Source organism: Apteryx rowi, unplaced genomic scaffold, assembly GCF_003343035.1.
Source record: "Apteryx rowi isolate R43461 unplaced genomic scaffold, aptRow1 scaffold_186, whole genome shotgun sequence".
Taxonomy (NCBI): domain Eukaryota; kingdom Metazoa; phylum Chordata; class Aves; order Apterygiformes; family Apterygidae; genus Apteryx; species Apteryx rowi.
This window is the reverse complement of record NW_020448152.1, coordinates 1,158,982-1,229,413: the sequence shown is the minus strand read 5'-3', so window position 1 is coordinate 1,229,413 and position 70,432 is coordinate 1,158,982. Positions and strand designations below refer to the sequence as shown.

General features: G+C 41.4%; 3 protein-coding genes and 1 long non-coding RNA gene across 9 annotated transcripts; 2 read left to right on the top strand and 2 right to left on the bottom strand.

Annotated features, from left to right (window-relative positions):
* Positions 1–7,688: 7,688 nt before the first annotated feature.
* SOCS1 (suppressor of cytokine signaling 1) lies at positions 7,689–11,751 on the bottom strand. Of its 3 annotated transcripts, none has more exons than XM_026061869.1 (2): positions 11,732–11,751; positions 7,689–8,669 (listed from the first exon to the last, which is right to left on the bottom strand). In XM_026061869.1, exon 2 carries the CDS (start codon positions 8,592–8,594, stop codon positions 7,971–7,973), a length of 624 nt encoding a protein of 207 aa, XP_025917654.1. In that variant the 5' UTR covers positions 8,595–8,669; positions 11,732–11,751; the 3' UTR covers positions 7,689–7,970. The 3 variants fall into 3 exon arrangements, with proteins under 3 accessions (XP_025917654.1, XP_025917652.1, XP_025917653.1); XM_026061867.1 differs by lacking the exon at positions 11,732–11,751 and adding an exon at positions 10,526–10,608; XM_026061868.1 differs by lacking the exon at positions 11,732–11,751 and adding an exon at positions 9,886–10,113.
* Positions 11,752–38,418: 26,667 nt separating this feature from the next.
* Positions 38,419–58,134, top strand: RMI2 (RecQ mediated genome instability 2). 3 transcript variants are annotated; one of them, XR_003252884.1, is made up of 5 exons: positions 38,419–38,697; positions 40,169–40,350; positions 47,186–47,300; positions 51,073–51,240; positions 58,066–58,134. XR_003252884.1 is itself a non-coding variant. In XM_026061885.1 (2 exons), the coding sequence occupies exons 1-2, from the start codon at positions 38,427–38,429 to the stop codon at positions 40,315–40,317; spliced, it is 420 nt and encodes a 139-aa protein (XP_025917670.1). In that variant the 5' UTR covers positions 38,419–38,426; the 3' UTR covers positions 40,318–41,218. The 3 variants fall into 3 exon arrangements, 1 of the variants encoding a protein (XP_025917670.1); XR_003252883.1 differs by lacking the exons at positions 51,073–51,240; positions 58,066–58,134 and adding an exon at positions 48,402–48,537; XM_026061885.1 differs by lacking the exons at positions 47,186–47,300; positions 51,073–51,240; positions 58,066–58,134 and having other exon boundaries at positions 40,169–41,218.
* On the bottom strand, positions 47,186–69,962 carry LOC112964151. Of its 2 annotated transcripts, XM_026061883.1 has the most exons (21): positions 69,913–69,962; positions 68,999–69,161; positions 67,103–67,224; positions 65,509–65,649; positions 64,265–64,378; positions 63,747–63,875; positions 63,136–63,297; positions 61,929–62,093; positions 60,628–60,793; positions 59,413–59,597; positions 58,733–58,825; positions 58,017–58,221; positions 56,863–57,050; positions 55,813–55,910; positions 55,215–55,399; positions 53,953–54,155; positions 53,220–53,409; positions 52,448–52,557; positions 49,641–49,760; positions 48,999–49,138; positions 47,186–47,273 (listed from the first exon to the last, which is right to left on the bottom strand). In XM_026061883.1, the coding sequence occupies exons 1-21, from the start codon at positions 69,931–69,933 to the stop codon at positions 47,258–47,260; spliced, it is 2,916 nt and encodes a 971-aa protein (XP_025917668.1). In that variant the 5' UTR covers positions 69,934–69,962; the 3' UTR covers positions 47,186–47,257. The 2 variants fall into 2 exon arrangements, with proteins under 2 accessions (XP_025917668.1, XP_025917669.1); XM_026061884.1 differs by lacking the exons at positions 68,999–69,161; positions 69,913–69,962 and adding an exon at positions 68,135–68,148.
* LOC112964153 lies at positions 58,237–65,510 on the top strand. The gene is made up of 3 exons (XR_003252885.1): positions 58,237–58,285; positions 61,981–62,155; positions 64,331–65,510. It is a non-coding gene; the product is annotated as an uncharacterized LOC112964153 (long non-coding RNA).
* Positions 69,963–70,432: the final 470 nt, after the last annotated feature.

Genomic DNA, 70,432 nt, shown 5'->3' with positions numbered 1-70,432 from the left:
GAGCTGCTCCATGCTCCCATGACTTTATGCAGCCCTGCTGGCTGTCCTATGCCAATGTTACTTCTATCAGACCAACATAGTAAAGCAACCTATTTTTCAGTTTAAACCCAGTGAAAGATGGAAGGGGTTTAATGGAATTATCTAAAACCTTCAGGCTAAGAAAAAGGTAACTGAATTCAGAGACTCCCTTTACAGCAGCAATACATTCATCCACCAGTCCACTGTTAACTTGCACTCTCTTCTCACTTAACCTGGAAACATTGCAACCAAATTAAAGGGTTGCTTTATAGCTACACAGAAGGTACAGACTTCTGAGATTTGATCCCATTTGTGCCTTCCCTCTCAAGCCATCTTCTTATCCCCTGTTGTCTGCTTCTGCTGACAACACTGCTAAATGTCCCATCACTGTAAAGTCACCCTTTAGTACGCTGTCTCCTCTGAAAACTTGCAAATTATTCTTCGTATTTTTTCTCGGTCATTACTAAAGTTCATTCTTTCCCTTTTTTACCATGCTCGCCTGTGTACATATTAGGTGTCTTGACTATTGAAGCCACTGATCCCTTTTCTGCTACCCCAAGTCCACAGTAGAGTAGGAGGCTAAAGGAGGAGGTCAAAAAAGGAAGGGCCAAATGGTTGTTGTTTGCCTCTTTACCAGAGCCAGGATGTCCAATTATGAACCACCAAGCAACTAAAATAGAGCACAGAAATTCCAAGAGATCTGACAGCATCTAAGTAAAGGCCAAAGTTACTTGTCCAGATGGGTGCAGCTCTCCAGGCCTTTATCTGTGACCTGCACATCTTATTTTAGTACAGTGTGTCACGCTATGAAGGTTCAATAGCAACGACTGAGACAGTAACATAATAAAAAAATATGTTTATTTCCTCACACAATCTCTTGGATTAGTAACATCCATTAAAATAATGTGATTACTAATTTAGAAAGGATGATCCAAAACCATCAGTTACTGTGCTATTAATTGGAAGCACTGCTTATCCCTACTTGAAAGCTTTCTTGTTCACTCTCCTAGTGAGGGGACTCTCAACCTCGAGGAGTTACCTTAACCCAGTGTCCCAGGAAAAGGGGAGGGGGGATACTCACCTCCAGCCAGAGAGGATGATCAGGTCATGTTCCCATCCCTGCTCAAACTTTCTTAGCTCCCAAGTCTCTTTTTATACGGCTGGAGCTCTGGGCAAACACTGCTTTTGCTGACCTCTGCGAGTTTCACAGTCCCAGGACTGTTTGTTTGTCTGCTTGGGAAGACCCTGTTAGAGAGGCAAGACCACGATACCTTCCTATCGCTTCTCCCCTCCCTGGGGGTCCATGCAGATTCCAGGTGGCAGACTGCTTTTGTCTTGTTAATTCTTCTATTCCACAGCCTTGCGCATATCAATCCTTGCGCATATCCGTTGGTAGACTTCTTTAGTCCTGTTAACTCTTCTGTTCAACAGCTTTGCCTATCAGTTCTTGCACATATCAATTGGCAAACTTCTTCAGTCCTGTTAACTCTTCACTGCCTCCTCACAGTAGTTGCTGCTTCTTTACTATCTGCATTTGGACTGCCTGAAAGAGTGAGGAATTTGATTTATAAAGACTTCAAAATCCTCTCCTTTCCCAACATGCTTTAGTAAGAGTGATGGTCAAGGCTTTCCTCCTTCTCTTGTTACCAACCTCAGTAAGTCCTAGGTGGCTACTAGCTCACCTTATGTAAAACGAGACGGTCTTGTGCCCAGCTCCAGTCTGTCAGGTAAGAAGAAAAAGCTTCCCACAATCTGCTTTTGGGCTTTTTCTCTCCCCACTACTCACTGTGCTAGCACAGCGAGCTCTACTCTGAATGGCTTTTACTTCTGACCAGAGGGAAGCAAACAGAACTTTGTTCTTAGTTATGAACACCGTCCTTGTTTTTAGTCACAACTTAAATTGTCATCTGGCATACTCCTACTGCAGGTATTTGAAATGCTTATATTATTTTCCTTAGATAATAGACAGCCTCTTTTTGAATCTCAGTGTTGTGATTTGGTCTTTAATTTCACTTTAAATTGAGGCTTCTCTGCTTCACAGTGCTGTCATGACCAGCTCACAGCATCCTGCTCCAAAGGAGTCTTCAGTCTTCTGTCACGTTTTTACCTCTGTGTTCTTCAGAAACACAGCTTAGTCAATGAGACAGTGCACTTGCAGTCATATCACACTAGTACTGTAATCCCAAATGGAAAGAGGCCTGTAATTGGCCTGACATGTTAATGATTGGAAAAAACAAGTTGCATTGTAATGGCAAGGTATAGTAGTAACTGGTGGAACAGCACAGGAAGAAACACAGTAAATTCATCATTGCTTGAAGTCTTTCAGTTGAGCTTGGATGTCTGTATAAAAACTCTGCTAAAGTTTAATTGCTCATAACTGGCTTTGATAAAGTTCACTTACATAGCAGGAATGACTGTGTGCTGTGCAGGAATAACTTCTGCACTGCAAAAAACTCCTGGTGAGGTAAAAATTCTGAGGCCTTTTTTTATAGAGAAAGTCACACTAGATGAATGTGTGGGTATCTCCTAGGCTTCAACTGTTATGGCAAAGGTGCTATAAAATATAAATAAAGAGGCTTTGTAGAACTAATGGCTCACTGATGATCACTAGATCTGATCCACAAATTGCCTTAAGCTAACGACACAGTGTATACTTGCTGACCCAATGTAATACTGTGAGCGTAGGTGTGTCTGGGTCAGAGGGTCTGCTCAGGTCAGGTACACTGGTACAGGTCTGGATCTTCCACTGGTGGCCATGCAATATCTCACTGTAAATCTGAGCATATTTTGGCCCACTGTATTCAATGCAGACAGCTATAGATTACAGAATTCAGAATCACATATAACCAAGGATATTATTAGGATTAACCAAATGTCCATTTTTTGTAACAAAAATAGGCTTAAAAAAAGAATGAATTATGTTGGGAAGAAAGAGGCATGTCTTTCTCTGCCATGCATCACTCAAGCTATTTACAAATAGATATTTTGGATGTACCTATAATGCAAGATGTATAAGTATTTCTGTGAAAGAAGTGGTAAGTGGCAATAGATGCGTGTGTAAGAAGCCTCTGCTTACAAATATAATAGTGATGTAAAGAACATTCCCTTTTTTTTACCACTCAGTCAGAACTTCACCTCCACAGACCTGTTTGGAGGGAATATGCACACCTGCAAGCATAGCACAGTAGCCAGTGGACTTTATTCAGAATAGGATAGGCAAATCTTCATAATGGCTTTATTTCAGTTAGCAGCAGGGAACCAAAAAGCAAAAGCCTCTTTGTTAAAGAAGGTGAACCTTTCTGATCAAGAGCAGAAGCAGGCCAGGCAGTAGTGATTCATGGAAGGACACAGAGCTCTTACTGCGTGATGGCTGGAGACATCAGGCTTCTGCATGGCTGGGAGCTACAAAAAAAAAATCTATAACTGAGATTAAAATGACAAAAGAAAGGTGATGCTACTTTTCCTTGCTAATGTTACCAAGACAAGTAGAAAGAAGTAAGCTGAGCAAACTAAGCAGCATGGCCTGTTGTGTAGTTAGTTATTTGTTTTACTCTGGCTGCTATTCCATCCTCATGATATCTGCCTCTCTCATCATTGAAGACTATAGGCTATTTATTTTGCAATGCACAAACATCATCTCTATCATTCTTCCCTCAACAGCTGAGTCCAAAACATGTTACTGAGGTCCAAGCAGAGGGCAAATACTTTCGGCATGTGGCTAGCTCACTCATTCTGTTAGTCAGGATTTTATATTCTGACTCCTTGACATTTGCTGCTTTGCCATACTTGAACAGAGCGTACTTGCTGGAAGGGGCAGGAGGGGTTGCTCCTTTCCTTTATGCTCTCTGCGGGCCTGTTTTTCTATTTTTCCATGGTGACAGCAAGAGGAAATTGAAGCCAGGTGTAGCAAATATGGCTAATATGCTGGGAAACAGCTGTTGAGGAAAAAGTCATATACAGTGACAACATCTGAGTAGGGTACAAGGGTATGAAAACAAAGCAGCAATGAAAAGGCTTGAAAGGGGCTTCTGTGCAGTCAAGAGAAACACCCTGGAAGTCTGCTGCGCGTGCTGTTGGTTTGTACTTTGACTGCACTGAAGGCAACGCAGTCAGAATGGAGCTGCTTCGTCTCAAAGCTCAAGTACATGAATTTGCACAGCTTGCAAAGCTGACAGCTTCATGAATGGGAGGATGGCCGGAGGGTGAGGGACTGAATGAGTGTCCAATGCAACGTAAAAGGATGACACTGGATCTGAAAAGAACAATCAGGAGGTGAATAAATTGTTCATCAGAGGATAAAGTACAAGCTGGGTGAGGAGTATTGATGTCTAGACACAGTCAGCATGTTGCCCTAAGGGACACTTTCTTCTTGACTGTTGAAAATAGCATCAGTGCTGACTGCAGCTGGAGCCTCACTTCTTGTAAATGACCTCAATCGTAACAGAATTAGTGTGACCACAGCCTCACGGTGCGTGAGGTTATGTTTGTCATTTAAGAGGCTCCTATTGAGCATCCAATAACCCTTCATGGCTAAGTTAACCAGGTTTGCTGGACACCTGCAGTTATATTAATTAGCTCCATTTGTGAGCGAGTGTTTTACAGCTGCAGCGTGTTATGTAAACTAAGTTGCTCTGAAAGCACAAGTCTGGTTCATTCTTAAAAACATGAGGAAGTCTTGGCCTCGGTGCCCTTGCATTGCCCAGGAATGTCGTGGTGGTGGTGGCGGCTCTGTGTGTGACCACCGCTGCCTGGCCCCTCCTGCAGAGCCCCTGGATGCCCCAGCTGGTCATACACACCTTCTGCTCAGGGTATTATTTTTAAACTGCCTGTTCCCTACTGACTGTAAATCTTACAGTCTCTTTGGAAAATGTAACTTTGTTCTGCTCCTGAGCACTGTTCAAATCCTTCCTTAGTCCTTTAGCAGATTGACTGTTTACTTCACTTTCCAGCCACGGCCAGGAGTGAAAAGGGTAGAGGAAAGAGGCTGGGGAAGAGGGGGAGGCACTGACACACCGCTGCTTATGTAGCATTTAGTGTAGAGCTGAAACCACTGTGCTATTATGTGTTTCCATTGCTGTAGGTGGAGAATACAGGGAATTCCCTATCTGACCTTGCTGGTACTTTATATACAAGAGAAGGAGAGATTTCCTAGCTGATATCACCACAGAAGCCTTCAGGAGACCTGCGCCATGCCCCTTAGATGCGGCAGCGTCCAGCAGTGGGTGCAGGCAGGTAAGCTGCTGTTTCGGAGGCAGTTGCTAGCTCTTACACAGGACAGGCTGGGGTGAGATCAGGGAAGCACAAACTGTTATAAGGATTTCTCAGTTGTTTTGGAGCAGCCTACAGACATCTGCTAGAAAGAGGATCTGCCTGGCACTGTATTGTGTGTTGGAAAACACCCTGAGAGGGTGGAGGGAGGGAGGAAGAGCAGGTGGGCAAGCATGAAAGAGCAGAATAAGGCAGATGAAAAGATAGATAGTTTAAAGACAAGCCAGTTTTGCCTCCTTTTTTCTTTTATAGATGGTCTTTTGTATGTCTGGCCTGTTTGTCCTGTAAATATAGCTTTGCTTATATTTATCCAGGCTACCCCATATCTTCATTTCATATTAAGAACAAAATGTCCATATCTTCCAAGAAATTTAGGCACTTCACTTGGGAGGATATGGGTCATTTCTGCTAAACCTACTGTACAACAATAAAAGGAGAGAGGAAGAAAGGAGGTTTGTTTCTGCCAGGAAGAAAACTACAAGGGCTGAATCTATATGCTTTTCATTCTGTGCCTTTCCCGGGGCAGCCCATCACCATCTATCTAGGTCTATTTTTGTTTGGTTTTGCTTGTTCTACCACTAATGCTGTCATATGGGCACTCCTTGTATATTGAGGCAAGTGCCTTTCATTTGGGGCCTGAAGAGTTAAAAGATACTACAGTACAGGTCTGGGAAAAGAGGAGGGGGAAAGGGACAATAATTCCTGCTGACTGCAAACCAGTTTGGCAGCCTTCACCCTACAAAGGCTGCTTTTCTTCAATTTGACTTCTGAAAGCCATTTGCATTCAGGCAATTGCTTTCCTCTGTTGTCATATCTGCTGCATAGCAAGACATACAGTACTTCCCCAATTTATATTGGTTCTTTACAGCAGCTGTGGGAAAACACAGCCTTGGCAAGTAATTCCAGTTCTAGATTTAAACAGAAATGCTGTCTGATAATCTTAGCCAGGGATTGCTGACAAGAGATGGAAGGCTACTAGGTGGGACAGATCCAAAGAAAAATTTTAGAGCAGCAGTGAAGGGTCATATGATTCTGCCCACCTGTTCTTTATTTTTCCCTTTTTCACAATGTCCAATGCACTGTGAGTGATCCTTAGTCATGTTTGAGCAGGAACCCTGTTTATGCCAAAGAAGTGCCAATGATATAAAAGTTGAATTTTTTTAGAGTATGTTATATTATGCAAATTATTCAGTAGGGAACACTACATAAGAAGTACTCAGTTTCCTAAAAGTGGCATTAGCTTTAAAAGGAATGTGAATTATGGTACAGAGAGAGACCTCTTAACTTCCAAACTCTGCAGATGACTTCATTTACTGCCCACAGGCACTGTAAGAAGCACAAATCTGTGCTGAGAGATTACCTTTCTGCAAAAGATTCTGTGCCTTCTTTGAAGTAATTTGGTTCAGTTCATTTTCTAAGCCTATTTTTCATGGATTTCAGTAAATGCTGGACAGGGGTGGAAATCACATTTTATCATAATTCAGGTGATATTTTGCCAAATTTGGTGACTCAGTCATTCACATTTACAGCTCTACAGGCCACTGATCTTGCATTTTATAAGCAGATAGAAATCTAGTGGAGCCTTTGCTAATTTCCTACAAGAAATGCTACAAAACAGTCTAATGTTTTTCTACCATCTCTGAACGCAGTTTAGCCATCAGAAATTAAAGCTGCAAATCTACAGGATTATGCTCTCTGGATCCTATTATTGGGCACTAAGTGACAAATTCTTTTAAAAGATCCTAGCAAAGGTAGAAAAAGCCTGTGTGCTGTAAATCACCAGCTATTTAAAACTAGAACCACCTTTATTAAAAAAAAAATTAAAGATCTCTGCACCTTTGCTTTTTTGTGCATGTTGATTTAAAAAGAACACACACATCCCTTCCCCTAGGGCATCATAATGATACAGTGTTCATGTCCTGTTAAAGTGTGTGAATGGCATTTCTGGAGAGTTTTATTTTTCCTCGCTGACGTTCATGTGGTTTGGTTATGTCAGACAGCAACCTTTTCTTGCTTAGGGCCTTGTAGCTTTTAATAGAAGTCAGGCAAACCAGAGTTAGTGCAATTGGTTCAGCTGAGGGTTTGATTCATCTCTCACAAACTATACACCCCTGTAGTCTTAACACACTGTTCCTGCTCTCATGTAGCCAGAAGGGAGCTACAGACTGGCAGATTCATCCTGAGTCCATTTTCTACTCATTTACATCTTTGTTTTAAGCTATTTGGGGCCTCTATCTGCTAGACTAGCACCAAAACAATAGGCTAGCTTGGTAGGGCAAGGCACTGGACCCCATTAAGATCTGATCTGCTGTCTGCACTTATATACTCACTTAGCAGTTAAAATTTGTTAGCATGATCAGGTACCAGAGCCCATAAAACTAACAACAGTCGGATGCTTTTTTTTATAAAAACTTTCACAATAAAGTTTATTATGTTAATATCATTAAAAATATTATAAAATAAAATATTCTGCTTAGCAGAAAAATGATGCCAGGGCTTTAAAACCCCAGGTTTGTGCAAACAGTTTTTGTAAACATTAGAAGTCAAGTGTTCAAGTTCCATCCCAAAATACAGTAAGTTGCTACAAAAATAAGTTTGCTCACTGTCAAACATGGTTAAAAACCCAGGAAGCTGGATTTCTTTACACATCTCACTCGCACACCCCTGTACAGTTAATGCTGTATTTATATCTGAAATGGGAAGGATTTCAGATAGTCCTTTAAAACTGGATTGAGAGGGATCTGGCTTAAATTTTCCCTTCCAAAAGTTTTCACAATGCTCTTCCGGCAGAGTTCCTGCAAGGGCTGCACACGGACTTTGCGCAGGGGGGTAACCAGTACCTTCCTGGGGGAGCTTATGTAATGTTCCAGCAGCTTAAAAAGACAGTCAAAACTCTCCTTGCTGCCATCCAGGCTGAAACGCCCAGTCTGAAAGTTTATTCGGATGCTGGTGGGTCCAGTCACAGTCTTAACACTGATGGCAAAGAAGCAGTTCTTCTGCGTGCTGTCCCTGATGAGGAAGGTGCCCTCAGGCTCCGACTTCAGCTTCTCATGGGCAGCGTTGACAGACAGCGGTCCCCAGTAGAAGCCGCAGGCGTCCAGCAGGGTGCTCGCCCGCGTGATGCTACTGAAATCCGCCTGAGAGCGGAAGGTTCGGAAGTGCGTGTTGCTCTGCGCCTGCACAGTGCTGGGCCGGCCAGGGCCGTGGTAGACTCGAGCCTGCGAACGATCCCGTGCTGGAGGGTCAAGTAGACATCTCGGGTCTGCTGCAACTGCATTATCTGCTGACACCTTGCTGTGCGCTACCATCCTACAGACTAGGCCAGCGGATGCGGTCTTCCATAGCGTCAGCGGCTACGGCAGGGCAGCTTTCCAGTGGCTATTCTGAAATGCCAAAGAGAGACACAGTGTTAGATCACCTCGGAAAAGCCGCTGCAATCTCTGAATGACCAAGTCTTCCATTCATATCCATCCTGCCCATTATAAAATAATAAAATATTCATTTGCCAACTTACACTGGGCAAACAACTGCTCACCTTCTGACAAGATTAACAGTCTATTACTATTGCAAAGTCCAAACCTCCAAAAATATTCAGCAGGGATGATTAACCACATTAGCTGCAAAGGCTAATGTGGTTTCCCTGCTGCAAGCCATAGAAATGTATCAGCATTGAGACTGAGTCAAATGGCAGGAACCTCTTATTGAGATGTTATCCTGTACTCGCTCCAACAGATTCTCAAGTTCTTAGAAAACAAAGCAACAAGGTTTTAAGACCCAGTTACCAATATCCTTCCAGCTCCCTCTTTCCCTTCCCCCACTCCACACAGACGTCTGAACGCAGAAAACACATTTGTTGTTGGTGCATTGTGCAAAAAGGAGAAAGTGGGTAAAGGAAACGTAAACCTGCAGCTGGGCGCGAGCCTCCAGATAACCGGGGAAGAGAGGGTAACATGAATAGGTGCCATTGTGCAATTAAGTGCAACTTGGAAGGGCAGCCTGTAACACTGCCAATTTACACAGCAATCCTAAAACTACTTTCCTCTCTCCTCTAAATCCGAGGCTCTGCCATAAAAGGCAATTTCCTATTCCCCCAACTTTCCCTGGGGATAGTAAGGCTACAGCCTCACTAGCTTACACAAATCAACCTCTGTGAACCCTTAAAGCATTACTCCTCTGTCTCTCTCTTTTTGTATTACATGCACTTTAAGTGGCCCAATCTAAATTGCTTCCTATTGATATATCTTTCAGCATGAGGGACTAAATTCATCCCTTGTGTTACTTCAAAGGAATTAGCAGTGCTGCTCCAGGAATGAGTTTGGCCTGAAATGTCTCCCTCTGACAATGTGGTTCGATACATCTCCGCTGGCTGCCTTGACCTTACTGGCAAGCATAGATTTTAGGATTTATCCCTATAGTCAGATATAGATCTGCAGCAGCAGCTTGTTGAGAAACCTTGAAGTATTCTCAGAAATGAATCCCTCGGCCATCTTACGCTTCAGGGTAACATGCTAATGCAGATTTCAAAGAAAGTACATAACTGGATTCCTGTCTGTGCTAATTTAACAAGTTGACATTTGGTTTCATTTAAGGTCATATTACCTCCTGAAGCGGCAAACAGGTTTGTACAATCCTCATGCTGGCAAATAACTTAATAGGCTGAACGTAGCACTGGGCTTTCTTTACCCAGCAGATGGAAACTGATGTCAATTTTTCCAATTACTGGGCCAGGATTATCGCTCAGCCTTGAAAGTTTAAAAACTGAATCTCGGGGCATGCGGTGAGAAAAAGCCACTAAGCTCAGGATCTAAAAATCGCAAGCTCCTTAGCGCAAGCCGTCCGTCCCCGAGGGGGCAGTTCGCCGTGCCGCTGCCGAGGGCGCCGGCGGACGCGGGCACGCCAGGCCTCGGGCCGGCGCCGCGCACCGGGCGCCTCGTCCCGCCGGTCCGCGGAGGCGCGCGGTGCCGTGCACAGCCGCTGCTGCGTGTTCGCTTTATTGTTTTTCCAGCTATTTTATACCAGGCGCGAAGGGCTCCGTCTTGAACGGGAACACAGAGCCGAAAAGGGAGGAGGGGAAAAGAAAACAACAGAAGCACCACTCGGAGGAGCCCCCCCGCTCCCGCACAACAGGCAGGGCGGGCTCGCCGTGCCTCCGGAACCTGACCTCTTCTGGCTGCGGCGCCGGAGGGGTCGGTGCACGTTGCGGCTTGCGAGGACCCCGTTAGAAAGAGAGCACCCTTACCTTCGCCCTCGGCGCCGCGGGTAGCGCCGTCCCCGGGGCGCGCTGCACACACGCGGGCCGGCGCGGCGCGGCTAGTGCTGCCCGCGGCGAGTGCTGCCCGCGGCGGGCGCCTGAGCATCCTCCGCGCGGGGGCCCTGCCTGGCGCCGGGGCTGCGCGGGGCTGCGCCGCGCCCGGGCGGCACCTCCAGCGCTCTGGGGCCGCGCATCGCCTCTGCTTTCTATTTAACGCGTCGGTGCCGTTTCCCTGCCCGCCGGCTCCTCCCCTGCCTTCTGCGAAAACACGTGGCCGCCGCTTCACTTTCGCTTTCCGAATGAGTCACGGCTGCTCCGCGCCGCGCTCGGCCGCGCCGGGGCTGCCCGGGGGCGCGCTCGGAGCCGGGGCCGCCGGGTCCCCCCGAGGGGCCGGGCGCGGGGCCCGGCTGCCCCGGCTGCCCCGGCTGCCCCGGTCCCGCTAGGGCCGCTTTTGCCGCGTTTGGGCAGCCCGAGCGGCGCCCCCGCCCCGCGCAGGGTTGGGCTGCGCGGCGGGAGGTGCTGGCCGGGCACGGCGGGGCCGGGCCGGGGGCCGAGGGGCCCCGGGGGGGGGACGGGACGGGACGGGACGGGGCACGGCGCGGACCTCGGGCGGCTCCACGCGCGCGGAAAGCCTGGCAGCGAGCGGAACAAGCGGCCAGCGCCGCGGGCGCCTCGGCGCGCAGGGAGCTGCTCTCCTCAGAGCCAGCGTGCACAGGACAGGGGAGAGGGCTGGGCGTGCGGCTGTGAAATGCCCAAGGCGGGAAGCGAGCTTAGAGCCACAGTGATGTAAAAGAGAGGAAAAAAATACAGAGAAATCTGTGATCCTGCCATGGGGAGGACTGTGGAGACTCAGGGTTGGTTTTCGAGTTCTCAAAGCAGAATTTCCCTGGGGTTTTCTACAAGGCAATCAGATCAAAAAGTAACTGTTCAAACCCCCAGCTGCCCTGCTACAGTCTTGAAAGAACTTGCTAGCAGCCAGGGCCAGAGGCTGGAGATCCGGCGCTGCTTGCCCAGAGGCAGACTGGCACATCTCTAGCACCAAGCCGGTGTCGCGTGTGCTTCCTTAAGCAGCCTCCAGTGAAGTGTGTTTTCATCCCAAGAGGCTGTTTAAAAGGCCAAGAAATCTTTGTTCTGATTGTACCTTGTCACGTGGAAAGCCAAGTGCCCTAATATGCACCTCTTGCAGTAACTCACCTACTTAGGTGTGTGCAAACATTATGGAGACTTTGGGAAGTATGCAGCTTATTCCTCAGTCTGGAATCAATACAAGGAATTTCTTGCTTCCACAGTGCGTGTGGCTTGGGATATGCAGTATGAAAGAATGGTTTTGCAGTCAGGCTGCTTCTTTAAACTGGGAGCGGAAAGAGGATGTTTTTTCCCCTTAACAGTCAAAATGATGTTTTGTGACAGTGAAAAGGAAGTGTTTCTGTCAGACGGTTAAGGGACAGGGGCCAGAAAGGGCTTGTGAGTTGTCCTTTGGGATGAATTGAGGGAATGTATTTCCTGCTTAGAGAGTGAATACTCGTTTCAAAATCCAGTGTGGTCACGGACTAAATTAACCTCATGGTGACACAGTGCCATGCAGTGCTGTGCAGCCCGTGTTTGCTGTGTGGCCCTGGAAATTCTTGTTGATGCGTCAGTCACTGAAATTGGCCACTGCTGTTATGTGCGATAGTTATCGGGAATTTGGAAAAACTGAGCTAGGCATGAATTTTAAGAACTGGCATAGCGATTCCCTTTATCTGTACTCAAAATTCTCTTTTAAAGAATTTCTGAGCAGTTGGGCTTAATGTAGGATTTTCATGAGCAGGTGGGTGAGGGAAGCTCAACTGCTTTTCTGTGTAAAACAAAAGCATTAGGGAATGGTGGAACTGAAACTTGCTTTAGAGTTAGAGCATGCAATAGCGAGAAACGCTTTTCCATTATTTGCTTTAGTGTAATGAGCATCATGAAACTAGTAGATTTAAGGACTGCTTTGTACAAGGTGCTGTTCAGACATGAAGTAGAAATTGTCCTTCAGACCTTAAAGCCTATTTCTGCAAGACAAACAAAGGATTCCCCTTCCCTTCCCGAAAAAAAAAAAGAGAGATTTGAAGTGCTTTAACTGTGTCACAATAAGATAAACCAGAGCCAAAAATGCAGCTCAGATTTTCTAAATCCTAGCCTAGTCTACTAGGCGCTCAGCCAAACTACCTTCCTGCTACTACAGAATTTGATTCTCCTGTCGCCATGGGCTTAAGTATTATTATTTTCTGTCTGTGCAGAGTGGAGCACGTGTCAAAGCCATAAGGCAACACAACGTGACAAGTGTTTGTTAAATGATGTGAAGGTTGGCTGCAGGTTGTCCTCTTGTCACGTAACTCTTTCTATTGTAAGATCACAGGGGAAAGCTCCTCCAGGTGCACGTGCAGGTTGGCTACCAGACACTGGTTAGACCAGGTGACAAAGAGCCTGTCCAAAAAGTCTTCCTCATTCAGCAGGAATGTAATAATAATATCTAGCTGCAAAGCTTCGGTGCTTGGCAGAGATCAAGTGAGTAAGTGAGGTTGTCATCACAGGAGAGAGAGGTGGGAGTGAGCCTGGCAAGTGGACGGGGAAAGCCGAGGGAATCAGGCTGCTGCTTATGAAGTTTGGCATCATCCCTGTGTGAATTGCGAGGAGAATCGCCTGCGAATCTCCATAAGGTGCCTCAGAAAGGCTTGCCTGGGAGAAATGGGGATTAATCATAATCCCTGAAGGAGACCAGTACAGCAGGTAGATTTTCCAGTAGGAAGAGTTGGAGCCTCAGACTTGAGGATCCTAAAAGCTGAGCTTTCTTGATGTGTCCTCAGTTCTCCTAATTACATTTCTTTTTGCAAAAGCCCTTCATCCTTCTGATTTCTTTCTTACCTCACTCCCTCTTCTTAAAACTCCCATAATCTGGGCCTCAGAACGAGGTTTGTGAGTGTTTGGATAAAATGCAATTGCTGCTATCCAGTAGAGGGCAGTGCATAAATTCAGAGCCAGCGCTGGAGCCCTCGGGCAGAGTGTCAATGGAAGAGGAAGGTCTCCAAAGTGAAGTTTGAAGCCCTTCTGCAAATTCATGAGAGTCTGATTTATGCTCTTCACTCATCTCAGTGAGTACTTTTTACGTGGAGGTGAGTTATTACATGTTACATTACACATTACCTTATTATTTATTACAATAAGGTGGATAAGACACTAATGAGAGCCTATCTGTTTCATAAACAGAGCCTTCCTTGTGAAACTCTTCTGACCTCCTTTTTTTCCTCTTTGCAAATTACCATTTCACATAGAGAAACAAACCCTCTTTCCCTCCTTCACTGCTTATGGTCTCATAAAAGAAGGGCAAAGTTTGAGGAGAAAGAGGGGAATTGGGAGGCGCTATCCCATGCCCCCTCCCCCTCTTTTCCTGGGGCTGGAAAGTGAGCACTTCTGAGCAGACGGATCATACCAGGAAAGCTCCTAAGCTTCCTGTAAAGAACAAACTCAGCTTGTCTTTAAAACCAAAGCCCTTTCCCCTACTTTGTAAACATTGGCTTGGAAAATGAAAGAGAATTAATAGGAATCTCCAGAAATTTCTGCAGCAGGAGCAAGACTTGCTCACTGGTTAGAAATGGAGAATGGTTAGAGGGAAGGGTCACACCAGGAGGCAGCTTGGGAAAAAAACATGGATCTGAAGATGGTTTTGAAGGTGGGGGAATATTTTATCTGTTGGCGATACATATGACATTTCCCTCGTTTGTTTGCTTTTAAAAAAGATTTTTTACCATATTAGCACCAAGGTAATGCAGGCAGAGCTTCCCTTATTTATGCTCCAAGCCTTACTTCACCCGGTGAAACCACCAAGGGTGAGGAGGTAATGATACCACGTATGGTATTTCCCAGTATAAATTCCCATATGGGGCACTCCACACCCTAATGAATTCCCCCCACCACCACCACCAGCCTCCCAAGGTGACGATCTTCTGGGGGAAAAAAAACTGAAAAAATGAAACAATCAGAAAATCAGCAGGCACACCACATTTCAGCTTGGCTCCTTGTTTTTGAGAATTGAAGTAGGCACTGAAGGCACTGATTCTGTTATGAAGCTGAATTAATCAGCAGGCCAGCATGTCCGTGGAATAACATTTTGTTCAGAGTTTGATATAGCAAATGCAGGAATTAATATGTGAATGTTAAATCAGCTGAATTGTGTTATTTTTATAAAGACACTTGTCAGTGAGTAATTAGCATCTTTTTCCAGGCCTTGTAAATTGCTATTTTCTTTATTCAAGAATACTTTATGCTATTTTCCTTTATTCAAGTGAATAAGGTCACCTATGTTATTATTAGTGTTTTGAGGTTAGAGCCTGACTTGTGCTAGTGTTGTAAATGATAGCTCTTACATGAAAGGGCTCATTATCTAAACTGACCAGATAAGTAGTACCATTTTTAGATGCGGGGAACTGAAGCACAACGAGATTCAGTGATTTGCTTAGAGTCACAGCGAGAGAGTCTGCAAAAGGGCTAGGAACGGAACAGAGCCGAATTCAGGTCTTCAGAGCCCCATACTAGAAACTTAACCACAATACCATCCTTCCTGTTTTAGTGGGTTTTGTTTTCTTCTCCAGAATCTAAATTTTCATTTAAATGAAACCCCTGAAATCGGAATTCTTTGATTTTGCGAGTAAGTTAGACACCGCATTGTTTTTGAGTCTGCTTTCAGATGCACTGAAACTAGCAGCACCAAGACAAGTGTGAATGTCTGTCACCCGCCTTAACTAGGTATTAAGGTCAGAGCTTGGAGTATTTAAATGGCACATGCCTGAGGGATGTAACTCTTGCGGCTGGACATTTCCTTACACGTCCCTATGCTGTCCACTTCTAAGTTAAGTGATGATAAAGCAAGCCTGATAAATACAGCTTATCCTCTTATGCTTTTACTCTTTTACTTCTAGGCAGAATGGCTATAAAAATGACTTGCTTTACACTGATATTAAAGACCATGCCAGATATCCCTGACAAATGATGTGTTTATTAGTTTCTCTGTGGCACAGATGTTGCTGCATAGATAAGTTACTATGCCAAAAGCAAGATATAGTTTGAGATGTCACTAATCCTGTACCAAGTGTTGAGTATCGCACCTATAGGCAGATGAGGGCTAGCCAGTCAGTACAGAATTAATAATTTATGTCTGGACTGGAATTTGTGCTGTTTTGCAGATATTGCATAATTCAGATTCCATCCAGCCAGGGTGGATGATAGAAATTGGTATTTTTGCCTTCTAAAAAGGATTACTATGAATGTTAGTCATGAGAATGTGCACATATCTACTAACTAGGATGACAAGCTATGGTTTTTCAAGTTAAGCTAATGAAGCTTAGCTAACTACTGGAGTTCATTAAGAGCTGAGCTTCTCCCCCCTTAAGTTCCTTTGAATATTCCCGAGGAATTGTGTAGGAGATATAAACTGTTATGCTTTAAGGTATAAGTTATAAATGAACTGTCTGAGGCTATGAAGAAAGTTTCTTTCTAATCTGGCTGCTCTGGAATTGTTTATTTAAAAAGATGCCAGCTCCTTCATCTGGAGCAGCTGATGTTGGTGTCTGAGCCCAGACGAAACGGAGCTGCCTGGTCTTCAGTGGAAGCTCCTTTGTGGATATTAGCTAAGCCAAATCAAGATTCACATTAGTCTCCTGAATTCAAATGCTAAACAGTTAACCATACAAAAATGCAGTTTGAGTTTTCTACATTTCAGTAGTTTAGACATCCTTCTTGGTAATTAGTTGAGTGAAGGGAAAAAAAAAAGGTAAAGAAAGAAAGGAAAGCCTCAAACTGTTGGTAGAAGCACTGTGAGAAGGCAGCCTGCTCTCTGGTGTTTCTTCGTATGGATACGAGGCTGATGTTGCCTGGTTTCATGCGCGTGGCTCCATACTCCACAACCGGGAGGACCTTTAGATCCCTAATAATATCGCTGGTGCTAATGGTAGAGGTAGCAGCCTGCCTGTCGTACTGGGGAACTGCCGTTACAGCTCTTGGACTGGATATTTTAAAGCCGAACTGGGTGAAGGCAGTTTGGCTTCCGGACACGTTGACAGGACCGCAGAGGTCTCGCCGCTCCCCGTCGGGGGGGAACACGTGCCTTGCGTTTCAGAGCCGGTCGCCGGTCTGACTGCGGCCTCGCTACCAGGGCCCCTAGCGGGTCCCCTTCGACTGAGACAGCGCGGGTGCCTTCCCGGTGCCCTGACGGCTGCCGCCTCCCCGCGGCGCGCTCCCTCGCTGCTGAAGCCGTATTCCCCCTTTCTTCAGTTCCCCATCCTCGCGCCTCCCAGAAATTCGGGTGCCAAGCCCCCACCTGTGGAGTGGCGAAAAAAATTTGAGTGGGGAACTTGAGGATACCAAACAAAACATCAGTTAATAATCCAAAAGACCTCCCATGTCTTTATATTACTACTTTAATGGTATCTTTACCATCTTCTTACTCTTTTCCATTCTTACAGTCATTTTCTACCATTCCCCTCTGTTGTCAGTGCCTCTGCAGATTGTGCCCTGCGTTATCTGTGTGATTACAGATTTGCATTCGCTGCTGCAGGTGGATGGTACTGATGCCTTTTCTTGTGCTCCCATGATCCCATCTATTCAAACCACATGCAAATGATGAGCTTCTGCTAAAGTAATTCAAAGGCTGTGGAATCGGTGTCTGATGCATTTCAGTCATAGGCATAATCGACCCATGAGGAGGTTTTCTTACGGCTGGGGTGAGGTGGAGCAAATGACTCAAATATTCCCTCACCTTTGGTTTTCAGGCCACAGAAACAGATTAAAATTCATTCTGAATATGACCAAATGGACCCAATCTCAGCTTTATTTCCCTGAATATAGAGAGCCTCAACAGCCCAAATTAAAAGGAAAAATGGGGCTTGTTCCAAAAGTGAACAAAGACATATATAGTGCTGCAACAGGAGGCAGGAGTAGCACAAAGAAAGCTGAAAAATCGGCATCTGATGGCCTAGGGGGAGCAGCATCTTGCAGCTTCTCATCTAAATTTAGGTGGAAGATCATATTTTTTTCACAATGCGCTGATACAGTTTCATATGACTTGGGTGGATTTTTAATACTTGAAGTTATCAAGAATGAATCTAAATAAATCACTACTTAAACTCAGCCTTGAGAAAACATCTTTTGTGTTCTTTTCTATTGTATTATATATTGACCTCCATATTCCTACTGTGATTGCTATCTATCTTAAGTAATTGCCTGTTCTTTTTACAGTCAAATTCTAATCTCAATATCATAAACCACCCAAGCTCTAATGATGATGAAATATTAAGGAACTAGGATTCTGCAATATCTAATGACTCGTATACTCAGCAAATAGGAACTAGTGAACATTCATCTCTTATTCTACTCTACAAATTGTTCCTATATAGATTTTATTATTGTCTTATGACCTTGGCTAGTTATATAACTTATCTCTGCAAAGATCTAGGAAAGAACTAGGTAATATGAATTTTAATTTCTTATTTTTCAAAGTATTTATTGCAAAGTTAGCTAGATTTCTGCTCTTCCCTTCCACCCCGAAGATGGTAGGTCCTCTCAGCAGTCTCTTTCAGGATAGAAATATTAACTGCACGTTTGCCAAGAAAAAGGAAACAAAAAACCATAATTGTTCCAGTAGAAGGATTGGATTTTTCTTAAGACATTTTTCCTCTCCAGATTTATTGCAAACCCTGGCCAATTTTACATGTGACCTCAAGAAGCTGCATTTGGTGTGGGCTAGCTACCCCTTATTCCAACTCCAGCAGAATTTCTAGGAATCAGGAGAATACACTGGCAGTTTCTGACATAAGATAGAAGTCCTTTAAATGGAGACTTTTTGACATCTGTAATTAAAGTGATAAATTAGAAACATCATCCAAAGATATTAATAAAGTATTCTCTAACTTTAGAAAGATCTATATTAGTTAGATACAGACCTCGCCACACATGCTTTTGGATTAATTAAGAAGAAATATTACATTATGTAAAATTACTGCAGTTTAGCATGCAGGCCTTGATGTCCCCTATCAGTAAATTAGCTAATTGAGAATATGAAAGTGGGAAGAGTGCCCAGCTTGGAGGACCTTCTCTTGGAGTTCAGTAGACCTCTCGCTGGATTCCTGCTGCCCAGAGATTTGATGTGTGTGATGACTCACTTTCGAAGGGCAGCTTTCTCCTCTGATGCTGTTAGAAACCCTATGATCAGTTATCTTAAACTGTAAAGAAATGCTATGTTGCATTTCAATTGCAGATCTATTTCAGTTAATAACAATGTCAAAATACTGGCAACATTTCTGATGATGAGCCTAGTGGAAGTTCGAGGCTCAGTCACATACCCAAATTGGCTTGAGCTTGTCAAGGTGACCTTCAAAAACTTACTAAACATGTTAGTAGTGAAATGTGATGATCTCAAACCACAGATCATTCCAATACAAGCTTTACTCGCAGAAAAAACTTTTGATAAGGTGGCTGGAGCTACTTTTATAGCCAGAAAGTTTGGATTTGTACCCGTGTCTAGTTGTTTGCTCCAGCTGTCCTGTTCTGACTCAGTCTCTCATAACACGATTTTCAGTAGGGCCTGCTTACTGTCACTTTCCTCAGTGGTACCCAAGAAGGGTGACCATTATTTCCGTGACTTCCTGGATTTACCTCTAAATAGAATAATCCATATTTCCTAATAGTACAGTCCATTCAACATAAATTAAAGCAGTATTCAGGTGACTGCTGTTTTCGTCTATATCCAAGTTGAAGATACACAACTAGATTTCTCTAATCACCAATTTAAAAATTCAGATGAACAGATGGGCAATAAATTCTCAAAAAAAAAGCAGATATAATTTTTCAAATATCAAGTAATGGGACTTTTTCCCTCAAGAATTTTTATGGGCAAACAGATGCAATTAAGCACCTAATACAATAATACCAAGAAATACCAATAAGCTGATGAATGTTAATTTAAATCCTGTGCTCTCTCTAATGATTGCTGATACAAATAGGGTAATATCCTCTCTCCCTGAGTCTATAGGGAAAGATTAAAATCCTAACCGGGAGTATGGATTTTCCAGTTAGTCAGTGAGGGCTCTGTCCTTTTTTAGTGCTTATACAATGCCATTACTTATACATAGAAAAGGTGGAGCACTTCAAAATCAGATCCTCCACAGGATCTTTGCCTAGCTTTGGGGGCCTGCTGGAGACCCAGAATTTCTGGGTGTACTAAAAATGTTCCAGTATCATCCATACTCGCTGCATATGCTTTGGTCAGGAGGAAGTCTTCCATGGGTTTATAATTCTTTGCTAAAGGTTGAAAGGAGCTTCATCAGTTCCCTTCGAAAGGTTATAGTAACAGTAGTAAAATGCCCATGATCTTAGGATGTTTCTCAGGAATTTTTTCTCTTTGTTGAACAAGGTAAAGATTTTGCTCTGTAGAGTGTGTTGTTTCCTCAACAGGAATTTGCTGTGTGTGCTGTGGGACTGGCCAGCGGCCAAACAGCTATGGAAGGAAGCAGGGTTGTGAGTCCAGCATCCAAATGCTGGGGGTGATGGTTTGGGAAGGCTCCCCAAACAGATACACTTATCCAAATGGAAAAGTAGGCTTGTGCCCAGAATACAGCAGTGGGGTTCAGACCTTGGCAGTAAAAAATCCTGTGTTCCCCTGCCAGCCGGCGGCTGTTGTGCCGCAGCCCACGGGGTTGGGGACGCGGGCATGCTGGGGGAGCAGCCGGTGCCTGGGGAGCCTGTGCTGCGGCTCCCGGGGCCGGAGAAGAGGCTTGCCCGGTTCAGGCACTGGAAAAAACGGTGTCCCACTCAATGCTTGCTCACAGATCTATACTAAAAGTAGCTCACCACTGATAAGTTTGCAGTATACAGCAGTGTGGTGTGCCAGCAGGAAGGCACTTTGCATGCTGCACTTTTTCTCATCTGTTTCTTTATGCAACTCAATAAAAAAAATTAATCAGATACACACACACACACACACACACACACGCACGCAAGAATGCATTTACTTTCAGTGGCAGCATTTACCATCAAAGTTGGTTCTGTTTCCTGAAATTGGTTTCTGATCCCCCTGAAAGACTGTGGGCTTTTTTTCTTTTTTTTTTTTAAAGGTTAATTTCAGGGAAACTGAACAATATACATGAAACTCTAAAATATCAACTGTGCAGATAAACTGCGGTATGAAGAATGTTACTCATGTGACCTGCCTCCAGTTCCCTGAATTCCAGTGAATTCCCTGTTTCCACTACGGCGGCAGACAGATCAGCCTGGTTATTTTCTGTTAATCTTGTGCCAACCTGTGGTTGTGGTGGTGGCAGAGGGGTAGGAGGAGTGAGCTGGTGGGCAGGGAAACACTAGCTGCCTCCTAGAGACCCGGGAGGTAAAGTCATCGGTTTTACAACTTTACGCTCATTGAGTTGGGTCAGATCACACATGAAACCTCTTCATGTGACAGACGTTGTGCACAAAATACCGAGAACGGTAGAGCCTGCAAAGTTTTGGCATCTAGATAGTGTCTTGTGATTCATTGAGCATTTGTTCCCTGGCCTGCGTATGAGCTCGCAAGCCTGTGCCAGAGAGGAAGCGCCAGGGCTGAATCTGTCTGAAAAAAATGAGCCACAATCACAGTTTTGTGCAGCATAAAAACAAAAAAAGTAATCACCTCCAGCGTCCAAACCTGCTTAGATTTCTAAGGCAGTTACTACTTTGTAGCAAAAGATTCACACGCACTGCTGGGTTGAGCCAGCTGCTCTTACTGGATATTTGAAAACAGATTTAAGAGACTTCCCTCTCTTAACTTCACTTGGTCTTAACTTTGTGACCCTGCGCGTGTAGCTGGCAACTTCCCAGAAGTCATGGGGCTGACTCGAATTTGCATAAACTTTTTTTGCATACTGGTATATACAGAGAGAAATGGGTCCTGCTGTAGCATATCCCTGTATTTATATGTCCGCTCTTAAGGTGAAATCCCAGCCCCTTTTCCCGGGTTTGGGAGCTCCGACGACACGCTAGGGAGGAGGAGGGGGAGTCGGGGAGGCGCCGCGCTGAGGGTCGGTGCTGTCAAGGTGCTCTCCCTTGGCTCTGCTGCTCCTAAGAGCGCTCCATGAATGGAGACGAGTCCGCAACGCTGTGGATTTGACAGCCCTTTTCCTCAGAAAATGGGGGATTTTAGTGCAGGCATGAAGCTGTGCGGAGAACCCCATCTTTGTTGCAGACAGTAATTACCCCATTTCCTCTCCTCTTCTCTTAATTAGCAGTCCACACTTCAATGTACTTCAGTGTAACACATACCGCAGCTTTCCTCCTGACCTGCACATAGAGCACACAGGCTGCAATGATGTTATGTGGCTGACAAAGCCGAGAACTGAAAAAATTGGGCAATATCAGATTTACATTTGCATATGCAACCTGAAATTTGCCCACTCACACATCTGTGCACTGAATGACGCAAGGATGCTGGTGAAATGCGTGATCTTTACTCTTTCGAAAACTAAGACAAATTTTGCAGGAAGCAGCAAGGAAGGCCCTTTCTAACTTTTAAGGGCTGGAATTTGCAAACAATAACATTTTAAACCTAGCTTTATGTAGATAATTCTGTATTTTACAAAGAAGAAGGGTATAAAATAAATTTTACTAGACTTTCAGCATGTTTTTTGATATTAACATATTGTTGTTTTAATTATATTAATTACAGGAGAAAGCCAATATGCTGCATATGAGAGAGCAGGTCTCCAGGTGCTGAATTTAGAGAGTCATGGGTTCAGGCGGGATGGACAGGCAGAAGTATGGTCCTCCCACCTCCTCTGGATCCTTACTTACTTGACTAATGGTGAGACGCTGGAATCATGCACATTTTGAAGATAAGCACTTTTATAATACTGCAGCTATCCACGCTGGTAAGGTATACAATGACAACATAGTGTTGTCATTTCTAAATGGTTTCTAAACAGATACAGTTCAGAGATGCAAAAACTGCGTGCAGGCCAGTTATGACTCAGCCAAATCTGAGTAGATGGAGAAAAGGTAGTTTTGTACTGGGGTAGAAGGATAGAAGAAGCAGTATTTCTTCCATCTGCCAAAATTGAAGTGAATATACAGAAACTCACGAAAATTCAACTGTGAAGGTATGAGGCCTTTTGGAAAGTGTCTCTGTGCAAGTGCATCCACAGCATCTATGCTGATAAAAATCATCTACTGAGCTGAGTCTAATAGCATAGTTGAAGTGGAGCTCTAAATAAAGTGGTAGGCGGTTTCCTGCCAAAACTCCCTTGCATGTCCAAGAACCCACTGTGACTCAACTGTCACAGTCACTGGGAACTCAGTGCAGACACCCTCTACTAGTCGGGTATTTTTACTTCTCTTTTTGCACCATCTCAGGAGGGGCTCCATTCATCCCTGGAGGAACTGAATTGACAATATGACCCATTATTTTTGGTTGTCTTAAGGTAACGATCGTAAGGTAGACCAACAGGACTGTTTGGACCTGGCAAACAGTTTGATTGCTGATGACCTGTGCCTGCAGAATGGTCTGTCTGCTTGGATCTTTGTTAGACTTTCCCTTGGATGTTTTTGGGGCTTATGTTCTCACATACTTTATTGGGCTCTTACCTGTGCATCATGATGGCCTAAAAATCGAATTTTCATTGCTTTCATTTCATGGAATGGAGGAGACTCAAGCATGATTTTTTTGTTATTTTAAAGTATATGTGTGTGAATATGCTGAGTGGGTAGGAGACAATTAAGTCTTTGGTTACAATCCATTTTCTAATGCAGCTACTGTTCCATCAAAGAACTAGTGTCTTTGGAAAGATGAGTTGACATGGGAGAAGCTGTGCCCTCAAAAAAGAAACAGCAGTAGCAATGCCTATTAGTTTTTAGGTCAGCAGCATCTAAAGTCTCACTTGCCCTAGACTGTTTGTTTTGAGACTGTCAAATGCCATCTCCTTACTCCTCTGAGCTCATAATTTTGGTAAATTCTTCATCATGAAGGTAACGCTTTCCTTAGCCAACTTTGAACCATCACTGATAGTTGTCTCTCTGTGCCTAAAGTTCTGTACCCACAAAGCTTTAATTTTGGCACTGGCAATTAATAACCATATAGAGCTACTGGGAGACTTGCAGGTTCCCATGACCTGAGCTGGACTGGGGTATTTTGTTCTTTTTCCCTTTTTGTCCTGTGCTATATGTATTCTGTTGCTTCTTTCTTTCATCTTTCATTTCTAACCTGTCTCCTCTCCTGCAGTTCACATTCCTTTTCCCTGTTCTTTTTTATTGTACTTCTCTTGTGATAATCTCGGCTCATTCTTTATTTGCTTCTTCCATAACGCTCCTGGAACTTCATTCCCATCTTTCTCTATGTGAATAAATCCGTATCCCAGGTTTAAAATGTACTCTACACTTTGCTTTTCTCTGCTTTTCCAGCCCGCCGTTTTCTAATCACTTCCTGTAAATTCTATTTAATATTTCTTTTAGTTTCAAGACGGTCTCTGTCTTTTGCTTTCTCTCTCTCTATCTCTTTGATATTAAACATACTACAGTCACTTTTATTCTGAGAATTAAGTCTACCTTCTCCTCCAGAGTTTTCAGTTTAGCTTCTGACAGCTTATCTGTGGTTCCCTGCTAGTGAACTTCCTTTATGGGATGTTCAGCCTCCTTGTATTTTGACTCAGGTCACTAACATCAAACTAGCTTCTTTTTTTCTTGCAAATTCCCATAACTACCCACCTTTCTCCTCTTTGCCCTTCCCCAGTCCTGTCCAGTACCCACGGCGCAGTGCTGTGCAGGCGGTCCGTTTTATGAAAGTTGCCGCGCGGCTCTTTTCCCCCGGACAATCCCCCCTTCCTGCTCCCATAGCTTTGGGCAAGGGAGGTTTTGGCGAGCTTTGAAGCCTCCCCATTTCGGGAGCAGGAGCCGGGGTTTTCCAGACGCGCCCCCGTGGCGGGGACGCCCGGGCAGCTGGCGCCGGGAAGGAGCTCAGGGTGCTGCGGAGGCCGAGGGGAGCAGCGGCAGCATGGCTGGGGGCCCGGAGCGGGCAAAGCAAGCCAGGAGCTGGCCCGGGCGGCTGGCTGGGGCCGGCAGCAGGGCCCGGTCGCTCGGGGCAGCCGGGCCAGGGCCGGACACTTTGTGAGGAGCTTTGAGGGGACAGAGGGGAGAGGCTTTGGGGGGGTTGGAGCAGTGGGGTAACAGATACAGGGGCCGGCAGGGCAGAAGAGCTGGGGAACTGAAAACTCTGGTGGGAAGCGTTGGCAATGTGGTGCGGATGCGGGGCTTCATGTGGAGGGCTGGGGGTTGCCATCAGCGAGGGTGGCACCTTCACTGGGACCCTGCTGGGGGACCGAGGACGCACATGGGGCTGCTGCGTCCCCTTCCTCCCCGTGGGTTGCCCCAACCCTCACGTCCCATCCTCCTTCTTGCATCAGCGAGCAGCTCAGCGGCACCGGGAGGAGGGAGAGCGGCTGGGCCGGCGCGCTGCGCTGCCCGCCGCCCGCGCATGCCACCACGCCTGCGCGCCGCCCGCATGGGCCACCATGAGTCATTTGCGCCCTCTGCTACATCTGACATGAATTTCGTTTTAACTTGCTCTGGTAGCTCGTTTTCAGTATTTCCTTCACCATAAACTGGAGCCATAGGGGTGAAAATAATTACGTCTGTCAGAGTCGGTCGTCAGCGTTGGTCGCTAGTTCTCAGTGCAGATGAAAGGACTGGCTCTTGAGCAGCCCTGCGCAGCGGCGTTCGAGCGCCCGCACAGGGAGGATCACGCCGTTCGTCAGAAGTAATAACGAAAGCGAGCATCGTTCCCAGCTAGTCAGACACGCACCTGCTTGCATTTTTGTTTTGAGTGAATGGAAACGTAGCAAGAAAACAGTTCTTGGGGCACAAGTCCAAATAACCACGAAACAGAGGGATTACACCAGAGGACTAGCCAGCCCATTTTAATTTCGGCAGAAAGCCACGGCGTTCTTTTATCTTAACGCCGTGCGCCACATACCATTCACTTTAAATGTGCTTCTTTACACCGCCGCCTCGCATGACACCCACTTCTTGGGTCTCACCTGTATTGGGAGGTTGCCCATGGCTCTTGTGGCCATCCAGCTTTACGGCTGCTGTTTAAAACTGCAAAGTAGCCTAAAATAAATGGCTAAGTGTGCTGTAAGCTCGTCCTGGACCACCTGCATGAGCTCTCCTGCTTTCAGGTACATAGACCTATGGTGGCTTGGAAGACTTTCCCCTGGGAGTTTACTTTCTTCTCTGTTTTTTCCCTTACATGTATTTAAATAGTTTATAGGGACAAGTTTAATAGGAAATTGGACTCAGATTTTCAAAGGAATTAGGAGCAAAACCTTTTTCACTTGTGCCCTGTGCCTGTCAGGTGTAGCTGAAAGGGCTTTCAGCTGAAACAGAAAAGCCACACTGAGAAGTAAAGGAAACAGAGATAGCCAGAAAGCTGCTCAGTTTGAATTGTGTGTGTTTATATTTGTAGCTCTAGTTTGTAGGAAGTTCTATTTTTATCTATGATACTTTGCAAGGTCCTATAAAAGTCAGTTTAATTACAGTATTACTCAATTTCCAAAGAAATCATTTGGTTTTGTGTTTGGAAAACTTACTGCCAAGCACCCTCTGCTGGATATAAAAATTGTTTTTATCCCTCTTGCTGAAGGCATCTAGTAAAAGCGTTCCAGTTTATTATTATCTATTATTATCTGCCATGAGCTGGGCTTTATAGAAGAGTTAGGATGATAGCTGAAAATATGTTCAAATCCTTAAATTTGAATGAGTGTTCGATCAGTCTGTTGAAAATATATCCCATCACCCGATTATTTTGTCACCTCAATTTTTCTCAGGAATGCCCACCCTCTTTACCCCAACTATATCTCATATGTTTCATCTGCATCTTTTGTCAGTGACCTCATTGCATGCAACTAGAGTGTATTTGCATAATGTCTATACAGAAGATAATCAAAATCTGAATCCAAGAAACACAAAAGCCTTTACATGGAAATTCAAACTTTGAAGATCTACTTTGCATGTCTTTAAAGTATGGCAAGGGAGGTTCACTAGGTAAAAGACAATGCTAAGTGCTGTTTAAACTGTGCTTGTCATTTGTGTATGACAAAGCCCTTTGCAGGGACCAGCTTTATTTTTACAGTTTGGGAAATGGGCCTGGCAAAGAAAGACAGTCCAGTAGCTAGGGCACTAAACTAGGATTATGCAGACATGGATTTAAGTGCTGCTCTGAAACAGCCTGCCTGGTGACCTTGCACAAATTAATAAGGCTAAAAGCCCCAAAAGAAGAAAGGTGCTGCAACACTGAGCATTGCCCCACGAAATTTTGAAGCTCTTGAGACAAAGTGCAGGACCCATATTTATGGGCCTCTCTGAGGCACACTGAGAGCTGAGTTTCTCTGAAAGGAAATCCAGAGTAGCTGGCACACCACGCAAACAGCCAATGAGGAATTACTGCCTACAGAGGTATATCTAAAACTTTTTCCCCCTCTTGAGCTTAAGCATGTTAATCAAAGTGTTAGAAGGGTTATGTTATTCAGAAATTGGTCTTTGAACAATGGCAGTCTTCAGTCTTTAAAAAATGGAGTGAGCTGAGAGTTGCTGGAGAACTGATTACCACTTAGAAGACCTCTTCAGTATATGAAAAATGGAGATGTGTGTCCCTTTTAGCATGGGGGGAGGTGTCAAACTTAGCTTCCTCCCTTTTCTGGAGAGTGTCCTAACTACTAAGCAGAGCTTTCCTCCCATGTACAGGGAAGGAGGAATATTTGTTAGCCCAGAGAGACTTGGTAGCTGAACAGCTAGACCTGTTTCCCACCTGTGAGCGGGAAACACTGGATTCTGGTGCCTCCTCTGAGTGCTCTTACATATTTTACATTAAGCAGTTATTAGATAAACTACGTAAGTGGTATTTTAAGCTGAGCCAGAATTCAGTGGCTCATCTCTCTCAAATCATTGTCCCAACCTGCGGGCTTAGGGGAAAGCACCATTCTTTCTCCCTGCTCAGTGGCCCTGGAATTATTTTCCCTGCACTAAAGCGAGTTCAGCCGGAAGATCAGAGACGTTTTCTCCTGCAGCTCTAGGGCTAGGTCACCCTTTGGGGAGAGCTTGACAAGCACCTCCTTGAGTCCCCTCCTATGCCAGGAAGGGATTTAAGCTTGGATTTCTCACATTCTCAAATGATCTCACTGGTAAACTGTTGCCTAAACTGGGATGGGACTGAAAAAGATGATGATACACCTTAAAAGTAAATGTCTCTAATACAGTCTGACAGGACGTGAATTTTTTTCAAAGCTCCATTTTTCATTCAGTTTGAAAAAGTGATGACAATTGTCCCATAAAAAGCAAACTCTAGCAAAACTGAAGGAAGGAAAAACATACCAAATTGGTGTTATATGTTAAAAAATACATTTTTAGGTAATTATATTTCAGATGAAAATGTGAACTAATTAAAATTTCCTAGAATACACTGTAAGCACAGCTTGTATCTTGGTGATATTTAATGAGTATTTAATCTTAGCTGTAATAGCCAATAAATGCTAAAATTAACAACAGGTTTGGACCAGAAAGAAGTCTAGTCCTAAGTTCTAGAGAAGTTAGAAAAGCAACCCTCAGTGCAGAATTTATGCCTAATCTCTTCACTGAGCCAAGGCAGATGGGTAAATACAAGTAGTCCCAGTTTTCACGTATGCAGCATTTTGTGACTATGCCACATTTCCTGTCTAGTGAAATAGGCAGCTGCATTGCCTCACAAGTTTAAATCACCTGTTGCTTTGTAATTGCAGTGGAGTAAAAACTGTTCCCTTTCTTTCTTAATGAGAAGGTTTTATTGCAGGCTATGTGCACATTGAAGGAAGAAGAAAAAAAAAAAAGCAGGAAGTAAGTTTGGTCAGAGCAGTGAGTAATCAGAGACAGCTCTTAACAGTAGGTTGCCTCTCTGCTGAGATGCATTTGGCCTGAGGCATTTGGCCGAGCTTAGATAAACCTCAGAGCTCTCAAGATCTCCAATCCAGACGTCTCATCTCACCTTCACAGGAACCTCCTGCTTCTATGGTCAGAGCTAACCTGCCTCTGTAGAGGCTAACCTGTGCTGAAATGCACATTTATACAGAGCTGCAACATTAAGATACGACTTTTGAGATGTTAAGATCAGATGCTCTATATTCATTTATAGCTTAAGTAACAGTGTGAATGAAAATCAGCTGAATTAAAACCATGATGGAAACTTATCCTTCACTATGTGCCTGAATGACAGGTGACTACAGGGAAGGATTAAAGCATCTGTCCATAACTTTACTAATGAAACAATAAGCCAAGGCAACAGTAGATCCATCCCTACTCGTGTACCAGGAATTCAGCTTAGCTTGTTGCAAGATCACTGACCATAAAATGTATAGTTTGAGATCATTCAAACTATGACTTGCAAAACATAAGGACTGCTTTGAACTCAGGAACAGAAACTTAAACTTTCCCCACAGTTCAGCAGTAAGAACATTATAGCCCGCTAACAGCCTTTTCTACCAGTTAGTGATTTTACAAGCACTCTTTACAAACTTTATCAGTTTTATTCAATAGCTGTGTGACAAAGATTGCAGAAGTCCTAGTGGAGGGAGTTCTTTTGGTTTAAAGCTGGGAAATGCAGCCTTTATGAGAAAGCAGTGCATCTATCTGTTTTACAGATCACAAGATGAATGAGAAGGATTCAGCAACTACTTTCACTTCCGTTTCCTTTGGATGGAATTTTTATTTTCCCCAGCTGATTATGTGTCCAGCCAGAATTCATGGTAGTGGTATGACATTTACCAGAAAGAGAAGGGAAAGTAGCCACAACCAAGAGGAGAGGGAACATTACTGAATACTGGCAGCTTTGAGTAAAATGTGTCGCTATATAAATGCACACTCCTATGACGGTGAACTTTAGGGATTTTCTTAATAAGGACTGTCCCTCCTAGTCTTGATTTTGCAAGTTGCTTACAACTCTTACTCTGGCTGATACCAAGCTTAAAGCATGTAGCATTTCTCAGAAGGCACTACAAACCTCTCAGAACAGGGTCCAAGGCAGAAAAACGCGTAGACTGAGGGAGAGCAGTGCTGTTTTTGTGGGTAGCCTATGTTGTAATTTAACTGGACAGCCAAAGTATTTTTTGAACTCTGTCTACATTATGTATGCTGAATCTAACCTATATACCTGAATGTTTAATTTTACCAGGACAGGGGGAGCAGTGGAAATGGGAAGGAGTGACTGGGGCCAGCTCATTCCCATCTGAAAGATGTCTGCCCTGAACTAGGAATTCCTTTATCAATATGTTTAACCGTAGTTAACCATCTTGGATGGAGGAAAATGTGGGCACCAGAGGATATTTTTGCCATCACCCAGATGTTCACTTAAGTACTTAATTTGGCAAAGGTGAGTGAGAAAGGGATTGCATCACATGAGAGAGCGTGGATACCATACCTGACCAGAGCTGCCGCCTCTTGGGGTCGTCTGGTGGGTCCTGGAGCACCTTGTGTTTGGGAATGCAGCAGCCCCCCCCCCCCCGAGCTCCTGACATGGGAGGACCCCCTCCAAGGTACCAAAATGCAATGAAATCGGTGATCTCTGTCAAACAATGGGCTGAACTAGAAGATCACAGTTCTCTTAAAATCTATGAAAACAATGAAAGCGATAATACCCAACCCACATCTACTGGTATTGTTTGCTAGTAATCAGTTTGCTAGCAATCACTGTGTTATGTTTTAAAAGACTATAGAGAAGGTCTGGTTTGAGTACAGAGACCTGTAGTTAAGAAAAAGAAACTGCTGTGTCCCTTTCACTTTCACCTTGCAGAGTTTCCTGTAAATGAGGCTGTAACTGGCAAGGGAGCTCCAGTGCTCCAGCCACGTTTGCCTTGCAAAGCCAAGGTTGTGTGCTGGCCTTTTCTGTTCTGAATTATCTATTTACTGAAATTCATATCAGCTCAAACAGAGCCATGGATCTTCAAATGTCCCTGTACAAAACTGGAAATTATTTGAATTTAATTGGCCTGCTGGTTTTGTGCTTATCATTTTTTGCTGCTTTTCATGACAAGCCAAAAGCTTGCCAAGTTATTGGTTTCAATCATTTTGAATCCCTGAAGAATCATTTCTGGGTTTTGATTGTCCTAGAATTTCAAGTCCAAGTTTTTTTGTTCAATTTAAAAGGCTGCTGTATAAAAAGCTACATTTAGAAGCAGCCATTATGTTGCACAACTATGTATGTTTTAGCCATCCAGCAAACAAAACTCAAAACATATTTTGAATGCCATTTACTAATAATTATTTACATTTATTCAGATAATTTTTGTACATTTTTCTTATTACAGTCCTCATCACAAGCATAATAGGCCATATTACCCATAGGTTAGAAGTTAATCTAATATTTTCCCTTGAAGTGGATTCTTTTCACAATTATTTCTTATGTTCTTCTGGTTCATTTTGTTTTCCTATTTAGTTCATAAGACAAGGTCTAGATTCTCACTGGAATGAGCTAATGAACATCTTTTAGCACTAGTAGACATATCTACTTTAACAGAAACTGAGTGCCAGCCCCCAAATTCCTGTCTCTGAATAATGTATATAATGCAGTACTTATGGATCAATTATCAGTGACAGTTGTTCAAGACCTAGAATGCTGGCAATAAAAGTCTAACCTTCTTTCCATCAAGTTCATATTTGACCCTGCATATTTTGGACTTAGTGGAAAGACATGATTCTTAATTAGTCTGGAGAGCTTCAGAAAAATGTTTAGTATGTAGGTGCAGCATACAAACTAGGACCTATGATTAAAATCACTTAAATCATGAGATGGAAGCAGTTTGCAACATTTTAATGTCAAAATATATTTTAAAATGTGACATTTCCACATGAGTCATAGAGGTCTTCTAAGCTGAACTGATGAGATGTCTCCTAGTTGGCTCATACAGGAGTGTGCTTTGTTTTTTTTTTAATAAATCAAACCCAGAAAGAAGCCTAAGACTGTGAAAGCATATTTCAGCAATTATACGTTAAATGTCCTCATTTAGCAAGAATTCCATGAGTTTATTTACCATTTTTTATCTTCCATCAGACATGCTAAGAGATAAATAGGCCTTGGATAGCCCTATACACTAATGCAGCTTTCATCCAAAATTAACACTATTGTGTTATGACAGCGTTCATTCATCCATGCCAGTAATCAGGTGGGTGAGCTGCTATTTGTAACTGTTATGGCAATAAATACATTCTAAATTTGTAACTACTTCCATTTTTGAACAACGCTTTACATAATGCACACCAAAAATGTAAGAAAGTGAAAAACAAGCTAATACAGGCCCCAATCCACCTGAGTACATAAAAACATGCAAGGGGTTTTAATGAGCAGCTTTAAACAAAAGTTTTACTGCTGTTTATTTCCTCATTTTCCTATTTGTGCTTTTCCAGTCATTCAACTGTTCCTTCTAAATTCATGCACTGCTTCCTCACTGCAGAGAAGTGCTGGACAAACTCATCCCTTCAGCTTTGATGTTGGCTTTTGCTTTCTGACACTACCCATACCAGTGCCGTCCTGGTCAGCACTGAGCAGCTTTCTTCACAGCCAAGGCCATTTCTGCTCTTCTTTCTAGTACTACCCTTAACACTGGTGACTCAGGAGAGTCATTCACGCAATTTCCAGATAGAATTCCATTTTTGCTATTTCCTCTGTCCTTTTTATCGAGCATCCACAGGCAAGCATGCGGGTGAAAATTTAGTCATAGACATTCACAGAAAATAAAAGCAGACATTTTACATGGAGATTGTCTGAGCTCAAAATAAAATGTGATTACCACAGAAGGAGTTTATATAGTTCTCCCTGGCAAGGCTCACCATGTCTTGTGACTTAGATGATATTCCAAGTTGATGATATGTAGATCACTTAAAAAAAATAGTTTTATTCAACAATTCAGGAAGGGAATATGGGTACAAAACATTGGCTGAAGCATTTGTAGTAGTGAAGAATATTCACTTTTTATACAAATTTTCAGTGATTAGGAAAGAGATAAATATGCCAGCTGATTGGTCTGTGTGGCTGCTTGACCTGCAGCTGCCACCATAGCTGCTATCTGCTCAATGCCTGTCTGCTGAAGACTCTGCAAAATGTTCCTTTGCGTAACAGCAGAGATGTGAGCTTCCTCCTCTCTTGCTCCCTGTGAGCCCTTGCAGGCTCACTTCAACCTTTTCTCCTCAAATAGCTTGATGTTCATCTTAACCTTCCAAAAGTTTTTTCCTGAATGAATGTAGGTGTGTGCTGAGTGTGAGATTAGAATAAAATTCCTGAGTTATTTTATTAAAACTCTGAACTCCTTTTAATTCTGTTCTAATATTTTGTTAATTTTAAGTTAATTTGACTGATGGTGTTGTAGCTGTCATGGCTTCAGTTTAAACAAGATGAAGCTTGTAGGGAGATACTGTACTTTGACTGGACCTGAGAAAGATTTGAAAATTTGACTTAGTGAAAGGTCTTACCTCTCCCTACTAACCACTATACATTTATTTCATGCATGTTAGAACAGGCCTGAACAGTGCTGATGCATGCTCTGGAATGGGTGCAACTTCTCACTCTTAATGGCCTTTATGTACTTTTTTTCTAGTATTTGATGCCTCAGAATTTAATTTTTTGAAAATTAAATGCCATTCTTCTGGCTGCTCTTCTCTGGGAGAATGATTCTGCTCTCACTGCCACTGGATAAACTGGATGCTGCTGATGCTAATCAAAGTACAGTTATGCAAAGCCAGCTGCAGTCAAGGGAGGATACCGCTGTCTGTATCCCCTTATGCTGGTTATGGTGGCTCTTCTTGCTAGGCTTCTCCTAAACACCCAATTCTTGTATGAAGTGAAATGAAGCCAGAAAGGCTAACCCACTAAAGCCTACTAGCTACTGGCTTCACTCCAGTCAATATGAAAGAACTAACATTTTGGATGCCATTCATGTTTCCTGTTTAAAAGGAGTTGGGGTTTTTTGTTGTTGTTGTTGATATGGGAGTTTGAATCAGTTCATCTGAAAGCCAGCTTTACAGACTGCTTCCAGAGCAGCAAAAATACTGGTAAAATAAACCTATGATTAATTCCCCCTTTTTTTTTTCTTAAATTGTGTCACAGTCATATTCCATAGAACACTGATTTATTTCACTTACATACCAGCCTGTTTATTGCATGGAAAAGACTAAATAGGTGACTCCCACTTCTGCAGAAAGTGACTGGAGCTCTGTAAGCATTTCCTCTAAGTATTCTCTGTAAACAAAATGAGTCAGCTAATTTGGAGAGTATCTCATGTTCTCACAGCCTGTAGGCTACCGTGCGGTAGGGGTATATTCTCCTGAAAAGGAGAAAGGAGCAGGAAAGGGGCCTGGATGCTGTACTGGATATCATTTGCCATAAGAATTGGTTCATTTCACCTTAGAGTGACTTTCATACAGTTTTGGTAGCACATCGCTATGGCAGAGCCCAGACTGTTATTACTGTCATCGTTGTTATTATTACATGTGTTGCTCACTTTTATCTGCCTTGTCCGAGTAACTTCTAAAGTTTCACTTATTCAGAGCTACCCCCTAACTCAAGCTTTGGCAGGTTTCACCTGGAGTTTTCATGTTTCACCACATGACTTGCCTGGCTCCAAGTCTTTTAAATTGCCGGCAGAACATAACAGAGCATCTATACGTCAGACTAATCAGTGCTGAAGAAGAAATTACATGGAGCAGAAGTTCAGGCTAGGGATGCAAATATGTCTGACTTTCATCCCATTAATTTCTACCTATTAACCCATTAACTTAAAATAATGAATTAAAAATCAGTGAAGAGAAAACCAAAAAACTCCCCTAAAGGATGAGAATGGTTTCCCCAGACTTGGCCCAGTAGTGTGTCAGCATGTCCACACTGCATCTTTTGTGCAGTACAAAACAAACACCCGGGAACTACTGCATTTTATAGCATTGTCATTGTTTTATATAGCTCAGTGTGTCTTGTGCAATGTAAGAAAACAAACATAAACCAGGATGGATCTCCTAAAGAAGAAACTTTGCAGTTCCTTGTCTGTGCTACAAGCGTTCCTCCAATTAAGCCTCAGATGATTACCAGGTAAAGGAAGATGGTTTGTCTCAGATCCCTTTTCTCATTTACAGAGTAATGCATTTTTACAAAGTACTGTTGTCTTATCATGCTTCTATCATACTTAGCTCCTGTACGCTGCTTTCTTTCTGCAGAAGTATATAAAAGATGCAATCATGTTACTTCATTGTTTACTCTGTGACTGTGAGCAGCCAGTGTCTGCGTGGGCTGATAAGGCTTTGCAGGACCTGCCAGCAGGACGCAGAGCTCCGCGCGCAGAGGGCTGCAGGGCCTGAGTGCCTCATGTCCAAAGCCTCGCAGCTTCAGGGCTGCCATGGAAAGCTTTTCTCTAGTATCTGTTTTACAGGTATCTGTGGGCCATTCAGACATTACTGTTTTGATCTGTGTATTTATCAGCTCCATGCTTCATGACTTTCCTTCCGTTCATCTGTGGAGCTTCCAGGTAGCCCTGTTTCTAACACAAATATTCAAAAAATGGTGAGGTCTTGATTACTTGGATTCCAGATCTAAAAAAAAGAAAAAGTAAAACAAAACTGAAAGTCTGTCCAAAGTCTGGTTGGTGACTTTGGAGTATTAGGGAAGAGAAACTGAGAGAGAAAACTTGAGATGCTTTTCTGCACACATTAGACAGTGGGCTAGGACAGAGCTCTTTAAAAACTCTTTTGAGGTAGAGTGAAAGACTAAAAATCTCACAACTTTTGCCCAAGGCAAAGAAGGATTTTCCTTATTGTGTAAAACCAGCCTTTCACTTTTAGCAAAAATTAGAGGGGAGCAGAGAACTGCTTTCATTTTAAGTGGTGCTGTTGGTTCAATGTGAGGGTAAAAAGGTACGAGCTGGACAGAAAAATGTTCATGGTGCTGCTTCTTTGGCGATGGCTTTTCATGGAAATCTAGGGTCAAATTCTTTTCTAAGTTCTCTTGACATCATACCAACAAAACTGCCAGAGTAAGTGAGGGAGAACTTGGCTCCTGCTACATATTGAACTATCTTATCTTATCCACGCATTGTCTGACTTTTTTTTAACCCCTACTGTAATCACATGATCCTCTCTCAGGTGCATGGTAGTGAGAGGAATAATGTCCTTGAAGACTGCTTCAAAGACTGGCACATATTGCAATAGCAGGCAGCAGAAGATTGCGCTTTCTTCTTCTTAATCTGCGCAAACCAAAACTCTCTCATCCAGCATGCACTCTGAAGATGCGCTCAAGTTTAATCCGGTGTAATTTACAACCTGTCGCTGCCTTTTCCAGCCATATGCTGAGTTTCCTCTGCTACCGTTAACTCGGGATATGATCACTGTGGGATCAGCTCCAGGAAACACTTTCTTTTGAAGCATCGTAGTTTTCCCTTAGCTACAAAATGTGTCTCCACACTGACCCAGGCAGTACTTTGATAAGAACTTTGTAAATAGTTCAGTATAACAGCTTTTTACTGAAAGGAAAGGATTTTCTGGTTTTGGGAAAAAAATGCTTGGTGTAGCTTACCATTACTTCTGCCCTTCTTTTGATGTGATTTCTCTAAGGAAAATCTTTTAAAAGAGACCTTTCAGTCTCTCCTGCAGATTACATTCTTCTAGGGGTCTTGCCATCATCTACAAATTTAATGGTTTAATAAGGATTAGGCCGTCCTATTATATAGTAACAAATAGAAATACAATACTTTTATCAATATTTGGCACAATTAATTTTTTTTTATGTGAAACTAAATATTGATGCTGTCAAGTGACTGTAGCTTAAGGGCATAAATTACAAATGTTCTTCTCCTGTGAGCCTAGCTCAAATTTTGTATTCACATACAGTAACTATCTAATGTCTTTCTATTCCTGTAAGCCATATGATTTGATTGCCAGATTACCTGGTTCTGTATCGAAATGGTTGTGCTTGGATGTGTTTTTATTGTTATTACCAATATTAGCTTTTATCCTTACTGTAAATGGTAGCAAAAAGTTAACTGCTTCCTTACACTATAAAAGCAAATAGGTCCCATTTAGAGAATGTCTCTAAACAGAAAATCTCTCTGGGGAAAAAAAAGATATTCTGAGTACACAATTCATAACATATGATGCATGATTAGGGAAAAAAAAAGAGGTTTTGATATATTTTGCTACCTGAAACAAAACTGTTTTTTTAAATAACTAGCTATTTTAATAGAGAACAAAATCTGCTTTAAAGAAGGATTGCAGAAGTGGCAGTTCCGTATATATTTTTACTGATGGTAACTTTTGCATGTAACAAAAATGGTGAAACTGAAGAATTAATCCCCTTGGTTTTTGTGATTCTGTTACTCTTCTTTGTTCCATTCGCCTGCTTTTCCATTAGCTTATTTCTTGGCTTATTTTCTAAATGAAATGTCAACCCACCCACCCAAAGGAAACCACAGCATTTCAGGGATTTCAAATTGAGGCAAAGTGAATTAGCCTGTCTGTAATATAAACAGATGCAAAAGAAAACAAATGCTTAAACGCCTTGGAATTAAAGGCAGTGCTCCCAGCCTGAGGGCTGCCCATGCTTTCAGTGCGTTATGCTCATGGTTTCTACATAAGTATATACAAAAAAAAAGATATCTTGAAAGCATCCCTGAGAAAATCAGCATGCATATTTGCTTGCTCTTTTCTCATGAAACTAGAGGATTTTAATCAGCTAAACAGTAAACAATGGAAGTGATTTTTTTCTTGCTAACTAGTGAAGAAATGCCTTGGGGAAAAATCCTTGGATGGCCCCAGCAGCCTTAGAGAAGGCGCGGGTGAGCTCTACACTAACGTAACCTGGGCTGGGGACAAATCTGCAGGGAGACTTCACACAAACGAAGCTGAGACACAGCAAGAGAAACTTCCTGCTCAAACCAAGTCACTGAATCAGATTTACACTAGTTTTTGCATGAAAAGGAGTCAGTTTTGACTTAAATGAGGGTGAAATGAGAACCATGTGGCATAAAACACTGAAGAGGCTTTTAATAAAAATAATCAGTGAAAGAAGGCTGTATGTTGGCCTGGAGATAGTTTTGAAGTAGTTTAATGACTTATGTATTTATTCAGCAAGTCCCAAATTATGCTTGCTGCAGTATTTAGGCACAGGTGGTTCGCTGAGAGCAGGTAAATTATCTGGTACTGGCTTTTCTTGTTTGTAATTTGCATCAAAAATTAGCTGATCTGTGTTATTACTTTCTTATTTTTCCATAGAAGCAATTCTTGCTTTTAACGCAGAAAGTAGATGAGCTGATTATATGAGTCAGTGCATCCAGTTCATAGGAATGGGATATCTGTGTTTCTGTTTCCTTTGATTAGATACGTGCTTTCTGACGGAGGAGACTTTCCCCTGTGCTATCAGTGAGCAGCTCTGGCCACTAGCAGAAACGCCACCGAGCGTTTTACCAGGGAACGCAATCGTTTATGTGTAAGTAAAAGTGGGCAAAGAGCCTACTGTTAAATAACCACAAAAAAGGTGAAGCAGAAATATATTCCCTGTATTTATTTTAGGGTAACTCGGCAGATTCCCGCCCGGTGCCCATCACCCCAGCCGCAGGAGCCTGTGGGGGCGAGCGCGCCCTCAAGGCCTTCCTTGCAGCGGGCTCTGGGGCCGGTCCTGTCAGGCGCCGCGCGCAGCGGCCGTTACGGCCGTTGGCGCCGTTTGCGCCGCCCGCCAACGCCCGGCGCCCCGCGCCAACGGCCTCTCACGCGGCGGGGCGGGGCGGGGCGGGGCGCGCGCCGCTTCCCGCCCTGCGCCCGCCCTCAGCGGCTGCGCGTGACGGAGCCGTCGGCGGCCGCGGGCAGCATGGCGGGGGAGGCGCTGGGGCCGCCTGTGAAGGTGCTGGCTGCCCAGCTGCGGGGCGCCGAGCGGGGCGCCGGCGGGACGTGGCAGCTGGGCCGGGCGGAGGCGGGCCGCGCCCCGCTGCGCCTGCGGGCCGTGTGGATGCAAGGCACCGTGCTGGAGGTGGAGCGCGGCGGCGCCCGCGGCGGCTCGGCCCGGTTGCAGGACGCCAGCGGCGCCTTCACGGTGCTGGGGGTGGAGGAGGTGCCCAAGGGGCGGCCCTGCCTCAGCGCAGGTACCGGCCGGCGGGAAGAGGCGGGGGACGCCCCCCCCCCCGGGTTTTGTCCCCCCTGGAGGTGTGGGGATCACCTTCCCACCCGGAGGCGTTGTGCCCCCCCCCCCGGGCGTTGGTGGGCCCCCCCGGAGGTGTGGGGATAACCTCCCCCCCCCGGGTTTTGTTGCCCTCCCCGGAGGCGTTGTGCCCCCTCTGGGCGTTGTGGGACCCCCCCCCCCCGTGTGACATGCACACAGATGTGGCATGCCCAGGGGTGCAGGGACCCACACGCTTACACACGCCCTGTGGTGTGTGCCCCGGGGTGCATGGGCACCCTTTGCACACACCCTTGGGCTGGGGACAGCTCAGGGAACTCGTGTGTGCTCTGTGGGCCCGGAGCATACGAATTGGCACATAGGTATGTAGGGTGCCCTGTGTGGGGCGCGTGTGCGTGAGGCATCTCCTGCTTGTTTTTGTAACGGGTGCTTCCAGCACGCTTGTCCTGGATACTCCTGTGGGCTGCAGGTGGGAGAGTCCTGCGGGCCTGCACGCCTGTTGGGTACACCATGCGCCAGGAACACTTCCGCTGTGTCTGTTGCACATGTTGAGCTTCTGGGGCACATTGGGCTCACACAGCTGCAGAAAGGAGGTGCTTGCAGGTAGCCATCACTCGCAGAGCTGCAGGCGTCCTGAAAAGGCCGTGGTGCTGTAGTGGTCCTAGAGCGAGCAGCGTGCTGGGGAGGGGGACGTGTTGGTAGTTACCGGTAGTGAGACTTGTGCTGTCCTCCCATATGAGCTCTGGTAAGGGTAGGGCCTGTTCTCAGGTCTCCAAAGTGACAGGAAAAGTTTAATCAAACTGGGGTGCTGCAGAGATGAGTTGTGAGTCTGGCACTGGAGTTCTTTTTTCCTTTTTTTTTTTTTTTTTTTCCTTCACCAGCACTGTTAAGTAAAATGGAGCGGTTTTGGGCTGCAGCATCCAAGGAGCTCAGATGCCAAATACTCACATTGCTTAACTTTCAGTGGTCTGAATTTGCCCTTTCTCTACTTCTGTAGTATAAGGAGAAGTTGTTGGCTGTGTCTGATTCTTTATGTGGAAAATCTGCTATGCACTTACGCATTTGTGGGTGTTACACCTAAGATCAGTCTAGTACTTTATGTTATTTGGACTCTGGGATAAATCCTCTGCATATATTTATAGATAGGAATTGTTTTCAGCACATATATAATGATCAGTTAGAAGTAGAAAGGTTTGATAGTCTGTAACGTTATAAATAAATATATCATAAAACAGTCTTAGTCACACAGATAACAAAGTGTTTTCCCCAGATTTAGCACTAAGCAATCTTAGTTCCTTTCATGAGCTTTCTCACAAATATTGACATCTTTGCTTCAAACTATTTAACTATTTGTTTTTAAATATTTTCCTTTCTGCATTAAAAAAAATGAAAATACAACAGTTAATTGAATTTCATTTTGTTTGTTTGTTTTTCAGGGAAGTATGTAATGGTGATGGGTCTGGTGCGGTCCTGCAGTCCTGAGCCTCTTCTTCGAGCAATAAAGATGACAGATCTTTCTGAAAATCCAGTGCATAAGAATATGTGGAGCCTTGAAGTGGAGGATTTGCACAGAGTCATGCCCTAGAAGCTTTTTCTTCTACCTAAAAGAACTGGAAATGTAATTTTTTTGCTTAGTTCTTGTGCAGAGAATTGGGCTGTTCTGGGTATATATGGTTTCAAATGTAGACTTAGAATAATGGATTTTTAAAATACATATGTCTGTTTAAAGAAAAATAGTATAACTAATTAGAGCCCAAACAACAACCAGTTATCCTTGGAGTAAACAGCAGAGAGAAGTTAGGCTGAGAGATCTGCGTGTATGTGGTAATGTTCATCTCCTGTTTTGCAATCTCTTCTTATACCAGCAGATTAAATCACATTAATTTGAGTAACGTTTGTTTGCTGCATTCCAGATAACATGTCTATGTTACCATGAATATTACATGTTTTTACATACATTAGTTGCTGTTTCTAGGATCACGAGTTTAAATAGTCACTCTTATAGTGATGTATTCTTGGCAGCAAAAGCTGCACAGAACTTAGGTTACCAGGGTGAACTTGATACATGGAATGAAGGCAGAATGTGTTTCAGTCCATTTAGATTGTGGTTGGAAATAACAGCTTGGTCCATATTTTTTCTTTCAGTAATAACCATGACAGTACCAGACTTGTAAGACAGATGTCTCTTTCTGATTGTAAGCATAACCTTGTATTAAGTACCTGCCTGGTTTCTGTGTTTCTGAAATATTGAAAGTGGTACAGTAATAACACCTGTGTTCCAGTGAAGTGAAATGAAGTGAAAAGATGTCATGCAGAATTCCTTGGAATAGGTCCTCCAGGTTCAAGATGCAAATACTTTTACCATCTCATGAAACAAGATTGCCATGCCTAAGTGCACTTCTCTATATGAAGGTTTCCTTTCTTGTTCCAATGTATGCTATTTTTAGTCATTTAAGTCATTATTAAATTTATTTATTTTTATCTTTCTTACCTCTTCCTGTAAAAAGTAATACTATGAAATCAAAACAAAAGCTCTGGAAAAAAGCAGAACTAATATTGCTCTTATTTTTCCAAACATTATAGTTGTCTGAAGAGAATTTGAGTCCTAAGGAAAGCACTGCATTATCCATATGGTATAGCTTTGTAGTTTGGAAGAAGGAGATTAGCAATCTGGTAGGATGTGAATTAGCTCTTGCGTATATGAAGGGAAATTTTTCTTTAATTCTGCCCTGTACAATTAATTTAAGACAAGACTAGGGTAGTGATAATTAGGTTAAAACTGTGGGATTGTTTTCAAATCATATGGATATTGATTACTATCTTTAAGTAGACCTTTAGGTGAGAGCTTTAGAGGCTAAGTATTAGATTTTTTTTTTACAGGTATGCAGTTCCATCCTTGAGTTTAGTATTCCAAACCAGGCCACATCAGAGGCAGGTGTATGATGGAAATCCTGTGCTATGAGGCCTTGGTGATGAGATGCCAAGACATATGTACATACAGAATTTTGACAGTCTGGTAATGTTGGGGGAAAATCTACTTGTGGAATGATGCAGCCTTTCAGAAATGATCCATGTGGGCAGTGTATTGGCTGACAACCGTGTTTAGCTGGCAGTAGATAGATACTTTTCCATCTGAATGTTTCTTAGACCAGGAACCTGAAGCTCATTCCAAACCAAGCTCACCTTGGCATGCATTCTAACTAGGCAGGAAAACCCTGGAAATAAGAGCTGAAAGCCCTTTCACATCCATGCTGGTCTCACTAAATCTACGGCAGAATTGACTATGGCTTATAGCCCTGTCATAGTACAATGCAGCAGTCAGGAGGTGCAGATTAATCTACTGTTAATCCATCTGGCAGTGATGCATATTCACAGAATGCATTTCGAAAGTTATCTTTACTGAGGGTTGATTAAATATTGCTGATATGGATTTGTGTAGGATTTCTCTGCATCTTTTACCACATTCTCTTATCCAGAGGCTCATGAGTCAGTTAGTTAAACTTCGGGGTTTTTTTGCTTGCTTCTTAACATACCATTCCAGTACTGTTACTTAACTGTAAATAAGATCTAGAGCTCTTCATTGTTTGATTTGGGGTTGTTTCATAATCTGTCTGGCTCTGTACCTATATTTGATATCCATATAAATCCAAACATAAATTCTGATTCCAAACCCCTGGAAGATTTTCATATTTGATCAGTCTAAAGCTATAAATGTTGCTTGGCAGTTGATCAGAAAGAAATCTGCTGCTTAACTGAAATAGTGCTTCAAAAAGGTCTGCAATTACAAGCAGTAAAGCAATAGCTTTATTGTTTTAAAGCCAAGACTGGATGCTTTTATGACACTTCACAGTAAAAAGTGCTTTTCTAGGAACTCAGAACCAAAACAAGTTCTTAGGAAAGCTGAATTTCTAGCCACTAAACAAATGACTTCTAGTGATTGCTTGACTTGGAGTTTAACTGGGCTTTACCTATTGAGTGGCTGACGATTAGGCAACGTGTTGCTCTGATGGCATTTACATCACCTAGGTTTATGTCTCCAACTGAAATGCCTAGTCTCTGGGTTTTCTCTTGAGTGGAGAGAGACAGGTTTGCTCTTGGGGCAGTTCGTAACAGCTCTGTAAGGAAGCTGTTTGGAACTGCAGTGCCTTTACTGGGCAGTGTGGATTCTCCCTATTCCCCATCTCAAACTTGTGTCTCAGGTTCAGTAGTAAATCATTGGTCTGTCTGTGATTTTTGTAGAGCAGAGACATAATCAAGAAGTTAAACAGTGAGAGTGAGACCAGCTTGTTCTCTAACCCTGTCTGCAGGAAGGACAGGGGTGTCAAAGCTGGATCTTACTCTAAAAATGCTTGGTTGTTTGGACTTGAAAATGCCTATGAATTGCAGGAAGGCTTCTGTGTGCACGGCGTTAGATCTGTCAGCTGGAACAAATCTGGGCGTACTTGATAGCACGTGTAAGTATCTGGGGAACTCGACTGGCCAAAAGTATGAGTCCCTGTGTATTTCAAGTTTTCTCAGCCTGTGATGGTAGCAACATTGAGATTCTGCGGAGCTAAGTTTTGGGGTATAAGGGTTTGTATGGTATGTGTAAACAGCTGTGAACTTTGTAGTATATGAGCTAAATAAAAGAAATGTTAATGGTGACTTGTAGGTACTAGAAATAGTACCACTTGGAAAAGTGACTGTAACCGCTGTATTCTCTTGCAAGGACAGCTGGTATGCTGTGTGTGTGTGAACTACGCTGACTGGCATGAGTTACAGACACAGAAGTTCCTGGGTTCTGGTGAGCCAGGAGGCAAGATCTGAGCCATTTATATTGTCTACATATTAGTAGATCCTAACTATTCGGCTATTTCTTAAATGGATTTTTCTGCTTTTCCGTAAGATAACATAGTTTGTATACTGCATCACCTTTATTTGAAGCATAAATATTTCAGTAGTCCTTTAGAAAGTGAGCTCTTGAGTCAAGCTGTCCTAAAACGTGCAATATTATCAGTAGTTGTATGCTACAAGTTTAGTCCAGATAAAGCCAGGGTAGTGCAGAGAAAATGGCCATTTCGAAATGCTGAAACTGAAGGTTTGAACTGAGAAAGGACTCAGTCAAATCCTGCCATGGGATCCTTTCTAGAGGATCATGTCCATGAAGAATCACAAGCCTATTTTAGTTGGTTTGAGGGATGCTTTTTTTGCTCTATCAACTCCTCTTGGCATGCTCCCCTGTAAGATTGTTGGCATTGAGAATGATAGCCGGTCATTGGGGACTTCTAAAATGTGTATTTGTATCTTCGCTTCCTCACATAATCATCTGTTACTTCCCTGTTTAAAGACTTGCCTGGTGGTGTAAGCTCCCTTACCATCTAGCTATCATCTTGATGCTGTTACTGCAGGGGTGTATTATTTCCATTTTTGAATTCCCACAATGGAAATGTATCATGCAGTAATTAAGATACACTTACTTTGGCTGGATGGTTTGCTTGTTCACTAAAGGTTTAACAAAGTTCATTTCAAGAATTGCTTGCTCTGTGACAAACTACTGCATGTTTGCTGTGAGTTATTTTAGGAAACAGGCATGAAAAACAGATTGCCTTTTCACCAGTACCAGTAGTCCCTTTGGCATGCAAGGGCATGGCTGGTAAGGCAAAAATAGAAAAAAGGACTTTGAAAGCCATAGCTCACTAATGCTAAACTCAAATTATGAACAGGAGATTGACCCCCCCCCATCACTATTCTGTTAGCCCTGGTCTGTATAAATGGTGCTTTGTACAGGCTTTGGCTACTGGTTTGATGCAATGTTTATTGTTGATTTGATTAGGTGGGTGTTTGGGGACAACCTTTAGAACAACAGGGATGGCAGAGGGCTGGAGTTTTCTATTGAACTAGGTGCTGTCACCACCTGCTGGTCATTCAGCCACATGAGTATGTAAGTAAGTAAGTGTGCCAACACTGACTAACATGGATCTGCTGTGAAGTTTGGGGACTAGGCGTGGTATGGAGGGCCTGTTTGATTTCCTGCATCTCTAATGGATATCTGGACACAAAACTTTCATTCACATAATGGGATATTTTAGAGGCTTCTACCAATTGCTGGACACAATGTTTGTAATTTAAAGTGTTTATTGGTGTTTAAATGGCTTCTTAATCACCTATGGTATCTTAAATGCAGCCTCTTGTGTGCCACAGCAATGCCAGACTCATCCAGGAGACCCAATATCTGCCTTCAATTCAGTGTTGCTGTCTGCAGTTAGCATATAAAACAAGCTCTGTTTCTCTTTTCTGTATTTATTTGTGCTGCAATTAGCATTAGCTAACTGAGAGTAGCGGATGCAACTCTTCTCAGTCTTTTGCTCTATTTGTTGACATTTCACTTTGTCCTTGCAACTTAACTGTCAAGAGAGTATTTTTTTTTTCAAAGGTGTTTGGAATGCATTAAGTGATTTTTTTTTTTTTTTTTTTTAAACGGGGGAAAAGAAAGTCTGCTCATATCAGTGAGACTAGCCAGGCCCCGTAAGTGTTGCCATAGTGTGCTTGTGTGCATGAAACATCTGGGACTCCCGTATGCCAACAGGGACGTGAGGCCTTTCTAGAGCTTCATCAGCTGAGTAAAGTCTCCCCATCTGAAGCACTTTATGGGAGTTGCTTTGTGGAACGGTTTCTCTGCTAACATTGTGAATTAATTTTTCTTAGTGCATGCTGCTGCTGCTTTTGGATTTCTGTGCTGTCTGTTTGCGACTGCTTTATGTAATCCCAGCTGATAAAATGATTATTAAAACACCCATGTAAGTAGTTGGACAAGCTGTATTCAAGAGGAACTGTTGCTACTAATTGGCACTGGGAGATTTTGCACGTATTATGCATATTAAAACTAACATTGAGAGGCCTCATTTGGAAAAGAGTAAAGGGGTTGTGTTTATGGTTTAAAGGCTTAGAGCTTATCAGTTCTGGTCCTTTTCTGGTCTGGTAGCTCCAGCCAGACTTGCAATTGGTAACTATTTGCAAATGTAGGTGTGTTCCAGGTTGCAGCCATGAGATAATGTGACAATGGTAGGATAAGGATGATTTGGTTCTTACCTTCGGAATGCAGTAAATTATTTTCTAGCTATGGTACAAAACCAAATATTAATATGTACAGACAAATACTAGGAAAACCTAATACCCACTGGATGTTTTGGACCCTGCATATGCGCCCAGCATTGTGTGTTATACATGCGCTGGGGCTTCAGCTGTAATACAAAGAAAGTGTCAGAATATGTTTAATTTGCTACAACACAGTGAACATAAGCTAATAGCAAACATACTAGCCCTGGAACCAGCAGCAGTATAGACAATGTTATGTGCCTAAAAGCAGCATACTCAAGATAACTGAGGCCAGCTGGTATTTCTGTCTCTATGAACAGTTTTTCATGGGAGCAGTTTAAACTCAGACACTCCTAACTCTGTAGATCAGGACAACTTTATTCTTACAAATTATCAGTAAAAATGTATACAGTGTAACAACAAGGAAGTAAAAATTATCAACATTTAACAGTTCAGAACCCTATTATTTCAATGTATGCATATTCTTATGCAAAGGTACCTGAAGGATTTTGTGATGTTACCTTTCTCTGAGGAATATGCACATTCCTGGTACTGGGGGGGGGGGGGGAAGTATGCCTCATTTATGCATTTTTTAAATCAGTATACTTACAATATGGAAAATAATTTAACAGCTGAGACACTTTCACATAAGGTATTTATAGATATACTACTATAAGACTACCTCATGAGTAAGATAGGTGTAAGTTACCTTTTCCCAATGTGTAAACTGACTTCTGAGAAGATGTTCTAAAGACATAAGGGGAGAATGTGAAACTGGAAATGACATACCAAGAAGGCTGTTTCTCTTTTAACAGGGTGCACACTGATAAGGGAAAAATCAGCTAGGATAAAATGAGAAAATGATTAAATGCTTTACTTACTTTTTTTTGCCATCTCATTTTTATCTTGGCCTTTCTGCCTGTTGGGGCACTTCTCTGGAAAAAGGTCAGTTTCTCCAGAATTTACTGATAGCTGAGTTTCAGTTCTGGAGAATAAGACAGCATTTCTGCGCAGGTTTAGAGCCAATATGCTGCTTTCACAAAGCAGCCACTTGTACTAATCTGAGATGGAAAAGATTTTTTTTTTTGATCTTTTAAACGTATTCATGTTATGGCTCAATGCTTGTGAAGAAGCAATTTTGCAACTGAATGGGAGAGGCTGTGGGGGTGTTTGTTTGTTTGTTTGTTTTTAAGTAATTGATACTTTCATGTCCAGTTTCTTCTGACTGAGTATAGTTTCTTGTCATTGTACTGAAATCATTACTCTGGTCTCATGTTTTTCTGGATGAAAAGCTTTTCTTTTATATGCTTCATTATATTCATAGTCATAACACTTAAATTCATTAACACTTGAACTGGTTTCCCTACTGTTGCTTCTAGCTGGTCTACCCAAATGTCTGGTTTATTTTGGATGCTGAAAGGTCTTTCATCTTCAAGGCTGGTATCTGCCATTCAGAACAAGCTCAAGCTGAAATGAAAAAGAGATGAAATCCAAGTAAGTGTTTAATAAGCTCTTAAAGGATTAAAAATAACAAGCGACATGTAGTACAAAGGAAATTATGAAAGGGAAAAATAGTATCAGACATTTTTGTGACACTGTCACAAAGCTGGGGAAAAAAGTACTCCAGAATTTTAGCTACAGGTTTATCTTAGATATACTCCAAACTAAAATAAAGATGTAAGGTTCTTTCCTTCATGTTTGATGATAAATTCCTTTTTAGGGGGAAAAGAACGTTGTTACTAATTTTATGGGATTTGAGTAAGGAGTGTTAAGAGTAGTTCAACTATCTGATGGAAGATCTTTAATGAGAAATAATTTATAGAAAGTAGCGCAGATACAACTATTTCTCAGATACAGCTTTTGTTCTTACAACCTTACATGGCAATCTGTTACAATGTATGACTAGCCTGACCATTACAAACTTTTTCACAGTATCAAACCTAATTCCATTTTACTGCAATTTGGGTCTGTTATACTTCCTTCTCTTCAGCATATTTACATATTTAAAGACTTAACTCATCTTCCCTGAGTCCTTCAATCTTTCCTCACAGAGAAAGATCTTTAGGCTTTTCTCGACTGGCCCACAACTTAACTGAAAGGCAGAGTCTAAAACTGGATGCATAAAAGCAGCTGAGTAGAGAAGAATAATTATTTCACATCTTAAAGATGTTTATTCATATGTATATCCCCAAGATACTTGCTTGTTCTTAGTAACATGCTGTTATTGTGGTTAACTGAGCCTGTGATCCACTACAGTTCCAAAACCCTTTCCTCAGAAATGGGATAATGTAAACTAGTAGCATTAGCTGATTTAATTCTTTTGGCTACTGAGATATTCTAAAACTGGTTATGACACAAAATCAACTGAATATTTAGGCTCAGATTAAAAAAGAAAGTCTCTAAATTTCATATTCATATATTTGTAAGTTTATATAAACTATTGGAGCTTAAAACATTTATTACCTACAAGAAACCACCCAGATCCAAATTTCATTGCGGTATACAGACATGAGGATCCAAAGCTAAATTGCACAATAATAACAGAAATTATTGCAAATGCAAAAGATTTCAAACCAGCACTATTGTTCTTTTCAGGCTTTTCAGCTTTCTTTGCATTTTAAAGAGACTTCCAGAAGATAGAGCTAAAGCTAACTGATGATAACTGCATTAAAATAAAGTACTGATCATGTTGGAATTCTACAAAAAGTTTGAAGATAAATAGATCTCGTTTAAAGAGAAAAGTACAAAAATATGTTAGTGTGTGTGTATAAATATATATATATATGTATCAGTTTATCTATATAATATGAATTACTGATTATATGAAGCCAAATAAACTATTCAGACAAAAAAAGAGATTGAAAACAAAAGTGGTATCTGAAAAGTAGAACACAAGGGGACAATCAGTTTATACACTGCCAGTACCCCTTCTACAAAGCTAATTAGGAGGAAATAGCCATTAGAGAGCATGAATTAGAGAGGTTATGGTGTCCTTCTGAGTGAATAGCAGAAAGGATAAGAAAAATAGAGGAGGAGGAGGAGGAAGAAGAATTCCAGGAATAGAATCATTTTTGCTTATGTATATAGTCAGGTTTTTTAGTTTAATTTCCTCATGTGATCTTGAGTAATAGCCATATTTGGTAATGGAGCAATGCAGTCTGAATATTCAGGATGTAAAGAAATGAAACTTACCATTGAGGAGGAATTTCCACAGGGACAAAATTTCGGTTGCACAAGTGAACAAATGCTGCTGCTAAGCTGCAGGCAGCTTTCAACTCATTTGATTCACAGGTGTCACGCATACACATGCTGTAGAATGGTTCAGGGTCCACCTTAAACACAAAGGAGTTTTGTTTAGGTGTTCGGTGTACAGAGTACAAGTATGCCTTTCTTCTACCAGACAGACTCTCCTCCCTTGAGGTGTGAACAGAAAAATCCAAGCAGTCAAGAACTGAAAAGGAGGTCTTGGTTTGTTGTTTGTTTGTTGATTTCGCCCCCCCCCCCACACACACACACCTCTGCCACCTCAGGTCTCTCTTGTTACAGTATTCACAGAACAACTTTACTCTTTAGCTGATTTCCAGGGTTTTACTTTTTTTTCCAAATCGTCGACCCCTATGCTAAAGAGTGTTGTGAGGTCATGCCACTATTTTGTAGCTCTCAGGGACCCTACTTATGGTGATACAACACTTTTTTTAGTTCTAGATTATTGTTCTGATTATTTCTAGAGTTATCTACAACTAAACTTTATCCTTTCAATAATTAATGCATACAGCTTTGAAATATGGTGTCTGGGCATTCAGATAGTCCTTTGGTGACCCCAGTTATACTTACAACTTTGAAGCAGTTCCTAAGAAGCGAGTGAGCTTCTTCAAAAAGCACTTTACAGACTTTTTGCTTAGCTGTAGTGGTACACGGCTCCACTTTCTTCTGCATGAGACTGCACTTGTTCACCTGAGAAAACAGAATCAAGCAACTTTTTTTTAGACATCACAGCGCACGCTCAACAGTGTGAGCCAGTTTGGGGGAAAGATACCTGCACCTCACTACACTGCTCTGAATAACATTTATTGTTCATCATCATGCCCTGCGCTCTTCATAAATGAAACAAAGTATCTATCTTGCTTATAAATATTACAGATTACAGACATTGTTTCCTTTCTCTATTGATTTTGTTATTCATTAAAGGATTTTGGTGGGTGGCTGCTGACACAGTAAGTAGTTGGCTTGCAGTCTTGACTTTATAAATGATAGATTAAAGTTGTGCCTTTACTAGAACTTTTTGTTGGAGAAGAATGCTATATACCCTTATTGGGGCATTAATATGTAATATATAGCAAAAAGGCTTTAAGAAAAAAACACCTAACTGAAGGTCTGTACAACTACAAGCATTTCTGGTCAATGAAATGTGAATGAATTTTGTTGTACATGGTTCAGGTCAGGTCCTTTACCTTTCCAGTCAAGAGCTGATGATATGAAATATTAATAGAATCAGCAATGAGCAGCATTTGCTAAAGTTTATGATTTATTTTGACTGAACTCTGCTTTTAGGACTTTGTATCGGATCAGCAGCTTACTATTTTTTTTAATCAGTCACTTCTTTAGATGCCAAGACATTGAATTTAAAAGTCCTATTAAAAAAATATAAATTCAAGTTACTGTGATTTAATTAAGGAAAAAAAATTAAGTGCCAATTTAACCTCCCACATAACCCTCTTCCTGAAGGGGTCAGACACTTGCAAAGTCTCTTCTATATAACCTCTTCATTTTGTACAGCAACTGGTTTTGTAACACTAGAACTTCACTGACTCTATTTGCAAGGTCAATTTATGATGTAGGCTAAATAGTAATAAAACTCCTGGTAGTGATTTTCCAGTCTGAGTTTGTAGTTTAATGCGAGATTACTCCTACAAGGCAGAAGGACTGTCTGCTTTTACTTCAGGCTTAGATACTTGGCCAGATTTAACTTGATTGCTTTCTTACTTTCTGTAGCACATATAGTTGTGGTAAAACTTCTGTTCAGGAAGGATGCTTGCAAGCATCCATTTTATCAGCACAGCTGAATAAACTGACTATTTAAACTGGTTATTTCTGCCATATCACCTCTTCCCACCTCTTTAGAAAAGTTTCTAAGACTTGGTATGAATTCCTGACTTGGCACATTTGTATTCCTGGGCATTGCTTTAATGATGTATGACAATGATACATTATCATCAAGTCAATCTTTTTAATACTTTTTTTCTGAACGGGATATGACTGCAAGCAGCACAGAGTTCAACTAGAGTCATCTATAAATTCTTCTTGGCGGTGTGCAGCACTGCAAAGATGCTGTGTGGCATACAATAAAATGTACCAATCAATAGTGGAAGCACAGCCGTTATGACATCAGCCACTTAAAGAAGGTCATCCATGCCTCCCCAGCTTGTTTATGATGGTGAGTTTCTTATGTATTGCTTTTAATTGATTATTATTTCTAGTTCAACTTCTCCAGGTACTTTTGCATTAGGTGGTTGCATTTTACCACTAGATAGAATGAAAGAAGGTAGTAATATATTAGAAGTTACTATCTGTAGCAATTAAGAAAACTACAGCAGCAGTCAGTCACATCATGATCCCATCTCATCATTCACGGAAACATAATCTGGAAAACCACTAGACATAACTCTCCAACAGCAAGGAAGAGTACAAGAAACTTGAAGCTATCATCCTTTTTAGGTAAAGTACTGAAATAAAGCTGAAAAATAGCAGCACTTTTGTGCCCAGAACTGGGCCATCTTCTGGTGAGAGAAGATAGAGTCACAAAATCTTAGTGGTGATAAGATGTTGGTTTCTTTTTTTGTAGTAGATTCTCAAATTATGTTTCAAGGGCTTTAGAGGAATAAATACTTATCAACACATCTTGAGAGCACAGTAAGGCTACATTTTGATCTTGGTCAACTGTATTCACAAACTGCTGTGTACATGTGCACATTTTTGTGTTTAGATTATCTTCCTCTGGTTGATAAATTCCATGAATTAAGGTTAATAAGTCTCTTTGAAGCAAAGAGGTATTATAACATTATTGTTTATTTAAGATAGTGGTAAGAAGTCCTTTTATGCAAGCTAATAACTGAATCAGTTGCAGTTAACCCTCCAAAAAAAATCTTAGCACTCAATGGGGTGTGGATGGAGAACAGAATGTGTGGATGAAAAGCAGAAAGACCAGAAAAGTTGATTAAGAGGCTCAGTAGACCCAGCTACAACAAACAGCTCTGAAGATTGCTTTGAGAGCAATCGTGCAACAAAGTATGGCCTGGTGGATAGACATGAAGACTTGTCCAGGACTTACTTAAAGCTACGTAACCACATGCTTCTGCATTCCAGAAAGAGAGGTGTTTTAGTAGGAATTTGTCAAAGATGCTTACTACTTAGGTCAAAAATCCTTACTACCTATCCTCAGGGAATTATTCTTGTTTTGTTTTTAGAAAATATGTACAACTTTTTCCCTAGTTAAGCACAGAAAAACAAAGTATATAGAGGAGTATGTAGTATCTATCTTTCTTTAGTTCATCTAGGTAAGCCAAAACAGTATGTCTCATGTTGCTCTTTGTGCTCCAGCACCATAGGTAACCTGCATAGAAGGAAGCCTTTCAGCTTGTTACCTGCCAGCTCTGTGTGAATTCTTGCACATTGTCAGTAAAGGAGTGATTAGGAAGTATCCATTCATTCCCTGCTTCATTATCATTGGTACCAAAAAGCCCAGCTGAAATACCTGGAATGAAATTAAAATGGAGTAAGGTAGGAGCGGTCACAATTAGACACAGGGAAACTTTAGATGCTGTCTCTGATTATCCCATGTAGTAGAGCTCAATTGTAATGCAGAACAGGGAAACAATACCCAGGCATACATTACAGATTTTTCTAAAACTGCACTGGCAGTTGTTGGTGGTTCATTTGTGTCTTCTGATGAGATAAACAAGTATATATTTTCTGCTAGACTCAGTGGTATGAGTTTTAGAACAGTTTGGGGCACATAGTAGTATGTTCCAAATGTACCAAAAAACTTGAAGCTTTTAGGCCTCCCTCTTTTGTGTCATTATAGGTTTGACAGGGTAAATCTACTATAGAGCATGATTCTCAGACAGGTTTGAACTGACTGTATTACATCTGCTCTCTAGTTCCAGCTGCTTTATTGCATTGAAACTATGGCAATCTAGGTAAACACTTGCTGCTCTTATGGGACTGCTGTATAATTGTGCTGTTTGTTTGACAATAACTGGGAATGCCTGGTGCCATTTCCCAGGTTTGTATAAACAAAGGTGGGAAAAAGAAGTGAGGGACAACCCACATGCTAGAACTAGAGGTGATGACAATTCAGAGGTACAGAAAAAAACAAACACCACCAGCTGGCAAAGTTGCATGACTGATACTCACCATGGTGCCATCCAGCCAGAGTGACAGTACAGAAATCATACTGAAAGTCACAAGAGATGGAAACTCCATTCTGATCAGACATTTCTATTTTGTTGGTTTCTCTCCTTGAATCAGTGGTATTCTTTTCAAGAGATCGATCCATTCCTTGGCAGTTCTGTTCCGTAAAGGAGAAGTTATACATCTTGGATATCTGTTTTAAAATGAAAATGCAATTTCAAATATTTCAAGTATGCCACAGTGAAAGTCACTATTTCTGGTTATGAGCTAGCCCAGTGTAGGTTTGCAGATTGGTTGGTGTCAATTTTGCCCATCCCAGAGTTAGGGAATGAGAATGGGGTTGTGGGATACTCCTGAGAGAGCAGGGAAGCACAAAGCCTCCCAGATCTACTGTGGCCATGGGTCCAGTTTATTCACCATATTTTTGCTACTGCCATTCTCTTGGACCATGTAAGAGGAAAGCTGAAAGGCTCACTGAGCTTCTCTTATTTTGAGGAAGTAGAGAGAAAAGCAGCAGTCCTTGAGTTATGATTTTTGTTTTGGGGAGTTATTTCACGATGTGTTACTAGGGCTTATTATTAAAAACTGGTTACTTTCTGGCACTTCTTTGAGCTGTTCTGATCTATGTTTGGAGTATGAATATCTTGAAGAATGCTTTTTTTTTTTTTTTGTCAAAGATAATTTCTTGTCTGGAAGGGAAGAATGTTTGGAAGAATGTTTGACTGTCCCCTCTTACCTTCAGTCTTGGGTAGATATTGATCACAGTCTGGTTCATCTCCACATATAATGATCTTGAGTCATTAATTTCCTGGTTTAGTATTACAGTGAAAGTATTGTGAACAAAATCCTTGGCAAGAAGCACACTGCACTTTGATGCCAAATCATAAATTTTTCCATCAAAAGTCACAAGATGCTTGTTCCCCATTAACATAGCATGATCTAGATAAAGATATTTCAAGGGAAACATCAGTGAATTGACCACAGAGCAGGAAGTGTTATGCTACTACTTGCTTACTGTTATATGAACAGCTACTGACTGGCTTATTCCTAAAATAATTTTCCAAGCTATTAGTTCATTTTAAGTTAGTTACAAGTTGCTCTGCAACAGAAATTCCTCCAGAAAGGGAATAATCCAATAGTTTCTTTTCCATTGTAGATCAGCCTGAGTATCCTAAAACTTTGGGAAATACAAATTAGAATTCAAAGCTCTTCTTTATTTACAGTCATGCTACTTGATACTCTTCCTCCCGCCCCCAAACACACATTATACATTCCTATTCAGAAAACAGTATGAGTATTAAGCGTCTCAAAAAATACCCTGTCAAACCAGATAATCACACATAGTCGTGCTCAAAGAGCACTGCAGGTATACTTTGAATATTTGGTCACTAGGAACTACTCTCAGTGCACTCCATTGTGTCTCCTTACTGGAAGGAAGCCATCAAAAATGTCTCTTTCTGGAAGATCCATTATGTACAAGTAACAGTTGGGACCGTCAGCACACTCTTTTAGCATTAGCAGTGCTTTTCAGGTAATACTGTCTCTGAAGGGCTAAGCTTTCTCCCCCTGGTCAACAGCAGTCATTTCACCAATTTCAAAGTGGGACAGTGCCTTCATGGCAAAACTCAGATATTTGGTGAGCCAAAAGGTATGACTGACATTGAGCAATGACACCAAACTACAAGAGGATATAAATAAGACAGATAGATAGATAAATTCTACCTGCTGATTTCCAGTCTCAACATAGGGAAACATAAAGTGTTCAAAAATTTGAATGAATATTAACTAAAGGAGTGTTTCCAGGAAGTCAGCTTTAACCAAAGTAGGACTATTCTACATATGATTATCAGTTTATAGGAAATACTAGACATGAGGCTTATAGACAAATGATTAATTAGCAACTACCTTTATGTAAACTACTATTTCAGATCAGACTGTGGAATTTAAAACTAAGTGGAAATAGACCCAGCTACAAAACAACACTTTGAAAGGGCTTACGTTCAAAGGGACTCTCCATCATCCTCCGTTTGAATCTATAATATTCTGCAACTATGTTGATGTTGTAGAGGTCTTTGAGAGGTCTCATTAGCTTTTCTTCAATGAGATAGTTAGTAATATTTGCCAGGTGAAGAGAGTGGTCTGCTTTAGGAAGTACTGGCAGTTTTACTGCCACTGAACAGTTCCTATGGAATACAAACAAAACAGCACATGCCCTTATCTGCTAAACTGATTCACAATACAGTTGCTATATTATTAGAAATGTGGAAGTGAAATATTCACCAGAACTGCAGTCTGGTTAGAGCTGCAAAATAAAGATGTACCATGGCTAACATCTGCAAAAAAAGCATGCCATGTAAGGCCATGTTATTACAGTTAGTGTTACTCTATTTGCTGCTGAATATCTACTTTTGAAATGCAGGCTATCCTGGTAGCTTACCAAAATGAACGTTACAGTGTGAATGCTGCGTGCCAAAAGCAATGAATGGTTGCTGTCTGGAACCCTAAGCATATACATTGACATGAAGAATAAAAATATGCGCATATCCATTTAGAACACTACACAGCAGCAGAGTTTCTCCAAAAAAATAAAAATTACCTGGCTGAAAAACGGTAAAGGTTGAGTAAGGGCTTCCGTATCTTGCTCACAGCTCTAGAAAATATGGCTTCTGCCCACCTCAGCATCTGATGTGTGGTCTATCGGACAGTGAGAAAAGCAGATTACAAACCTGACTCTTAAACAACTTCAGAGCAGGGTTCGTACTTGACAGGGAGTTTTAACACAACATTCACCAAAACAACACTTTAGCCTCCCTTGCATTTGACAGTTGCCTGACAGGTAGCATCTTGTCATTTAGAGGTGACCATCCAGAGAACAGACATTAGTTACCACAGCACCAAATACTGCACCAAAATACATCCTTCCTAAAATAACACTAAAGTGCACCAATACTTCACTGAGTTACTGACCTCCACTACCTTGCAAAGGATTGAGCTCTGTGTCAATATAAGTTAGTGTCCTGATAAATCATTTAAGCTCATTTCAACTAGAGGAGCCCAATTCTATTTGTACACTATTGATTGGCATCACAGTCCCTTCTCTCTGTGGAAGAAAAGCAGAAACTATGTGAATGCCTGGTCACTGCTGTTGTGATTTCAATCAGAATTAGCAAAGCAACTCCTTTTCTAGTTGGAAAAGTACTGCTGTCAAAGCAGGTCAAATTTTTCAAGAGCAATATATTTGCTGTGCGCATATCTTTTATGTGGAAAGATTCATTTTCATTTAAAAAAATATTTTAAGTATTTTTGTGCCAATTTGCGTTTTACTTGAGAACACATGAGAGTATTTGGCTCTGTACAGCTACACAAAATAGACAAAGCCTTGGATTAAGAGCCCTCATGAATGGTCCTGGAAGGAAAGGAAGCCAGGAGCATTAACTCCTGTCAAAGTACACAGGGTAAAACAATGCATGTGGTGTGAAACCTTAATAAAGGTTTCTGTCCACTTCTCTAGCTAGATCTATCTATCTATCGATCGATCGATCTATCGATTTATCTATCAATCTATCTATCTAGTTCACAGCTGAGACTTGAATTTGTAGAACTTTTCCTTTAAACCATTAAAAATGAAAACATGATGTGTACTCACCATATCCAGGCCTGTTTTCACAACCCGTATTGCCACCTGGATTGGTTCCATTAGCCAAACATCTTTCACAATCCTGGGCACAAAAGCCTGGACTTTCTTCATGTACTCTTCTGTTTTCTCAAGCCAAACCTCATCCAATGGCTTCAAGGTTACATCGTAGTAGGCATCCTTCAAAGTTGCTAATGGCTCTGAGGCAAAACACATTACATTAAAAAAAGAAAAACTTTAGATAATACATTACAAAGGAATAGCTGAGGTCATTGTTTTTTCCCACAGTTTCCAGCATGGGTGAAGGACAGAAGCTTTCTCTTCATGGAAGCTAGGCACATTTCACAGCTGTGCCTTTGGACACAGCGTTATGGAAAAAAAATGAAACAGAGGCATTTAGCTATAGTTCTGATCCACTCACGTGCCATCTACTATATGTACAGTGCTGCTTTCTGAAATAAATGTAAGGAATGCTTTGTAATATGCCACCATTGCAGCTGCACAGCCCAGCCTGAACCTGACCAAGGAATAACAGGACAGTTTGGTCACAACTAATTTCCAACACAGTCAAACAACTAAATCTCACTTTCGGCAAGAATCTAGTCGTGATCTGTGATGCAAAGTGAGGTTTTACTCTTGCTGTGAGAATAGAAGGTAATTGCTAATTATAGCCAACCATATTTCCGTAAATGGTTTCAGTATGGACTATAGTCCATCTGAGCAGTGATTAATGGCCAGCTGGATAGACCGGGAAACACTATAACAGAGTGTGTGAAATCTGATTAACAGAAACATTCAAAACTCAAGGATGGCTCTAAACAGCGCTTTGGAAAGAAATGCTTGCCAGGGAACTGTTAGCAGAAATGCTTCAGCATAGGAATCAGGGCTCTGTTCTCATCTGATGGGGTCTAGACTCCTAAGTCAAAGACAATTCTTGTCTCAATTATTTCATTAAAAGGGTAGTCACACTGAGGTTACTTAGAGGCTCACTGCATCAAAGTTCCCTCTCTGTAAATAGTAAGAGCTAAGAGTTTAGATCAGCACTTTTTTCTAGATCAAAATAGAAAAATTTATATTGTTCAGCATCTTTTATACTCAGTTTGCTTTCTCCTGCATGACATTGTCCTGTGCAGTCATTCTCCTTGGTTTAGATGGTTTTTGCTTACTTTGCAATTCATTCTGCATTTGCTGGATAATGTCTTGAATTTTATCCAGGTAAAGTGGGAGCTTGCTTCTCAGTATCTGCCTGATTCCACTCTGCTTCCACACCTGGGCGACAGCTCTACCCACACTGTGGAGGAATCCTGCTGCTTCTTGCAAGGCTATCGAAGGCCAGCCAGCTGCTTCAGACAGGAAATCAACTTGCTGCATCTACGGTGGTTCCCAAACAAGAAGAAATGTCAAAATACATAGTGATCACAAACAGATCTTTGCGGTATGTTTTTCCCTTGACTTTGATTAGATCTCCAAAGATGCCATGTTTTTACTGTAGACCTCAAAACAGTCCCTTTATTCCTTGCTCTTTTCTTGCTAAATTGATGCTGAGAACTATCAGCAGGTTTATTAGGAAACAAAGGTAGGTTTGACAACATCAAGTCTTTAAAAGCAGAGTTCCCACCATTCCAAGGTAATCCCGAACACCTCAGGGTTTAGTCAGATGTACAGCATTTTTAATGTGCTTTTTGTTTATACATGAGTTGCAGATGAACAAAGGAATAACCATGTAAATGTCTGAGTAATCTAAACAGCTGCAGATAACAAAAATGATTCTTAATTAACACTGGATGAGCATCTCATGGTGCTTTCACAGATGCTGTAAGGCAGCATGTGTGATGCCACACTACTTTTCTAAGATGTTGACAGCAGACTGCTAATTACTCACTGATCTTCTGAGTCTCCAAATATATCCATCAAACTTCTTCATCTTTTCCACCAGTTTGGCTTTTAGAAGACTCCCAATTTCATTAAGTTTGTACTGTAAGATGAAGAACAAAAATCTGGATTTTATGATTTAGAATTGCTTGTGCTGGGTCCAAAACACTCAGAGTCTGTACTAGCTTAAATGCCAGCAAAGATCCCTGGTGACCTCCCATTTCTGGGGGGAAATGACCTTCGCATCATTCATTGGTTAGAAATAGGAACAAAAGAGTCTAAGATGAAAGACTCTGAAAACCCTCCTCCAGGCAGTGGGTCTGTGGAACCCTATTAGAAGTAAAAGCACATTCCAGACTTCTAATCCCAGCTTTGTAACCAACATGGCAAATTACTACTCCTCTCACTCTACTTAACCTCTTTAGAGAATACAAATTTTAGGAGAGGGTCCCATATTTTCTCAGCTTTCTAGGTGTGACTGAACTTTTTAATTCTCACCATACTATCTTTTCATACCAAAGCAAAAGATAATGTTATTGAGTTAAGAATTGCAAAATCCTCCTATTTGCCTGGTTACTCACCGAAACTCACAAATGAAACACGTCTGGAAGGTGCTCCATGAAACTAGTAAAAATTAAATAATATTCTGGAAAAGTCACACTGCAATTAACTGCCACTGAAGGGTCTCACCTCAGCCTTAAGAATTGGATCCCCACATCCATGAGCCAAGAAACTCAAGCTTTCATTAACAGCTGTTAGCATCAGTTGTCCCATTTTTTCTTGCCTTTCACCATTAATGTTGAGATAGGTATTAACAGTAGCCATCTGTTGCCCATCGGTACAAGCACTGACTTCTATTCCCTCCTCCAAATCCCCTTGGAGAGTGAAAAAAGAGATCTTCATTTATAGGAACAACACCAAAAGACATTGTTTGAAAGCCATTTTTTAAATTACTAAGGTGTTCAGTCAGTGTCTGTGAGAGTTATGTGTTTGTAGAGAAAAACAAGAGGAGATAAATCAGAGAAAATTAGATCAGCTTTGTTATTTGATTTTCTCTATGTGGCTTGCAAATGCTTTAGAAATACAGATTTGCTACTGCACAGAAAACAGTGAACTAATAGAAGGCAAAATAATTCTCTAAGCTGCATGATTGGCAGGCTTTTTTTCTACTTTAGTGTTCCATTGCTCTTAGTTGCTGAAGTTTCAAAACTGTTTAGAGCATAAATGAAAGCAAGTGTTAGTCACTCACTCACCCATCATGCACCTATCATAGTCATTCCCGCTCAAGAACTGAAGACTAATGAGCATAAGCTGAAATGGCTGGAGAAGTGTCCACAGAATCTGGGTGTACAGAGTTGAGTCAGATCATTCCTACAGCCTTCTTACTTCAGCAGTTCACAAACCAATAGTCTTAATCTCATACAGATCACAACACTTATAAGTAAGGACATGAGCCTGAGAGAAATTCCACTCCAGAAGTGGGGTTCACAGGCAGAAATGAAATGGCAAATCCATAACTGAACCTAGTACTGAGATCACTACCAAAATGAGTTTGAGACAACTGTCATACCACCAAATCTGTATGGTTTGCACATAAATCTCATGTAGGCAACAGGTAGGAGCAGGTCTCACTTCCCCACCTTTAAGATGGCTAAATCTAAGTGACATGAATCCTATCTCTGATCACCATCTATTATAATCCTTACCTGGCCAGTAATCATACAAGTCTCTACCAAACTGACCTTTGTAACAAGTTTTAAACTTCAGATTCACTGGTAGCATCATCCAAAAGGCCATAGCTTGAATCACCATGAAGCTAAGCTACCTTGGCACTATAGAGTGTCTTTTCTCACACAGCCTTTCCTCCTGCCTCTTCATTCCAATGAGAGCTCTGAAGATACATACCTTTCAAATACCCCATGTAGTACTGAAGACATTCCTTTCCTTTAGAAGCAGCTACTTTTACTTTCTCTTTCTGATCAATAATCCCCTCCACCAGGATTTGGCTCCGAACAGCTGAGGAAGTAGTTGTTCCTGTCAGGCCTAGCCAAATATCTTCAAAGGCTTTTAACTGCAGCCATAAAGGAAAAACACATTTATTCAAAGCCACCACACAGAATTAATGAAGCCATATTCAGAGATGATGCCAGAAATATCAGTGCCTCCTACAGAGGATAAGTGGGTGAAGAAGATATTTTCCAGCGCTTGTGCTCTATACAGGAGTTATACTATTGAGAGAGGTAAACTATTGAGAGGCATGAGCAGTAGGATGACTGGCTCAAGAGCTGAATGACTAGATAGCACAAGGGAATCAGAGAAACAGCCAGGCTTGTGGACAATCTTTTAGTTGTAGCAATGAAAGACACACACTCTAACAATCAATTCCCTAGGAAGCTGTTAATTTGTGCCATTCATTCATTCACAAGAAATACAGAAAGCCCAGGTAAAGCAGCTCATATTTTTTTCATCTCCCTTCCAGGAGAGAGGGGAAAAAAATCCAGTATTTGTCCTATCCTGTAATTCTTGGGAATAACTATTTAAATCATCATCCTTTTTTTTAAGGGACAGTCTACTGTCTCAGTTAATTATGACTGACTACCCACGTTCCTTCTCATTAAGTTTGGATGGCACTGATCACATCACTCTTCCATCCCACTCATTGCCACCATCAGCTTCTCTACCTTATTCATTTCACAGGAAATTAAGAACAAAGGCAAATAAAATGAACAGAAAGAGAAAGGAAGAGGTTTGCCTCCGTACGTTCATCGTATCAGCTGTTCTGTGCCCTTCTCAGAATGGCCAGTTCTTTTTTCTGATAAACAATACTTTCTTTGAATCTCCTGTTTTATTTCCCTTTATTTTTGCTCTGGTGCCTTTGTATGCCTCACCAGTCATGCTGAAGAAAGTGAGCTACAATAACAGAGCCTCTGAAAAACTGCATATACTCCAGTTGATATACACTTACTGTATTTGTCACTGAATTCTGTAGATAACTAATGTTGGTGCCTTCCTTTCTCTCTTGATCATACTGCATGTACAATGAATTACTGTTACTGTAAAAACGAATTTTCTAAAGAAATCAGAAATACTTCCTTATGTAGCCTGTACTTTCCTTCTAAGTCACTGGCTGCACCTGATCAGTTCGGAGACTAGATGGCAGTATGCCTTTAAAAGAAAAAAAAATGCTAGTAAAATAAAAAACTCACTTCAATCTCCACATAATAGTTCTTCATATCAGCTGTGCTCTTATTTTTTAAGGATACTCCAATCAACCCATCATCTCTTCCATGATCAGCAAGGTGGAATCTGCTCTCTGACTGCAAAATAGTATCTCCTTTGTTGAGCTGATGTTTTCCAGATAAAGCAATTACCTAAGTATGAAAAAAAGATGCTAAGCTTAATTCTTCCACAGAAACAAGCTCTGGACAAAATAGTAAGAGGTTCTATAAGGTTGTTGGCACTCTGTGGTTTAAACTTTGTGGTTTATCATTGCATGTTTGGTGACTACAGCCTTAGACAAGATGAAAAGCTGACCTATAACTATATTCTATTAAGACAAGTCAATTTAATTTTTCCTTATGCTTCTCAACTACCCTAGCTAGCATTTTGATGCATGCTTTTGAACAAAAGGATTCAAGGAATACAGAGGCACCTGATTTTAAAGTGACATGTACATACATTTTTCCCATTAAACACAGTAACTAACATAACCTGATCTTGGAGAAAGTTTTCATTAGCATCAGAATTTGGTTGCTGTTTCCCATTACTAACAGGGCCCAACCTGCTCTGACAGTAAACAAGACAGCCAACTGAGATGTGTTGTAGCCACTGGGAACTGGAATGAGACCACGTTGGTTACCAGTTCAAAGCTTTATGGTTGTTGTGAATATCTACGTTAAACTCTTGGGTCAAAATTTGCAAGTAAGGAAGTTCATGGAAGGGTCTTCAGTTTATGGGTGTAATCTAAAAATAAATGACAACTATAGGATTACACTAAGGTTCAAAAGTCCATGACTATCAGCAGAGCAGGCAAAAAAAGAGTAAACTTTTACCTACAGGGGAAGGAAAGCACTTTTATTCCTCTCTAGTTTCCTTTCTGATCACCCATGAGACTGTTTTGGTATTCTCCAGAAACATGAAATTAAAAGACCTTTGAGAGAGGAATAAAAAAGAAAGAACATGGAGGAAGTGGGAATGTTTACAACCATAATAGGGCCTATAGAAAAAGATGTAACAGTACAGTGGCAAACATGACCTTTCTCCCCCAATCCATCAAAAGACATTATTTATGGTTTATTAAGTCAGAAAAGAATGGCAATTCTTGTGAAAAGTTGCAGCTGAGGAAAACTCAGTCTCCAAGCCAGTAATTAAATTAAATTTGAAGTAGATTCAATATGTTCATGACAGACTTACAGTTGGGAGGTCACAGAATCCAAAGTTAATATAATAGTCCAGCCAGGATGAGTAGTTTGTTTCTATTTTACCCAGAATATTCTGTTTAGTGCACGAAGTCAGGAAAATGTTTTCCAAAGTGGCTTCTAACTGAAATTTATCAGGATACAAGAATCTATTTCTCTGCAATATGCCAAGAAAATAAAATTTAAATAAGACAGCAGAACCACAGACACTCCTCCCTGCCCCCTCCCCCAGCTTTCAACTTCATTTTGTCCCCTGTAGCTTCAGGGTTTAAAAATAACATTTCTACTTGGCAACTGTTACTGGGCCCCACTCTGCAGAATCACCTCAACAGTCTTGCAAATTTAAGGCAAAAATTAGGCCTCTATTTCATAACAACTAATTTGTTCTTAATTGTTCTACATTTAGCTTTCTTCCTATGCAAAGAGAAATACATAAAAGGTGATCATCTGCAAAATGAAATAGTGGTATTTCATAAAAGAAGGTGCTTTACAGAAGCTTTCTTAAAATCTATTCAGAATTATATTTAAAAAACAAATTCACGTCTATCATGGACAGCTTCTGTAAAAAATTAGGGTGAATTAGCAGATACAACGGCCTTTTCTTACCTCGTAAGTCAAATTGTGTTTGAATTTTTTGTCATCCCAGTTCAGATCAAGATATTCATTAAACAACACTGCTGTTTGTTCTAGAGATCCACATGCATTAAAGTGTCCCATACTTAATACTCTCTGAAGCTGGAAGAGGGTGGGGAAAAAAAGGACATACATATTAATAATTTTCTAAAAAATTAGCTCACTATTGTTAACATTTTTAGAGGAGTATGTTTCTGGGCAAAAATACATCCCTGTGAGTACCACTGAAAGGTCTCTAAAAGACTGTGTCAGTCTCTACAGAGAAACTTAAAGAGATTGATGATTCTGTCCTTGGGGAGACTGCATCCTAAATCTGGCAACATGAAGCAGAATTCTTCAGAGGTTTTATTTTTCTTCCTCCAAGACAGGAAAAAAAAGTTGTCGAGTTAAAGGTTTTCCTATGATAACAGATGAAAAAAATTTCCAATCTGGGAGACTGAGGGTCAGAAAGTTAGCTACACCTAACCCTTCTTAGACTCCAAGACTCATACCTGACCGGAAGAGAGTGTCATACAAGCATTCCAGGCAGTGATATTCATCTCTGATTTATCTTCCAGGGTCACTCTGACGTTAGCAGGCTGCCCGCCATTCCACATGAGCTGCATCTAAAACCAGAAGAGATGATTTCTCCAGTGAAGCAGACCTAGAAATAGCAGAAGAGCCTGCAGAATGCACTAGCGGAATGAACTTTGTACAGTGGGGAAAAAAAGAAACAGTTAGAACTGTTACAGAGAAGTGTTAATGCTTCATTAAGCTCTGTATGGCCTGCAAGCTCAACCACCTTACACGAATCCACATAGAAACTGCACTGTTAGAACTCAGGAAGCAGCAGTCATTCCATTACCTTCTCTGGAAGGTGCATTGGGTCTACAGTCCACAGCAATTAATGATACCAGTTAACTGGTGTTACAGTTACTGACAGAACAAGAGAATTTACCCCTCTGAATATGACGCTTGAGGCATATTCACTTTTTAGTGAAAATGATGAGAGAGCACTGTGAGGCACCACTATGAGTACCAAAGAGAGACTACAGACAAGCAAACAGAACATTGCACAATTTGTGCAGCTTATTATTGGGCAGAAAGTCTTCAGCATCAGTTGCTGGATTAACATGCAAGTGTCTTGTCCCAGCAATACAAATGCTGCATTATAAATACAATTTTCAGACAGAAAATACTCTATATTCTTTGATTTTGAAGGCTAATTTATGTCGTTCTTTTTCCTTTTTTCCTATGCATGCTTTGCAAGCACACCTGGCAATTGTATTTTAAAACCTTTCTGGTTTCACACAATATTTTCCCATTTGTGTTGCAAATTTCTAAAAAGTCCTAAAATTTAGTTTTGCTCTATATGAATATCAAAGAATTTCTGGCATTTTTTGTAGAATAGGAGTTTGTTCATCACTTTTTGGACAGTACTTTCCTCATTTCAGTTGCTGGGTAGATACCTGTGCACTTCTGGCTTCTTACCACCCAAAGTGGGTCAGTGCTAAAAGTGCAAGGCAGATGTCATCAGCTAACAACAGTTATGTAAAATTATGCTTGAGAAAAGCATGCGCGTATGCTTAGAAAAGGACACAATGCTGGTATTCCGGACACCAGGAAATAGTAGCACTTGGTGTTCTTTAAATTTTTCAAATGATACCCGGTTCTGTAGTTCTTTGGGATGAAAGGTACACTAGCAGTAAATATAGTATCACAGGTTTGTATTTTGTGCCCTTTCTCATTATCTCACCTGCTGGTTGTACTTTCTGCCTCTTCTTTCTGACAGCGAATTGACCTCCAGTTGCCTCAGAGTGAAGTTAAATGGGTGGGCAACAGCGGCTCTGCAGCTCATATGCTCTCTTCCAAACTTCAGTGATGCTGCTGCTGATACCTGATCAATATCAATGGATGTAAAAGTAACATGAGAAACTTCTCACATACTGACATTTACACGCAGCAAGATTTTTCTGTATCTTTTCCTCAAATAAAGAATGTGCTTAATGAAGTAATTTCTTAAAGAAGCTAGACAAATTCATGTTCAAATAAGGACATTCTTGCTACTTGAATTTCCTACATGGCTACAGCTTGAAGCAAAACTATTGTCTATCTTTTACTAAGATTATGAACCATGCCTAAGTTTCATGAGGCTTAACTTTGTGCCCATCTTCAGCCACTTTCAGGAGCTCTACTGCCGTAGAGTGCTTATTCAAAACGTGTGAAGTTTAAGCACAAGAATAAAAATTTGCAGAATCAGGAACTAAATTCTGTAATGTTGCTGGGAGGTATCATATGCCACTTGAAAATGACTACCTACATTTTAATGTAAATGGTTATGTTTACTACTTCTAAAGTCAAATTTGGAATTTTAGCACTTTGTAAACAGAAAGTGTTTAAGGAATTTGGATTCTTTTTGCAGATAAATTTATGTTTCTCTATGATAATACATTTTATGGATTACCTTTTCTTTTATTCAGAAAATAATGTAATATTTCACCAGGGTGCTGTTTAGAGCCTTCATGCTCCTGTATTTCAGACATATATGTAAAGTAGGCACCATTTGTTGTAAGTCAGTGAGCTCCCCAATCTGACCACATTTGTAAATCATTTTAACCGAAGTTTTCCTAAGTCTAGGTGCATTTTTATTATTTCTATTTTAAAATAATAATGCTTGCTTACTTCCAAAAAAAAAACACGTTTATCTGTTACATCAATTTTGTGCCAAAGGTGTCACACTCTCTGATAAAGAAGAGAACGAAAAAATGAAAGACAAAAGAGCTTTGATTAAATCAGTAATGCAACAGTGCTGAAAATGCTAAGCACTTGTATGCGTTACTCTTGCGTGTGGGTGCACACAGCATGTATCCATGCAAAAGGTAAGTTCTTCATCCTTGTCAGCCTCAGAGTAGTGTCAGCGCATGTAATTCAAAATCCTGCTATGAATTCCTTAGAACTTGCTCCTTTGTCTTAGATTTTATTTCTTTTTTCCAGTCTGTTTTAAACATAACTTTATGCTGTTCTTTCCATCTACTCTCAAATGCTGTTCTAGAGCCTTTCACAGGATTGGGAATGTCCATAATTCAGTGCTTTGAACCATATGTATTTAATTGCCTTTGATTATGCAGCAGCAGGTGGGGTTACTGCATGCAAAATAGTGTGGCATTAATAATACTTCCAACAAGGATATGCGCTGCTTATCTTTCATAGTCATTGTATCCTATACATCCAAGAGAGAGGACAGTTTGCCTCCTACTTCAATTCCTTGACTTGCTTAATGCCTTAAAAAACAAACAAAAAAACCCCACAAACTTGGCAGTTCCCATAATGCCATGAGCTGCCATATCTACCTGGTCCTTGTCATTCCAAACAAGAGTCAGATCATCCTGGTGACTCTGTGCCGAATGCTCCACATACATGTTGAGCCTGGCATGCCATGGGAAAGGGATGGAGAGAGGATGGAAAAACTCCACTAGAAGGAGAAAAAGAATGTAAGTGTGACTGCTCATTTTCTGATAAAGAAAAAGGCACAGGATCTGCTCTCTCACCAGGAGCAGGACAACAGTCAGTTCCCAGAGAGCAAGAATATCTGTCTTGGCTCACACACACATGTGCACAACCACACCAACACACATAGTGACTTTGGTGTGCTGATTTCTGCTGAAGAAATGCAGGGGGGAAACAGAGTCCTCTATTTACCAGTAAATCACTATTAACATGCAATAATCAAAAGATCGATGTCTACACCTAAAGAAACTTGCAGCAAGAATAGCCAGGAAAGTCCTCTTTATGAAGCTTAGATGACCTTACACTGGAAGAGAAATAGTTTACAACTCTCAAAAAGTAAGTGCACTTATTTTCTATATTTTCAGATAACACAGTCTCAGTATAAGGGTTTAGAACCTCAAGGCAGCAGCAAACATGGCCAGTGCTCCCTGCAAGCTCACAGCTGCACTAGGGTAACAGAATTTACTACAGTTTCTGAAAAAAGCCTCAGAACTAGCTGACAGCAAAACAACAAAAATTAAAATCAAGTTCAGGAGAAAAAAGAAAAACAGAAAAAAATGAAATAAAAATGAAATACTTTGACTTTCCAAATTCAAAAGGGCAATATTCAGAAAAAATGGTTTTATGGGTGGGATGTGCCTCTTTATACCTCTTTATACCTCCAGCGCAGTGATTAAAGCATGAACCTGAGATGTGGGTCACCTAGCTTGAAACTCCTTCTCTCAGTTGGGGGAGAGATTTTCATTTAGGTATCCGCTTCATAGTGGACTACCCTAACCACTGGATTATTGGGTATTTGAGGCTAAATATTCCTCAATCTACACGTACACTTATGGACCTGGGAGCATTTTCACCTAGTAAACCACAGTGCATACCTCATCTCACAGTGTGGGGAGACTACAGAGCCTGTAAAGCTCCTCCTCAGCTCCCTGGTTTCTCCTGGAAGGAAGCATAGATGCAGAGGTGCTTTCCAGCTGGATCCTTAAATTGTAAAATTGCAGAAACAAGACCCTGATCTGCACTGCAAAGTTGTAAGCTCATACTATGAGTCCTCCATCTCTCTCACCAAAGTTGTTTATGCTTGTGAAAATAACTAGCCATTCACTGGCACAGAACTATGGAACTATTTTATTCAAAATGGGACTGCCAGGACAGGAGACAGAGAGCGAGCCTCACTCATGAATTTGGGATGTCTAGTTTAAATCACTGCTCTGATTAATGCAGAATGTAGATGTGAACCCAAGTCAGTGATCTCCCAGCTAAGTACCCTAGTTTCTAGGCTAGAAAAAGTAGCTGCAATACTTTAATTCTCTTCTGTATTTACGAACAGTATTTAAGTCCCTTTACATCTCCAGAAAAAGTTCCTAAGTTTCCTTTGCTCTTTAATAAAAAAGTTAAAATATTCAAAAGCATATATAAAATCAAATGTTTCATTTAACCCCGAGCACTTATACAACTTGTTGTAAAATAAAAATAGACATTTTTATTTGTTGATGACTTTTCAATCTGGCCAAACTTTTTCCTGGCATTACTAAAGCTTATTTAAGCTTTACTATTCCATATCTGCAAAGGAGAAATAGCACTTCTAACAGCCAAAGTTCACAGTGAATTTGAAGCAAATAAGATCTTACAAGGACTGGACTGAAACCATTTGAATATGAATTTTAAAATCAAACTTATGTGATTTAGTTTATTTTACAGTCTGCTATCAACGCTTGCAAGAGAGTTTAGAAACCTACCATTAACTTTATGACCTCCAGGTAACTTTGGGAAGAATCCAGTGTAAGTGCCTGTTACCTTTACCTCTTTGCCATTCCAGAGAGCAATGTGCCTCAGCATACGTGTTCCATTACTTTTTTGGTAAACTGTCATGAACATGAGCTGCCTTGGAAGACTTTTTAACTGAAAATAAAAGAAGGGAAACACATTAAATCCTAAGCTCTCTGAAAAGTTTAAAACCTAAATGTGTAATTTTGGTACTGTGCGCTCCTAAGGGTTCTATCTATAGAAACGTGTTTATAAAAGATCTAATACAATGATACCCTAATGCCTAACTGAAGCATACAATCACCGCCATGCATTTCTCTTTGCCTTCATTTCTACAGAAAGTCATCTCCTCACATAATGGAACACAGAAGGCAGAGTATGCCCTTTACAATATTTGGCTTCGCTTATTATGTATTTTGTTTCTGTAGCTCACTGCATAATATTAAAACATTCTCCTTACTACATCAACAGCACAGGCATTAAAGAATAAATCCAGCAGATAATGCAAACAACAATAGATATTGCTATCTCTTTTCTTCCTTATTTATAAAGAGAAATGCGTGTGGCAACTGCATAGTAAAATCTGACAGTAGCTCAGTTTTTAATACATTATTTTCCTCTATTTCCTATATATTTATGTGTACAATGCTCTGTCCATAGGAGCACACAAATATCAATCAAACAACAGTTAATGTTGTTGGACACCCAACTAATCAACATTCAAAAAGTTTGCTCCTGCTACTGGAGAAATCAAGGGCAAAACACCTAATAGGCAGCTGGAGCTGGATTTGACCTTCATGGTTTGGCAGCCAGCATCCTGAATACCTCCCTCTAGAAACAGGACAATCACAGCTTGACTTTTGCCATTTGAGCTGATGGTACCAACCTGAGGTATTGTGTGTATCATTTCAATGATGTTAGTATAGCTAGTCCCAATGAAACTCAGCTTAGTTGTAAAATTGAAATCTTTTCTTTCCATCCTGAGGAAGAATTTGCCTTCTGCTTCACTTGCATCATAATTTACCTTTTGAAGTTCCCATTTAAATAAAAATGAGAGAAAAAGAAAGAGAAAGAAAAAGAAAGAAAAAGAGAAAGAAAAAGAAAAAAAAGAAAAAAAGAAAAAAAAAGAAAAAGAAAAAGAAAAAGAAAAAAACATAATTATTGTGATCGCATTTTTGGCACAGTATATCATATTATGGTTCTCAGAACCTAAGAGAGATCTGATTTATCATTTTCCTTTATGTTCACATTGTGGTGGGCACAGCCATGAAATAGCTTAACACTGAATAATAAGCATAAGAAATGCGTTTGTTTGTATGTGAGCACTTATCGCAGGACTAACAGTGTGCTGCATTTGACTGACAAATGATGCCATTCATCTTGCTTGCCCAACCTTGCTTTTGCGT

Excerpts from the sequence above, each read along its gene's own strand:
- SOCS1 (XM_026061869.1), bottom strand. The coding sequence starts at position 8,594 with ATGGTAGCGCACAGCAAGGTGTCAGCAGATAATGCAGTTGCAGCAGAC.
- RMI2 (XM_026061885.1), top strand. The coding sequence starts at position 38,427 with ATGGCGGGGGAGGCGCTGGGGCCGCCTGTGAAGGTGCTGGCTGCCCAG. Across the intron at positions 38,698-40,168 it reads GCGGCCCTGCCTCAGCGCAG|GGAAGTATGTAATGGTGATG; the intron begins GTACCGGCCGGC and ends TTTGTTTTTCAG.
- LOC112964151 (XM_026061883.1), bottom strand. The coding sequence starts at position 69,933 with ATGATACACACAATACCTCAG. Across the intron at positions 67,225-68,998 it reads TGGAGGTCATAAAGTTAATG|TGGAGTTTTTCCATCCTCTC; the intron begins GTAGGTTTCTAA and ends TTCTCCTTCTAG. Across the intron at positions 58,222-58,732 it reads TTTGGAGACTCAGAAGATCA|ATGCAGCAAGTTGATTTCCT; the intron begins GTGAGTAATTAG and ends GAACCACCGTAG.